Source organism: Muntiacus reevesi, chromosome 3, assembly GCF_963930625.1.
Source record: "Muntiacus reevesi chromosome 3, mMunRee1.1, whole genome shotgun sequence".
NCBI classification, from domain to species: Eukaryota; Metazoa; Chordata; class Mammalia; order Artiodactyla; family Cervidae; genus Muntiacus; species Muntiacus reevesi.
Window position 1 is genome coordinate 223,062,283 of NC_089251.1, and position 72,089 is coordinate 223,134,371.

Here is a 72,089-nt window from a genome sequence, read left to right on the forward strand (position 1 = left end):
CAACGAGTCAGCTGTTCGCATTAGATGACCAAAATACTGGAGTTTCAACTTTAGCCTCAGTCCTTCCAATGAGTACTCAGCGTTGATGTCCCTTCAGATTGACTAGTTTGATCTCCTTGCTGTCCAAGGGACCCTCAGAAGTCTTCTTCAGCATGATAGTTTGAAGGTATCAGTTCTTCAGAACTTTGCCTTCTTTACAGTGCAGCTCTCACAACTGTATGTGACCCCTGGGAAGACCATAGCCTTGACTATACAGACCTTTGTTGGCAGAGTAATGTCTCTGCTTTTCATCACACTGTCTAGGTTTGTCATAGTTTTCCTGCCAAGAAGCAAACATCTTCTGATTTCATGGCTACAGTCACCATCCGCTGAAATTTTAGAGCCCAAGAAGAGGAAATCTGGCACTACTTCCACCTTTTCCCCCTCTTCTTGCCATGAAGTAATGGGGCCGGATAACATAATCTTAGTTTTTTTACATATTAGTTTTAAGTCAGCTCTTTCACTCTCCTCCTTCACCCTCATCAAGAGGCTCTTTAGTTCCTTCTCGCTTTCTGCCATTAAAAAGGTATCATCTGCAATTCTGAGGTTGTTGATGTTTCTCCCGTCAATCTTGATTCCAGCCTGTAACTCATCCAGCCCAGCATTTCTCATGATGAGCTCAGTGTACATATTAAACAAACATGGTGACAGCGGACAGCCCTGTCATACTCCTTTCTCAATCTTGAACCAAACAGTGGTTCCATAGAGGGTTCTAACTGTTGCTTCTTGACCCACATACAGGTTTCTCAGAAGACAGGTAAGATGGTCTTGTATTCCCATCTCTTTAAGAGCTTTCCACAGTTTATTATTATCAACATAATCAAAGGCTTTATCATAGTTAATGAAACAGAGGTAGATATTTTTTTTGGAATTCTCTAGCTTTCTCTATGATCCAGTGAATCCTGGCAATTTGATCTCTGATTTCTCTTCCTTTTCTAAATCCAACTTAGACATATGGAAGTTCTTGGTTCACATAATTCTGAAGCCTAGCATGCAAGATTTTTAAGCATGCCCTTCCTAGCATGGGAGATGAGTGCAACTGTCTGATAGTTAGCACATTCTTTAGTACTACCCTTCCTGGGAATTGGGATGAGGATTGACCTTTTCCAGTCCTGTGGCCACTGCTGGGTCTTCCAGATTTGCTGACATATTGAAAGCAACACCTTTATGGCATCATCCTTTAGGATTTTGAATAGTTCCACTGAAATTCTATTGCACCACTAGCTTTATTAACAGCAGTGTTTCCTAAGGCCCACTTGACTTCACTCTAGAATGTCTGGCTCTGGGTGGCTGACCATACCATCATAGTCATCCGGTGCATCTGGATCTTTTTTATACAGTTCTTCCATGTATTCTTTCCATCTCTTCTTGATCTCTTCAGTGTCCACTAGGTCTCTACTGTTTATGTTATTTATTGTGCTCACCTTTGGGCAAAATGTTCGCTTGATATCTCCAATTTTCCTGATGAGATCTCTAGTCTTTCCCCTTCTGTTGTTTTCTTCTAGTTTTATACACTGTTCATTGAAGAAGGCCTTCTTGTCTCTCTGTGCTGTTCTCTGGAAATCTGCGCTTAGTTGGATATGCCTTTCCCTTTCTCCTTTGCTTTTCACTTTTCTTTCTTTAGCTACTTGTAAGACCTCCTCAAATAACCACTTTGCCTTCTTGCTTTTCTTTTTCTTTGGAAGGGTTTTGTTAGCTGCTTCCTATACAATATCATGGACCTCTATCCATAGTTCTTCAGGCACACTGTTTACAAGTTCTAATCCCTTGAATCTATTCGTTACCTCCACTGCATATTCATAGAGGATTTGACTAAGTTGTACCTGGTTGAGCTAGTAGTTTTCCCTGCTTTCTTTAGTTTAAACTTAAATTTTGCTATGAGAAGCTGATGGTCTGAACCACAGTCAGCTCCAGGTCTTGTTTCTGCTGACTGTACACAGCTTCTCTATCTTCAGTTACAAATAATGTAATCAATTTGATTTCAGTATTGGCCATTTGGTGATGTTCATGTGTAAAGTCATCTCTTGTGTTGTTGAAAAAGGGCATTTACTATGACCAATGCATTCTCTTGGCAGAATAGAGTTAACCTTTGCCCTGCTTCATTTTGTTCTCCAAGGCCAAACTTGCCTGTTACTCCAAGTAGGGTCCTAGCTGCACATAAAGTCATCCTGTCCCTCACAATGCTATTCATCTCACCCTTCTTAATATGGTGCTTATTAAGGAACACCATATTAAGAAAAATCAATCAATAGATGCTTACTGAACCCATAATTTTTATTTGGAATTACATTATATTTGGAATTACAAAGTCTCTTTGAACAAAGAGGTGATATTTTAATTTTGGAAGACCCATCCCACTACAATATGGCAAATGCTCAAATCAACTCCATCTGCCTCTTAAGAAGATATATAAAACCTTGCTACATGTCACACATGTTGAGTCCCCAGAACCCCAGAAAAAGAAAGTGGTTGCCTAGACAAAATCCAACTCCACAATAAACAAGCAAATCATGTTAAGTCCAAGTACTAGAGAGGAGTTCTGAAGCAAGGAATGCAACAGACCACAGGGCACAGATTTCAAGATTAAGCTCATACAACTAATCAGTCTTTGATGACATCGATCATTTGCATGATTCTCATTATTAACCAAAAGTATAAAATTCCATCACAGAGTGCATTTCTTGTTCATTTTTGAAAGCTCTTATTTAAAGGGCTCTTCCATAAAATGATACCCTAATTGCCATGAGAATAATCAAGGTACCACTTAACATTTTTGTCATAATATCTTTATTTTTAACCTCTTACCCTTAACTATGCTATAGAAACCTCTACTTCTCTAGTCCCTTTTATTGCTCAGAGATTATACACATTAAAGAGAAACAAGAAATTTCAATAAGCTAAAAAAGTAAAATTCATTCTCCATCCTCACAATTATTCTTATAATAACTAGAAACACAAACACAGGGATCATTATATTTCAGCAATTGTCATAGTTACAAAGTAATGCCAGACAGCTGCATATTATTTTTTTTAATGTTTTCATTTGTTAAAATATTTTAAACATTGTTTGGATCCTTATACCAGCTGGCCAGAAATGAATTTCAGCTCATTTAATGTTACAACGTCTCTAAACCCAAAGAGCCTCAGACTTTTTGAAGTCCCCACACTAACAGGGTCCACATGTGTAAATAAGGAAAACTTGCTTGGGGGTTTGTAGGTCTGGATCTCACTCCCACTATGATTGAAAAATTCCCAACTTGATTAACTTTCAGTGCCTATAAAGTGTTTTCAGCTCCTCCAAGAAAGAGGCTATATAAATACAAAGTATTATTATTAGGTGGCACTGGAATTTATTAACAGTTTAGTTACTCCATCAGTTTCTTGGCCTGTAGTTTTTGTTCTGCCTTGAACAAATCCACCTGTAGGGCTAAAACAAAATTCAGTCCAGTGATTCAAAAAGCCACCGTGTCTCAGGCAATAAAGAAAGCAAAGGTAGTCCCACTGGCCAGAAACAGAAAAGTAACCTTGCATGCTGTTGCAGTCTCTTGTCCCAATTTCTCATGAGTAAAGTCAAGCTAAGCCACTGCCATATAACCCAAACCCAATTATTTCATGTCTTCTGGGTGTCACCTTTGGTGTACCATCACACCTACTCTCCATGATATACCCTGCAAAACTGAATGTACCCCAAATACTCTTTTCACTCAATAATTTAACTAAATTTTCATGACCCATCCTTTTTTTTTAACATACATTTCTAAATGTAATGATTTTCATAAGTTTAGTATCAACTATCAAAATTAATATTTTATTTGCCAATTAAGTAGGAAATATTTTATTGATTTTCTATAATAATTTAAAATCCACACATGCACAGTCCTATGTGTAAGGCGCTGTACTGGAGAGGACAGAATATGAAATATAAAACACATCCTTGGGATTTAGGAGAAATGAGATGTGTGGACCCTGAAAGATGCTTAACAATACAAAAACAGGTAGTTCTTTCTTCTTAAATGAACTAAGTCAGACATTATATTAATTACAAGTGAGTGTTCTAGTAGGCAGTCAAAGGAACAAGTCAAATGGAGTAATGCATCATCAAAGTTTAGTTGGAACTAAACTGCCGGTCCTTGACACCAGGTTTCCATTAAAATCACCTGGTGAGTTTAAAATAATACTGATGCCTGGGCCCCACCCCAGACCAATTAAATTAGAAGCTCTGAAAGGAGCCCAGGCATAGACTTTTTAAAGGCTCTCTAGGTAATTCTAATATGCAGCCAAGGTTGAAAACCACTAGGCAAGACTTGGAAGAATTCAACTGGACAGAAAAGTAGTAGGGATAATATAAAGGTGAGGGGACGCCCTCCGGGTAACTAGAAAAGTGTGTTTGGAAAAAAGTGAGGCAACCCAGAGTGGATAGGTAAAGGATTCTGGTAAGAGAGCAGGGGAGAACAGCATGAGGGAGGAAGTCTGGATCAATATACAGAGAACTTTAAATTCTAGAACCATAGTTTGACTGGTTATTTCTTCTTTAGCCACAGCCATTTAGGTCTAATCTCTCCTCCAGATGTTAGAAGTTTTCATTTTGAAAAAAAAAATTTTTTTTTTCTTTTCCATTTGAAATGATCATCCTATTTCTAGAATCTTCACTTTTCTAGGCTAAATCCCTCCAAGTTAAATCATTCCTCATAAGATACTCAAGAATTCTCAAAATTCAAAGCCCAGGATGTGGCCTTAACAGGACAGAGCAGCCCTCCAACCTTGGTGCTAGAAACTTGCCACATGAAACTGAGGCCTTAGTCTTTAGCATTTGGGCCACATCACTGCATACATATGGAGCTTTTAGTCAATTCAAGCCTTTACAGTTGGGTGGATGCTGTCTTGCCTTGCTTTGTTTTAATAAACCACATAGCTATTCTATGTACATGCAGTTGATTTTATTTTTTTAACTGCAAGATTTTGCATTCATCTCCGCTCTGTTTCAGCATATTTGTTTTGGCCCACTCTTCCAGCCTCCTTCCTTGAAAGTTAATTATGTTTGATTAACATGATCTGAATGTGTCTGTTTCCAAGTGTCAAAGTGAAGTGTTCATTAGCCCTTTGGTGAGATGCACAAATTACTCTACCAAACAGCAAGAAACCAATTTGGACTCTTGGGAATAATTTAACTCAATTCCAAGACACTTCCATGCCATTTCCCTGGTATTTACCCCCAACTAAACACTTCATATAAAGGAAAGGTAACAAGGAATAAGGGACTAAACAAAGAAGTGAGGAATCAAGCTGAATTTCCTATATGACTTTCTATGCCTTTTGATCACTCAAGTATCATCCATACTTTCTATGTAGAGGTCCAGTGTGAGATGGCAATATAGACCCCGAACCGTCTTTCTGCTCCTTGGTCTCTCTGCCACCATACATTGATTTATTTCATTCCAAGACCCCAAACTTTAACCTATTCTTCACTATAAGCCTCTTCAAAATTAAATTCTACAACAAATGTAATTTCAGTTTGGAAGACAGGTTGAGGAAGGCACTGCCTCCAACTAGCACTCCTCTCCAAAGAGCAACTTCCAAACTCATCTGGACTTAGCTCTGGCCAGGGCCCACTTTCTTCTGTACTTTGGAAGTTATATTGACCTACTTTCCTCAGCATAGCTAATAAAAGGTTGTTTAAAGCTCCATCCAGAGATAACATGGTCTATGAATGCCTTCTGTTCTGCAAATTGCATGGGACAGCTATGCGTTTTTCTAAGGCTTAGAAGCCATGTGCCTCACAAGTTTGCATTTTAGTTAAACTAAGAGAATTCCTTATGTTTGCAACAAAGAGACAGTTTTCCACTTGGCAGGTTTATTTCCTTAAATAAATTAGATAATCCAAAGAACAGTGATTCTTTTTGTCCTTGTTAGCTTTCTACTGTTTTCTTCTGCAATATAGAACAAGAAGGATTAAAGAAAATAGAAAGAGTGGGAGCCTATAGAACATCTATGAGCTCAGAAATAAACATGAGCATGACCTTACATTGAAGGCTGGACTATGTATGTGTGAATATACATACATGTGAGTATATGTGCTTGAAGACATATATTTGGAGAAGTGTTTAGCCTAAGATTGACTGCTCACCTCTTTGAACAATGTCAGCACATGACAGGGAAGGAGGAAGGGAGCTCTGGACACCCAAACAATGGAGACAAAAGGCTGTTTCACATTTCAGCAGGAAGAGATGCGATGGTGGAACCGAGAGTCACATGCCATCAAGCACTTCACTTTCAGATTCTGCAGTTTCTAAAAGTGTTCGTCATGCTTAATTTTCCCCCTTTGCTGATATTAATAATGATAGCACTTAGCATTTCTAAAACACTTTTCATCTTCAAAGCACTATATGAACATTACCTAATTAACTAACATTAACTAATTATAATTAAACTTGCCCTGGGCTCACAAATCAGAAGAACTTGAAGAAGGGGGTGGGGAGTGGAGGAGAAAAAAGAAGAAATGCTTTCTAGTCAGACAGGTTTCCCAAGTTTTCTCAGACTGAATTTTGATTCAAATTATTACAGATTTTCAAACAATTCTTGAGATAACCTAGTAGACCTCTCTTGCTTCCCAGTGGTTAAATATTGATGAGAATATTGAGCCACTAATGAATGGTCTCCAGAAAAGAAAACTGTCGTTCGTATACAACATATATCGATAGAGTTTAAATGCCAATTAAAAGGTGTTTCTCTGAAGTAACATGCTCTAAAATATTGAGCCAAAGAAATTTCTTTTCCTAGGGCAACCTCTCACTTCACACACACACACACACACTAACATGCACAATCACACACACACAGGGACGCTGCTGAGTGGCATCAGAATTCTGACTTCCAGCCTTAAAGTGCAATGAGCTCAGTGTTCTAACTCATGAGCTTGTTTCAGGCATTTTAATGTATCTATTGAATTCCCTTTTTATTAACCTTAGCAAAAACTTTCAGTAATATTATATTCCGAGATCAAATAAAGAATCCTGTTTCCATAATTCCTAGACAGAAAAGCTATATAATCAAATGAGTCTATATGGATGCTTGTTTTCTGTACATTACACTTATCTAAATTTATACTTGAAGGAGTGGGTGGGGAAATAGGGTTTAAAGACTCTTAAAAGTTCCCTCTTGTTTTCATTCTAGAAATGTCTAAATGAAGTATATAGCTATGCTTGACTGGAAGCCATTGCTAAGACTTTGTTCTAGTCAGAACATGCTCAGACTGTTCTAAGTATTCGCTTTAACAACCTGCAAGTTCAGTATTGTATCAAAAATAATGTTCTCCTTTATATAAACTCCTTTTAAACATCAGGGTTTAGTAGGGTGGCTGTGAAAAATGTGACAATAATGGCCTAATTTATCTGGCTTTTTCTTTAACTCACACCACTTGCATTGGTGAAAATATTTTTCCATCAATAAAGCAGATCTTCAAAATGTTACAGAGAAATCATTGCAACAAGCCTTAATCCTTGAAGGTTTGCTTACTTTAAAGGCCGCCAAGCTTGAAAGGGATGTGATCTTCATTCCTTGGTAAGTCTCCAGGAGCGACTGATACAGCTCAGCTGACAGTTGTTACTCTCAGAAGCTGGTTATCGATCAGCTAAGATGATGTGTGCTGTTTCTCTCTGCTGAATTTGATCTTTTTACTGCACTCCTCCAACCTCTATGTAATGAGAGCCTGCAGGCCAGTATTTGGTGGATCTTTATCTACCGAAGTCACTTCCACCTTCATATTACCCATGTGCCTCCCAATGAAGACACTATTCATCTTTCTCCTCTGAAGACTGAATATCAGGGATAATGAAGGATACGGGCATGAATGAAAGTTGGAACGACAATCAAAACATCATCCATGAAGAGGCCAGAGGATCTCATCCAGGGCTAAATATTTTTAGTTTTTCAATTATGATCTTGAGGCTTCTGCTTTGTAAAGACACACAGCTATATTTAAGGCTTTTTTGCTCTCTTAAGAAAACTTTTGTTTGGGTTTGGCTTTTTTAAAAACAGCAGAAATAATTCAGTGCTTGGAAAGTGTCCAATATCAAAGAAAAAAAAATGTGTGTATCATACAGAATTCAACATGTCAGATTACAAGAGGGATGATCCCTTGGGCACCCCTCATCACAGGCCTCTTTCAGAAATATGAGACAAATAAAAAGGACCATAGAATAAATCAAAAGAGGACATAATTTTGAAGAAAGATATTTAAAACCCTCTCTCCATAAGCCTAATGACATGTGCCATTTTTATTTGATAGCCTGAAGCAAACTCACCTAACAACCCATAACGCTCATAGAATCCCATCTTTATTTTTTAGCTTCTGCCAGGGAAGTTCTAAAACTCCTTATGGCATCTTATGAAAGCTCAATACACAGTGAATACAAATCTGCAAAAGCTTGCTCTCCTACCTTAATCCTTTAGAGAGATTTACTCACTACTGATGAAAACCTAATTTCTGAGCCCCGCCTATTTGCTGAATCCAAAATCTCTGTTACACTCTTGATAATTGCTCTACATAATTCCAGTTTCAAATGGCATAAAATCTGTCCAAGCAATAAACAGCTTTACACAATGAAACCTTCCTCAAACATTCTTCTAAGTACAGAATAAAGGAACTATTTTGTACACCACATGTGCTGAGCTTGACAATACATAATAAACCATGGAGATTTCATGTGCAAAGGTAACACAAACCCAATATAAATACCCAGAGGCCAAAACTTGCTGGGCATAAGGCCCATAGAGAGCATACCACACAATGTTTTCACATTATTTATATCTATATCCTTATCACTGGGTAATTTCTGGTGGAAATTCATGGAGCTGTATATACTTTGTTTGTTTGATCTATTCTGCTTGATGAGAGAATGAGGACTCTAATTAGAAGCTGAATTTTGAATAACTATTCCTGAATAAAGTTACAATAACTTCAAAAGATGAAACCATCATCTTCCAAAGAGGAAATGTTTCAAGATCAAGGTTTTCTGTTTGGGGGTTTTGAAGCAAAGAGTTACACACATAAAAGGGTTAAGAATGCTTGATGGTTTGATTTAGAAATTTGATTTTTCAGAATGAATTATCTAAAATATAACAGAGTATCTGAATAACACACACACACACACACACACACACACACACACACACACACATCACTTGCCAGAATTGTTCCATGAAAAGGACCTTGTGTTGGGAGCCTCCTTCTTCAACCTGCAATTTGCATCAAAGCAGAGAACAGAAGCCCAGCTGAAAGTCATGCAAAAAATAAGGGAAACAGAGGACATGGATTCATGTTTAGTAAATGAACTAAGACAATCTCTGTAATGACTGTTACATTTCATTTGTGTACTCCAAGCAAAATCTGTTAAAAATAAATTATATATGTTTAAACTGGAAGTGTTCCTAGCATAATAGTGTAAGGTACCCAGGGCTAAATTGAAATGATCATTCTAAAACTACAAAAAAATCTCAGGAACATAAATTATAATTTCACGGTATGCCTTGAAATGGTAGTTCTGCAATAAAATTAAAATATATATTCTCAGTGTTTGTCTGGCAAATGCAAATACATGAAACAAACATGGTTAGTAAATGAACCAACAATTTGCTACATTTGGAGAAATCTGTTTTTACACTGAATACTTCAATTGGCAAAACCCTCAAAATTTTATCTTTCTAAAGAAATTACCATTGGTATAATTCACATGATGGTTCCAAAATGATCAGTGATTATAACAATAGAGATTCAGTGTTCTTAAAAAAAAAATAAATAACAAAAACCTTAAGCAATAGGAAATGCTCTTGCTACATTAATTTTCTTTGTTATATGTACATAGTCTTCAAACAAGGACAAACACAAACCAATTCAAGTACTCTGGCTGAAGGATCAAGCAGAGGTAAATTCAGAGATTCAAATTCCAAAACAAATAGAAATCAACCTTAAATTAAAAAGACATATTGCCCAGATGGTTTTTCCTTGCTTCTTACCTATCTTGTTTGCAAGTGTAAGTGGCCAGCTCAAGGGCTTAAAAAAAATGAGATTGCTTATGTTTCAGCACTTCATCAGCCATCAAAAGAGTTTATGGAATGCTAGTATCAATAATTCTATTTTTAAAATGTAAACAAACATTCTTGATTTACTTATGTTTAGAGTAACAACACAAATTTTGCATTCTCCTTGCAATGGAAAACTTGCAGGCAAGTTCATTCTTCTTTTCTTTTTCAATAATGCATCATGGAGCACAAGCTGCTTTTCTCTGAAATTACACTTATTTTTAACCTTACTGTCCATATCACATCACCATCAATTCTTTTTTTAAAAAAAATATTAATTTATTTGAAAAATGTACCTTTATTGTTGTTGCTATTTCCTGAGTTCTGCACTAACCAAGTGCAGATGCTATGATGCAGACATGATAGGAATCTATCCTATTTGGGAGTCGATAATGGGGGAAGCTATACATGTATGGGGCAGTATATGGGAAATCTCTATAACTTCTCTGCTTTTCTGTGAACCTAAAATTGCTCTAAAATATATATATATATTTTTTAAAAATCTCTTTATTTGCTTTTCTCACTTTACTGCATGGTCAGAGGCTTTGACACTGTCCCCGGGATTCATAAGAAGGCAAATCACCTCATTTTGTAGAGGTAAAAAAGGTGGAAACAATGGCCAAAGCTCCACTTGTGGGACTCTGAACACTGATCTCTTAATTTAGCAGCTTCCTTGTCTCTTCACCCTGCACTGTAGCAAATGGCAGAGAGTGCTTCAGTAGATAAAACTGAATTGAGTTTTAAACATAATGTTCTTAAGAACTTTCAGGGAAAAGATCAAACAAGTATGCTAATTCAGACCCTTTTTTTCTCCATGAATATACAGAGTTATATACAGATCAGTTATATACAGAATATACAGATCAAATAGTCCGACCAAGAAGCTGCTAAATTACAGATCAACATTCAGGCCTGTGTTTGAGTCTCCTGTGTAGGGATGGGTCAGCAGTGGCTGCCGCAGGGGCAGGGGCTCTGAGTGCAGCTACCTGGTCACACAGCCTGTGGCATAAGCCCTCTTGAATGAGGTCGCCATTAACCTGACCACAGAGCTGGCAGGCAGACGACCCACAGACTGAAGAACAATTATACCAAAGAAATTCTCACACTGTTAAGAAAGTTCTAGGATCCACAACAGATTTCCAACCTAGAGACCTGGTAAAGGGACTGAGAACTCCCAAAGAATTTGACTTTGGAGGTCAGTGAGATTTGATTACAGAACTTACACAGGACTGGGGAAACAGACTCTTGGAGAGCACAAACAAAACTATGCCATAATGTACATCAATATAAACTTTACCTCAAGAAAAGGAGAAAAAAATTGAAAGGAGACAAGAAAGATTTGAAAGTGCAGACCCTTCTAGACACTTGCTATTCAAGTAGTGTGGTCGAGGGACCAACCACATTGGTGTTATGTGGGAGGGTGTTAGAAATGTAGAATCTTAGGCCCCACCCAAAAATCTTAGGTTCAAAAGGGAGGGGATTAAATGTATACCTATGGCTGATTCATGTTGAGGTTTGACAGAAAATTTTGTAAAGCAATTATCCTTCAATTAAAAAATTAATTAATTTAAAAAATTGTCTAACAAGATGCCAGGTGATTCATATGCATATCAAAGGTTGCACAGTACTACCCTTGGGACCTATAAAGGAAATTTATATTGAGGGAAAACACCAAAACACCATCATTCTTCATCTGGTATAGGATACCAGTATCCATAGCTGAGTGTAAGGTGATTCCTAATGATTCTCTTTCAGAGCCTTCCAGTGTGATTAAATCAGGTTTGCCTTTAGCACTTGTCTTACAACAAGGTCTAGTATGAAATTGGAAGACTGTTTACCCCTTCCAAAAAGGTTCCTGTGCTGCTTAATGATGCTTGAAATTCCTTACAGAGGAGAAGGATCTTTCATTGGCCAAATAAATAAATAAATCTTTCCCCCCCCCAAAAAAAATAAATAAACCTTCCATTTCCCAAAGAAATAAAAAGCCTAAAGGGAAAATGCCCAGAAAAGGTAAAATAGAGACAAAAAGTTAAACATACTAAAGTGAAATCCAAAAGCAAAAATGAAAGACTGATTTTAGTATCTGCAAGCCTTGCTAAAAAAGGAGTTGAGAGAGGAGGAAGGTATTTAGTGTTTGTATCTTGTTCACTATAGAGAAAACAAGACAGAAACAAGGGAAGGGAATGTAGGAAAGAGAAAACAGAATTTAAGGCAGGAGAATTTTTGTAGAGCAAACATTAGCCACTTTGAAATGAAAAAAAATTGCTCACATAAATTTATGAATATTTTTAAAATCCTAACTTTATACTGAAGTACTTTACTTCCATGGTTTTGATAGCTCAAGTTTCATCCAACAACCCAAAATAAGTTTATAGCACAGTGAACTACAATCTTAGCATCACTGGTGCAATCTGTAGGCAGCATATCCAACAAATGGAAGAGATAGCCCCAGGAGGCTATGTTGAAAAGAAGTTCCCTGGTAGGTGTGCCATTTGGAAAAATCAGGACAATGAAAGAGCCCCTTTTTTCTGGGAACTCAACCTGTTACCAGCTGATAGTCATCTGAAAAGGCACTTTTCTATAAATCACTATAATTTAAAAACCAAATGCTTTGAAACTCCTTTTGCCAGATCAAATCAAACCGACTCTCAGTTGGTAGAAGGCCCAGATGTGAGTTTCGTAACACACATCAATTACTATCTAATCCATCACTTGCAATGGCTGAATGTGCTCAGCACCATTCCCAAAACCAGTGTCATGGAAACAACAGCATCTAGGTAGAAGTGGAATTAAAAAAATCTCTAGTCACTTTCTGCAAAGCATTAGTGGAGCATGTGTAAGCACATGTTCAGTTTGGCCTTTTAATCTCAAACAATATCATCTCTTATGCTATTTAAATCCCAAGTTGTAAGCAGTAAGAAATGTTGTTATATAAAGAAAATATTGATTTCTATAACAGTAATTTCATAATGCTCTGTGGATATTTTCTCTGGTAATAGCCAAAATTTTCTAGACAGTGATATGGTCACTAACATGACTGTCAAAGTCAGTGATGAACACAAGGGTTCCCTTCCACTTAAGAAATGCTGATTTATTTGTATCTTTCACATTACCATGGGGTGCTTTCAACAAAAAACAATATTTCAAGTCTTTACAAAGTGAAAAAGCTAACATAAACATGAAATAGTAAATAGGCTATTTGAATAACCAAACTATCCTCACAGCTGATCTCTAGTCCCACACAGCCTGGTGGGGTTGTGTCAGCTACCACTTCCTTTTCTGCTTGAACTGTCTAGTTTAACCAAGGACAATTGCCCTGAGAGCTTGTCATCATCACTAAAATTTATCTAGCACTTAGGATGTGCCAGTTATTGCTGTACATTTTACATGTCCTACTCCATTTCTTACTCATAAAAATCATATGTGGTAAGCAATGTTACTGTCCCCATTTTATAAATGAGGAAATGGAGGCCAGAGTGCTTAAAGAACTTGTGCAAGGTCACTCAACTAACTGTACTGGATGCTTAACACAATACAAGTCCCATTCTTCCTTGTTGCATTTCCTACAGCTCCATATATTTTGACTGACTCCCCCCACTAGTCTCCCTGACTAGCTACAATGTTATCAAGAAGAGAATCAGACCACCTCCACTGCAAAAAAATAATCATAGACACAGGAAGTATCACTAGAATGATAGTTCCCAGAGACTAGGAGAAAGGAATGGGGAGTTATTATTTAAAAGGTATAGAGTTTCAGTTTTAGAAGATGAAAAGAGCCTTGGAGATGGATAGTGGTGACGGTTGTGCAACATTATGAATGCAATGAACTGAACACTTAAAAATGGTCAACATGGTAAATTTTATGTTTTGTGCATTTTATCACAATTAAAAAAAAAAAGAGGGAAACAAATCAAGAAGACAGCCATATGAATAGAGAAGATACACAGGTACCATTAGGGAAGCTTTCTCCTACCAATCCTTAGAAAGAAAGTATGACCAAGCAGAGACATTACTTTGCCAACAAAGGTCCAGATAGTCAATCAAGGCTGTGGTTTTTCCAGTGGTTATGTACAGATGTGAGAGTTAGACTATAAAGAAAGCTGAGCGCCAAAGAATTAATGCTTTTGAACTGTGGTATTGGAGAAGACTCTTGAGAGTCCCTTGGACTGCAAGGAGATCTAACCAGTCCATCCTAAAGAAGATCAGTCCTGAGTGTTCATTGGAAGGAACTGATGTTGAAGCTGAAACTCCAATACTTTGGCCACCTGATGCGAAGAACTGACTCATTTGAAAAGCCCCTGATGCTGCAAAAGATTGAAGGTGGGAGGAGAAGGGGATGATAGAGGATGAGATGATTGGATGGCATCACCAACTCAATGGACATGAGTTTGAGTAAACTCCAGGAGTTAGTGATGGACAGGGAGGCCTGGTAAGCTGCAGTCCATGGGGTCACAAAGAGTCAGACACCACTGAGCAATTGAACTGAACTGAACTCCTACCAATCAGTTTAGCTATTTAAAAGAGAATCCACAGAGCTGGCTTTGTACATGCCCAGATGTGTTAGTTTTGGAAATACAAAGCCTACTACCTCCTGGAATACACTGCTTGGGAAGATTGCTCAAGAGGCACAACCACATAGAAGTCACTTCAACAAGACCATCCACATCCCATCAAGAGTGAGCTTCTCTTGTCGACCCACTCTGAGCATCAGGATCTTAACTGTACCCCTGAGGAATCAGTCTAAAGATTTCATGGAAACGACAAAGGACTAACTACAATAGATTCCTTCCTATGGAATAATGACCATAGGCAATGTTCTATACATTTAACCTAAGCAAAAATCATACAGAAGAAAACATAATGTTCATCTGACTTAGAACAACCTAACATAGTACTCTACCAATCCTGCTCACTCTAGAAATATTTTTCCTTCACATCAACTCCACTCATTAAAGAACTGGTGAAGAGGCATGTACCTACATACCAAGAAGCTCCACCTGGGCTCAATCATCAACTGCATCATCCATGTTGTGGAGAAGGACAAATTACGTCCTCCTGCACTGGGCTCCTGTAGGGGAGGCTGGAGATTCCACTCAAATCCTCTCCTCCAAGTAGGGATGACTCCTACATTCTGAAGAGGAACTGACCTTTGACCCCAGCTATGAGCCCCACCGGGCAGTCGTCAGCCATGGCTGTCACTCAAAGTCATGAGAAGTGCAGAGCCCAGCTCCTGCAGGGGCTCTCTAGTCTTCTCGGTGAGTGAGTCTGACGAAGGTAAACCCATCCGCCATTCAAAGTCAGGCCTCAACTGGGCTTGCCTGGTCTTGGTCACACAGGCCAGAGGCTCCCCGCCTGCCCTGCACGGCTACTGTGGGGCCCTTGCGCCTTCTTCCATGTCCTCGGCCGTCACCTGCTGTTGGCCAGCTCCTCACAGGGCCAACAGCTCCCCACAGGGCCGCCACCTCTACCTCATCTCCCCTCATAAGTCCTCTATCCTCTCCAACTCTTTCCACCATCTCTAGTACTTTGACCAGGACACCTCCAACGTGACGTCTAGCTTCCTCCAGGATTCCTACTTCAGCAGCTTCTCCCTCAGGACTGACTTCTTCCAGGAATCCCTGCAGCCACCTGGAAGGGCCTCCAGCGACCCTCTTCCGGCATCTGAAGATGTGCCCCACCTGGGTTGGAGGTCACTTCCGGTGTGGAGCTGGAGCGGCTGCAGGCCTCACAGAGGAGGCCTAGCACATGGGCTCTGAGGGCCGCCAGCAGCAGGTCCCTGAGCTGAGAGCCTGGCTCTTCTCAGGGGTGAGGAGCTGAGCACCCGCTCGGGGAGGGCTGGGCAGGACCGGCAGGGGAGCAGGGAGAGGCCCCCCAGGGTCTGAGGGCCAGCCTGAGGTGCCAGGCGTGGTGGCTCCTCCTGCAGTGCCTCAGGTGAGAGGGCCCCGCCGAGGAGCACAAGGCCCACTTGCGCCAGAAAACCAACGGGGATTTCCTCCTGAAGCTACGGTGGAAATCCGTGAGACCAGAGCAGGAGTGGAGGAAATCGTCCCACATGATACCGTACCCTTGTCACCAGGGTCAAGAGCGAGAGGCACTCCCAAAGGACCAACAAATTCTTATGGAGTCTCGAGAACCTGGGGCAGGACCTGCGGCACAACATCCTCCCCACCAGCGGCCTGTGTCACGGAGAGTTCGGCTACGTCCAGGGCAGGACTGACCGTCTCTCTTTCCGATCAGCCCGGGTCACTCCTCACGAGGCTAGTGCCTCTCGCTGTTTTTGTGGCTTCAAGAGCGGGAATTCGGAAGATAATGAAGCGGCAACTCCTACTGCTCCCGAAGGTGCTGGATCCACAGCTCCGATTCTTCCAGAATCCCACCACTCCGGCTCTCTCCGCTTCAGCATCTGGAGGGAATATGCCCCCTCCCCGATGGCCTTCGGCTGTAGAAAGCGCTGTGGGTGTGGACAGCACCCCAGCCCCACCCCCACCCCGGACGTGGGGCTGGGACACCTCATGCCTTCTGGCTGCGGATCCGGGGAGATGCTCAAGCACTTGGCCGAGCTGACCTTGAAGCTGAGTGTGGAGGACGTGCCCACAAGCTGCCCGGTGAGTCTCTGACCCGCAGTTCCCAGCAAACCTCTGGCTTTTCCTCCCCGTCCCTCAACCCTCCGTGAGCTGCCTCACCACGCGCAGGAGGTCCTAGGTCTGGCGCTGGCCTCAGAGCCCCACAGCCTTTCGCTCCCGACTCCCCTCCGCCCCACGCGTCCCCGCGGGCTCCGGCTCTCCCCACGGACACAGACCAGGCCGGCAGCCTGGAGATCCTGCCAGAGAAGGGGGAGGAAGCTGCAGACTCCTAACCCTATTGGGGCTACTGAGCCAGTGTGTGGGCTTGAGCCTGGATGGCGAGGCCTGGGGGTCCCTAGTACCCTCTGACCTCCCGGCCGTGTTGATCTCGTGACCTCAATCCAACCAGTAACGTGTAAGCGATGCCCAGGTGAGTGGCGGGGGTCGTGGAGGCGGGGCTCTCTTACCTGCCTGACTTTGGGGCTTTTGGAGGAGTGAGGGTGGGGGTGCCCCGGTGCGACCTCCCACTTAGTAGCTCCGTGGGATGCATCCTGGCCAGAACCGAGATGGAAGGGCCTACAGAGCTGCTTACTCTTGGGATCCTGTCTACCAGCTTGTTCTGTGAGAAACCTAACTCGTGTTTAACAGCCCCCACCAAAAAGAGAGAGAGAGAGAAGGAAAGAGTTGGAAAGACTTCCCCAAGCTGAGGGAAATGTCTCTGCTTTAAATTTGAGTTCAGGTCTCTCCTTACACTGTCCATCATACTCTGTGTGCTCCACACTATCCTTGTCATCCCTGTGTCATTTCCTCATATCAGTTCCCTTATTTCTAATTCCAGGCAATTTTTAGCCTTTGCTTTTGCCTTGTGTAGGACATGGTTTGAGTATATAGAGTTTATAGCAATAGTATTTCTAAGAACTCTGGCTTCCTCCAGTGCCTTTTGCAGTGTTTCAACTCAGGAAAGACTTCATTTTCAACATTCATGGTCCTGTAGTGTTGTTCTTGCCTATATGTCTGTGCTTCAGGTGACTCTTAGTCTTGCCCCCTACATTTGGTCTCCATGAGACAATTGGAGAAATGTTTGTTCTGTGAAAAGTATTTTTCAGATTGAGGTTTAAACAGAGGCTGACTTGCCCTCCCTTAGCTCTGTTTGGGTGAAAATATTCTGTCTTCCTCACCCACCCTTATGCCTTATTTCTTATTAACTGTTCTAAGACAGTTAACATATAATCTATCTCAGTTCAGAAGAAAGACTATTAATTTCCAAACTGTGCTTTAGGTGTCTGGAACAAGACAATAAAGAACAAGCTAAGAAATAATTTGTGATTCGATTGTATGATTCCCCGAAAAGGGAACTGGCTTCAGTCAGTGCTATCAGTAGCTTTTGCTCTATTCTCAGTCCCCCTCCCCCCAGGGCAATTTTTAATGTGCTACAGTAATAAGCTTCTGCGTGCTATTATCTGGGAGACTAAAAACCTAAAAAAATTCTGTAAAGTTGTTAGTTTTGACCAAGAAGGAAGGAAACTTCTTCTCAATGTCCCAGAATTGAGTATCATTGTCCCAAACTATGTTACATGCCCACAACTGAACCAACCACATGTCAGAAGAACATAATGTGTTAGATCTGGGGTGAAGGAAGGTGTTGCATTTAAGCTGCATCCTTATAGACTGAAGGAGCTGAGGAGAGAAGGTCCCCAGAGTAAAATCAAGGTGCTATTACTTGAAAAAGATAAAAGAATACCAGACAAGCTACAAGTTGCCCCATCCGGCACTCAAATTAACTCCCCAAACTCAGCTTGTGAGATATTTGACAGGAATTTTTTAAAAGGGAAATTAAGTAACATGATGCAATGTCTCAATTTCAACTCGACTAATCAGCAAACAAAGACATACGTAAATATATTAGGACAATGACTTTTCCATTTTAATAATAAGAAAATATGTGGGTCACTCAGATGGAAATTAAAAGGTGAATCTATTCAGAAGCAATTGTTAACTCAGTTCTAAAGCCACAAGCATACAAGCACATGATAATGCACTCTCAAGTCAAAGAGGTCCTATTCCTCTTCACTTCAATTTGCATCTTATTCTGACATTAAACCATATGGCATGGGCCAAGTGCTCTTGTATGCAAAGTGAGTTCAGCGTAAATGAGCTAAAAATGTTTTACATACATAATGACTCTTGTTTCAACTTAGCTGTGACTACTAGATTGCTGCAAACAGCAAAATAATAGTGCTGCTAATGAGGAGATTTGCTCATAACTTACTACACTGTCAAATGTTTGACCATAATGGTTATTATTTATTGATATGTTATGTGTATACAAAGCAGTTGCTGAGGCCAAAAGCAGCCCCTGACAGAACCCAAGCCTATTAGATTGTGAATAATCTCCTAAAGATAACTGTCTAAAAAATCTGCCCAAAGTCTCTGTTATTTGAGACATCTTAATTGAAAAGACAGAGGCCTAGATTTAAAGTTAGAATACTAGAGTTGATCTTTTAAGAGACTGGAGTGACAACTCCCAAGTCTGGTGAAGGTGCAGACAAGCAGGCACTTCCAGACATCATCAGTGGGAAAGTGCTTGACCCAGTCTTTTGGAGAGGAATCTGATATATATATATATATATATATATATATATATATATATATATACACACACACATACACACACAGTGCCAGTGTGTATACACACACACACACACACACACACACATATATATATTTAACAATATATTAAAATTTTAAAAGCCTGTTTCCTTTGACTCAGCAATTTTACTTCTGGGAATCAACCCTGTAAAAATTAAGGTACCAGTACATGAGGCCACACATACAAGGATGTTTACTGCAGTTGTATTTGTGATAGCAAAATAATTGGAAAAGCATACACATCCACAAGAATGGAATGGTTGAGCAGACAGATGTAATCCATTTGGTCTACTAAAAGAACAAGTCAGATTTACATCTTAGTTTGGAGACATGGATATTACATATTATTAGGTGAGAAAAGCAAGTTTCAGGAGAACCGGACAGATAAACAGTGATAGATGAGATAGATGTATTCATCCATTTATATAAATACATAGGTATACATACATATAGTATGATCACATTTTTGTATAAAAGAATAATAGGGTTTGGATATTTCTTTTGGATATTTCAGGCTCTGAAATATGAGTAATTTTTGAACCTCACTTCTTCATCTGCAAGATAAAGACAATTTTTTTGTGAAAATCAAATGAGATGATGTAGAAAATGATTTTTGAACTGTTAATAGTAATCAAATGTCATATAATAATATTATCATAATATAGTCTTATGTGAATCTGAAGTTCAGGTCCACAAAGTCCACCAAAAGTAGTACCAGCTTATAGAATTGTATTTGGCTATATCCGTACCAATATCAGCCACTTCTTCTGGTCTCCAATTGTGTGTAACTAGATTCACAAGAGAGAAAACAAATGGTGAGCTATATTAAAACTCCTGCAGATTACCCCATGCAGTGCCAGGACAACTGCACAAGTTCTCAGAGGGAGCCACTCAATCCATTCAGTACTTTCAGCCCTAATAAGATCATGTTTATTTAGATGGTTAGTTGAATAGAGGACCACAGAAGATAATAGCCTTGCAGAAATATGGTTTTGTATAAGAAGTGTTTTCAGTTTTTAGAATTAGTGTATTCTCTCTTCAAATATGCTTTATCAGTAGTTTTAAGTATATAATAGATACAATTTTATATCCTGTCTCTGGGGCCATGTGACTCAACACCTCCCTATTTGTGTAATCTTGGGGAATTACCTAGCCTTTCTCTAACTTGGTTCCTTCATTTGCAAAATGGGGATGATAATCCTACTACCACTTGAGATTGTTATAGTAACTAAATGAGTTAAAACTTCTAAAGGACTTAAAGTGAGATATTACCTAAATAAGTGCAAAATAAATGTTAGTTATTATTACCCTTGTATGTATGTTGTGCTCAGTCATGTCAGACTCTGTGAGCCCATGGACTGTAGCCTGCCAGGCTCCTCTATCCATGGTATTTTCCAGGCAAAAATACTGGAGTGGGTTGCCATTTCCTACTCCAGGGTATCTTCCCAACCCATGGATTGAACTCAGACATCTTTTGCATCTCCTGAACTGGCAGGCTAATTCTTTACCATTTCCATTAGTCATAAATTTAAATACTTTTCATATATTCATTATCTAGTCTTCATAACTATCGTTTTAGTGAAGTTTAATAGTACATAAATAGTGTGCTTTACAGAATGGGTGTATTGTAATTTAGTTGAACATTATTCTGTTTGCTTCTTGTTTTTCAAAATGTTTTCTGTTTTATAATTGTAAATGACAGGTTAATATCTTTGTACATTAACTTTTGCCATATTCTTGATTATTTCCATTAGATAGACCCACCCTGAAAGAGATGAAAGGAAGAAATAATATAGAAATCTTTGGGCATTTTGACATATCTTGAAAGAGAGATTATGAATACAGCTTTACTTAGCCCTTTCTGAACTACTTTCAGAAATTGACATGATGTTCTTCATCCAGCTATTCAATACCTGATGTTTTTTTTTATCAAGGTTCATTTAAGAAAGGTCATTATAAGAAATGACCCTATTCAAATTCATCTATACAAGTATTTGAGTTTCAGATCTTTAAAACATAGTTCTCTAAGTGTAATCACAGCATGTTAGAATTTTGCTTCTAATGAGGCAAATTTGAACTCAAAAAAAAAAAGAAAGCCCACTTACTCAATGACATTTTTAGTACATAAAATTCCCCTTCTGAATCATGCACTCACAAACCGTGCACCCCTAAACATTTAGCTCCTTCTGACTCATTCCAAAACATTCTGACAACTTCTCCATTGAAATTCATAATGTCCCAATACTGTAACATCCTCTTTTCCTCTAATTAATTAGTTCCCTTTCCCACTGGCAAAATGCAGGAGTGATAATCTCTGTATTTAGAGATTTGGAATGGAGCACATGTCTGGAATCTTCCACTGCCCTCTAGTCTAAACATTCCCATCTTCCAAGCATGCCTGTCTCTATCCTAATACTGGCTTCTCATTGTCCTCCTTTCCTGCCACTCCCCCACACTGTCAAAAGGTGACATCTTATCTTTCAAAATCGTGATGTTCCCAACCCCCATTTCCATCTGTAAACACTATAGTTTCTGTGCCCTCTCTGCACAGTTTGCTTAAGGAGACACACTGTCCTCACTAATTTATGTGGATTGATCCAGACTTGCAAGGCACAGTTAGCTCTCCCAAGACAATCTGTTTACTTTCCTCTTCTACCAGTACACTCTGAGTCTGTCTCTATAGGGGGCCTCTCCAAATGGAAAACTCCCATCATGCAGGAGAAAAAATTGAATCCATAGTGTTTGTTCTCTATAGCACCTTTCCCTTATTGCTAACTGTTAAGAGTACCCCTAAAATAAACATGAAACTCATTCCTCAGGTATTTGTCTTTTCCGGTTGCTACAAATCACACTGAGCTACTAGTCTGGCAAGCTTTGGGGTTCATTTACCACCAATTGTTGAATTAATTAATTTTCCAGCCAGCTTGCTCTTTGTTCTGTGTAGCACATAAGTGGCACTCAGGGATGGCAAGTTTATGCTAAGAAAGTAAGACAAGTACTAATTTAAATTACTATGAGAATCACTTAAAACCCCACACCTTCCTAGTAGACCTTTACTGACCATTATGAGCCTCCCAAGTGGGACCAGTGAATGACTTCAGAGACCCTGAAAATTTCACCTAAGTGGCCTTGCATGAACCCAGACTAAATTTGAAATTAAAGTCATCCTTTGAAACTCCACTGGAAATTCTAACAGTGTGACTGGGGAGATGTTACTGGTTGGTAAAATGGCAAGTCATTTATTCTCTCTGCTCTCGTTTCCTCACATATGAAATAAGGAACACTGATTCACTTTGCAGGAAGTCTGGATGCACTTAATAACACATCAAAAACTGAAGAACACCTTTGCTCAGCCCCTAAACTTGACAAATCTTGGTAAATCTAATTTTGGTAAATGCCAGTAGCATTCATTGTTTAGTTGATCTTACCTAGATCTTTCCTTAAGTTGTGGGTCTTCCTGGCCCATAAATATTTTTTGTCTGCATTTGTAGAAACTTATAGGCACACATGTGGGTTTTGGTCTCCTATTTTAATGTTTTCATTGCTGCAGTTGTTAAGGTCTTATGTTTTCTTCATCAGATGCTCACTGAGCTCCCCATTTACTACAGAAAACACTAGGCAAACATGCCAAAAAATTGCATGTCCGACTAGCACATATCCAGCCAAATGAGCTCACATCAAACTCAGTTTTCCTTTCCTTTCTCCAAAGTACCTTCTGTGACTAGACAAAAGATGATAGAAACTTCATCCTAGAACATCAAACCCTGCCAGGCACATTTCCATCTGTCCTGTTGAAGACTGCCAAAAGCATTTTTTTAGGGTCCCCCCCTTAAAGTTAGTCAATCAAAAATTCTCTCAGGCAGAAGTTATTTGAGGACTACAAAATGTGTTAGTTCCTACCCTGACTGACCTCTTGGACTATGGAGGACATACCTGACCAAAATAGGAGGCAGAAAAACAGCTGATTCACAGAAGTGGTACTTCCAGAATCTGTTTACTTCCTTCTCTTAGCCACACACACACACACACACACACACACACACACAACACCCAAAAACATTCAGTCTAAGTGATGAAGAATCATGTCTGTAAGGAGCGATAGGCAGCTTCAGAGCTAGAGACTGGAGTCAAGAAGGTTAGAAGAGAAATTACATTAATGCCAAGGAAAGAAGGTGGAGGTCGAGGACTTGGGGTTGAATGGGTCAATGGCTTACTGTCCAGGACAAAAAGTAGACTGCCCATTTGACTTTGGGGCAAGGGAAAGTCTTACTGATAAACAGGGGCAGAGATATAAAACATCATGTTAAATGTGTTTATTCTCTTCTGTAGAGAAGGCCAAATCATTAAAGAGTAAAGTTTTCTTAATACTTCTCCTCGAACTGACACTGTGTCAGTACACTAATTCGTGCCAAATTAATAATCATCTCTCATCAGTCAACTCTCACTGATTCTCAAGACCACCAAATATCCCCACAACCAATTCTCACCCTGGTTTAGGCTTTATTGATTCAGGCTGTTCTGTAAGTCTTTGTTCATGTTTTTTTTTAAATAGCCATAGCAGGATTATGCCTGAACATTGTAGTTTCTAGATGCACAAAGATGTTAGTGACTCTTTATTAAGAAACCATAGAATTTTGATCACCACGTTATATGCTATAAGAAATTTTTTTAGTAAAGTTCTTCCTTCCACTGAAAAGTGTGTACTCCCACAAATATAATGGCACTGAACAAATGCATTAATAAAGTGATTTATAGTCAAATGGAAGTCAAGATAATACTGAAAAAGCAGAATTCAGAGTTCTTAAATGAGCACTCTCAAACCACAACCACAGGAAATGAGGTCAGACCTAACTGGGGAAAGTGACCACCCTAGCTGCCTTCCTTTTTTACTTCCCACTCCTTAACCCTCTGGCATCTGTCTTCCCTACACCACGTGCTGGCTATATGGAAGTTGGTGGTTCCCAAATTTAGTGTGCATCAGGATTACCTGGAGAGCTTGTTAAAACACAGATTGCTGGGCTTCACCCCCAGTGTGTCTGATTCAGTAGATCTGGAGTGGGGCCCAATAATTTGCATTTCCAACCAGTTCCCAGGTGCTGCTACTCTGGGAACCTCATTTTGAGAACCACTGATCTGTGTAAACTGCCAGGTGACCTTGACAAATCTATTTTCTGAAAATGAGAATACTTACCTCTTCCTACCTCAGAGAATTACTGAATAGACCTAAAACTTGTAAATGAAATGGATCACTGTGGAGGAACTTTATAAACTAAGCAGATATAGTACTATTAGTGATCTCAGTATGGGCCTAATTGCTCTCTGTTGCATTTGATCTGTCAATCAGACCATTTCTTTGCTTGCTTTTACAACTTTTCTACACACAACTTCTTTTTACTACACATTCATTCCTTCTTCAGTCCTTTGTAATCTAGTTTCCAGCTCCACTGAGTTTGCTCTTTTCAGTTCACTGAGAACCACCTCTGTGCCACATTCAATGAAAATGTCTGTCTTCTCCTCTTATCCACCTCTCAGTAGCAATTAACATGTCTAACCATTCCTCCCATCTTAACACTCTTCTCTTGACTTCCAGCTCTTCTTCTCTTCTTTTACCTCATTGATCTTTGTATTCTCAGTCTTCTTTCATGACTCTTCTTCTGTTCAGCCTCTAAATTTTAGAGTGCCCATGGGGCTCAGACCTGGGCTCTCCTCTTAATATCTACACACATTTCCTAGATGACCTCATCTACTCACTGGCTTTAAATACTATCTATTTGCTGGTGACTCCTTATTTTTCTCCAGGCATAACATCAATTTTAAAGCCCAGACTCTGCCTTGGTATCTTAATATGGTGTCTAATATGCACATTAAACTTTTCTGAATAGAACTGTTTAGTCTCCTTAAATCTCTCCAGTCTCCTTCCTGTTTCTACTCCAGTCCTTCCTCTCTCAACAAATCTATTCATTTAACTCAAACCAAAAATTTAGACGTCATCTTTAATACCCACTCACATTCAATCAATCAGCAGATCTTGTGTGTTGTACCAGTAAAATATATTTCAAATGTGCCCAGTTCTCTCCATCACCAGTGCTGCCACCCTAGATCAAGCTATCAAACTCTCTTTCCTGGAATATTATAATAGTCCCCCAGGTGGCCTTCCTGCATCTATGCTTGGCCTTCTCATAGCAGAGTGATCTTTTTTGAAACACAAATAATTCCACATAACTCCTTTACTTAAAATATTTCACTGACCTCCCATTTTACTTAAAATTCAGACTTCTTATTGCAGCCTATAATATTGGACTCTCAACTCTCCGATCTCATTAGCACCACATTCATCTCCCTACAAGCATCTTATTCAGACCACACTGGTCTTTTGCTCATTATGTAAGCCAAGCTCTTTCTTGATCTCAGGATTTTTGCTGTTCCCTCCATCAAGAATGCTCTCTGCTGAGTTTTCACATGGTAAATACTACCTTATCCTTCAGATTTTAGTTCCTAATATCATCTTCTCAAAGACTACCCTGTCAAAAATATTCCGTATTAAAAAGTTACTTTCTATCTCATTAAGAGTAAGAGTAATTATAATTCAGAATCTTATTAGTTATGTTTTTGTTTACTTTTTTGTCATCTATCTCTAGCTTTATCTCCTAACATCCATGCAACTAGAAATAAGCTCTAAAAGAAGAAACTTGTGTATATTTTTCAATGGTTTATTTCTAGCCCCAAAGAATAGTGCTTAGATTCCTCAGTATCAAAATTTTTGCTGAATAGAAGGACCATGCATGAGTCAAGACGGGCTAATAAAAACTTAATTCCAAAATCTCAGTGGGCTTAAACTGTAATAATGTATACCTTGTAAGGGCTGCAGGGCTCTGCTCATTGTAATCCTTTAGGGACCATGACTGACAGAGGCTTCCTGTCAACATATGTATCCATGAGGAGCAGCACCCCAGTGGGACAAAGTGTGTTTAATTGCATGTAACTCTTAACACTCAGGAAGATCCCCTCAAGTAGGAAATGGCAATCCACTTCAATATTCTTCCATGGAAAATTCCATGGACAGAGGATCCTGGCAAGCTACTCTCCATGGTGCCAAAAAGAGTCGGACATGACTGAGCGACTGAGCACACACACACTTAACACTTCCAGAAAGAAGTGGCAAGTAGTAATTTTGCTTGCTTTGACCAAAACAAGTTATATAGCCAAGCCTAAACACCTTTATTTTTTTAATTAAAGTATAGTTGATTTACAATGTTTATTAATTCCTACCATATAGCAAAGTGATTCAGTTATATACATATACATTCTTTTCTTTATGTCCACTACGGTTTATCATAGGATATTGAATAGTTCCCAGTAGGACCTTGTTGTTTATCCATTCTGTATATAATAGCTTATATCTGCTAACCCCAACCTCCTACTTTATCCCTCCCTGAACCCCCTTTCCCCCTTGGCAACCACAAATCTCTTCTCTATGTCTGTGAGTCTTTTCTGTTTTTGTAGATAAGTTCATTTGTGTCATATTTTAGATTCCACATCGAAATTATATCATATGATATTTGTCTTTCTCTTTCTGACTTATTTCCCTTGAGTAAGTATGATAATATCTAGTTGCATCCTTGTTGCTGCAAATGGCATTATTTCCTTCTTTTTTCTGGCTGAGTAATATTCCATTGTATATATGTACCATGTCTTCTTTATCCATTCATCTGCAATGGACAGTTAGGTTAACATAACCTCTATGAATCTCTGTAGCACATATTCCTGTAATACTCATTTGATGTAACTGTTCAGTCGTCTGTCTCCCCATCTACACTGTAAATAAGGAGGGCAAGGATCTGTGTCTCTTTTCCTCTGAACCTGATATTCTGAGAACCTGGCTCAGTACCTTTCACATAGTAGATTCTATGAACAAATATTTGTTGAAAGAAGTCTTGTAGCTTTTTATGTGTATGTGTTTTTATCTGCACAATTAGACTAAATATTCCTCTGCATATAAATTGAATAATTTATATTTCATATGTCTTACAGCTGATTCATCATGGAAATATTCCTATATTGGCAGACATAGTAAATATTTGTTGAACTAAGCTACTTGATAGTATTGAGGCCTCATCAAGGTGAAGTGTGCAAAATATCCCTATTAAAAAGGAACTTTCATGTGTTTATTAGCCATCTGTATGTCTTACTTAGAGGAATATCTGTTTAGGTCTTATGCCCACTTTTGTATTTGGTTATTTGTTTTTCTGATATTGAGCTGCATGAGCTGCTTGTATATTTTGGAAATTAATCCTTTGTCAGTTGTTTCACTTGCTATTATTTTCTCCCGTTTTGAGCATTGTCTTTTCACCTTGCTTATGGTTTCCTTCATTGTACAAAATCTTTTAAGTTTAAACACATGAAAAGATGTTCAACATCACTCATTATTAGAGAAATGCAAATCAAAAGTGCAATGAGAAATCTTACACAGATCAGGACGGCCATCATCAAAAGTCAACACACAATAAATGCTGAAGAAGGTGTGGAGAAAAGGGAACCCTCTTCCACTTTGGTGGGAATGTAAATTGATAGAGCCACTATGAAGAACAGTATGGAGATCCCTTACAAAACTAGGAAAAAAATTACCATATGACCCAGCAATCTCACTACTAGGCATATACCCTGAGAAAACCATAATTGAAAAAGACACACGTACCCCAGTGTTCATTGCAGCACTGTTTACCGTAACTAGGACATGGAAGCAACCTAGATGTCCATTGACAGATGAATGGATAAAGAAGTTGTGGTACATGTGCATAATGGAATATTAGTCAGCTATAAAAAGGAATGCATTTGAGTCAGTTCTAATGAGGTGGATGAACCTAGAGCCTATTATACAGAGTGAAGTAAGTCAGAAAGAGAAAGACAAATATTGTATTTTAACACACAAATAATGGAATCTAGAAAGAAGGAACTGATGATCCTATTTATAGGACAACAAAGGAGACACAGACATAAAGAACAGACTTTGGGACTCAGTGGGGGAAGGAGAGGGTGAGATGATTTGAGAGAGTAGCACTGAAACATATACATGACCATATGTAAAACAGACAGCCAGTGGGAATTTGCTCTATGATGCAGGGAGTCCAAAGCCAGTGCTCTGTGACAACCTAGAGGAGTGGGATGGGGAGGGAAGTGGGGAGCAGGTTCAAGAGGGAGGGGTTGTGTGTAAATCTTTCACATACCTGTGGTTTATTCATGTTGATGTATGGCAGAAACCATCACATTATTGTAGATAAAATAATTATCTTCCAATTAAAAATAAAATACAATTTTTTCTTAAAGAGGTACTTTCAAGTTTCCAGCATCACTATCTTTTGAACACAAACTCAACAGAAGACACACATTGCCATCCCTGGCTTCCAGCAAAAGTTCCTCAGCACTTTTCTTTGGTAGAAAAAAACCAACAGATGATTGCCTGGATCTTCTTGGTTCTGTTGGTGGTCAATCTGTCTGGAAGTGAAACTCCGCTTTCCACAGGATTTCATCAGAGCGGTAACCACGGGACTCAAATTTTGGTCATTGATAGTGTCTCAGCTCAGCTGTGTATCCTAATGTGAAAATGAAACTTGTGTTCCACCACTTTATGTTCCCTTTCTTGCAATTGACAATTCCTAAAATGATGCTGCGATTAAAATCTGTTCCTTCTTGAGCAGGGTCATAACGTGTGATGACAGATCTGTCTCTTAGACCCTTACTATCTGACAGAGAACGGCAAAATTGTTGAGATTTTTATATCAGAAAACATCCTTTGGTTACCAGGTGGTTTCTGTTTCTGCCAACAAGTTCAGAGGACATATATTTGGACATCCTTCCTGCTGCAATGCTATTGGACTCATAGTCTTCTTCCTTAGAAAAATGTCATTTCAATTGACTGAGCATTCTCAATCTTCTAGGTCTCACAAGCCAGTGTGACACAGCCAAAAGAGTTAGAGATGCCTTCTTTAATTCCATGGCATATCTTGGGCCAAACCTGAATTTCCGTTTTCTCATCATAAAATTAGGATAGTGATACCTATCTCATGGGATTAAATAACATAGAATTGGAAGTGTTTCTCTCTGTTCCTGGCACACAGGAGATATTCAATAAATGTTTGTGTTTTCATAACAGCTAACTGTTAAAGTTAACTGTTATGCAAGGTACCAATTTAAAGTTCCTTCAAATAAAAGCATCTAATAATTAATTATAGAATTGTTTTGAGCTAATTAAGAGCCCACAACAGAGCCTGAGACATAATAAACTCTAGATAGGAATAACAACCAATAGCATCTACAATGGGACATAATGCTATGCTATAATCTGATTTTTGCCCCTTTCCCACATTTTCATCTAATTTATATAGCTTTTCTAAAATGTATCATGCTCCCTTCCATTGTATTTGGGAATCTATGTTGGTACAGCTTTTTTCTATAGAGAGTAATTATCAATATCCATCAAAATTTTAAATGTACAAATTCTTTGACTCAGCAATGCTACTTCTAGGCATTTATCCTTTAGATATGCTTATGAAGGTAAAAGTGAAAGTCTCTCAGTCTCAGTCATGTCCAACTTTTTATAACCCCATGGACTATAATAGTCCACGGAATTCTCCAGGCGAGAATACTGGAGTGGGTAGCCTTTCCCTCCTCCAGGGGATCTTCCCAACCCAGGGATCAAACCCAAGTCTCCCTCATTACAGGCAGATTCTTTACCAGTTGAGCCATAAGAGAAGCCCATAGATAAGCTAACACATGTGCTATATGATATAGGTAGAAAAACATTCATAGTAACATTGTCTGTAATATGAAAAGATGGAAATATAGCCTAATGTTCATTAGCAGGAGAGTAGACAAATGATATATATGCATCAAAAGAAGTCCTTTGAGTGAAGCAGCTATAAATACTGACATGAAACAACTTCCAAGATACATCATTAAGCAAAAAAAAAACAAGTGGCAGAGCAGTGTTTATGATATGTTATAATATTATTTGCCTTAAAAATTATAAGCATTGCATGCTTGTATAAACATAGGCCATCCCTGGAAGGATAGAAGAGACTGGTAATAGCAATTGCCTCTGGGAAGAGGAAATAGGTGGCTATGGAAAAGAATAGAGAGACGATTAACCTCTCACAATACCTTTTGAATTTTGTTCTGTGTACATGTTTCTTTTCCAAACATATGTTTCTTAAAACTGTCCTTATTTTATCATAAATAACTGATTAAATCTGGGAAGAGAACAGTAGACAAAAAGAATGTCTAAAATTTTTTCTTTATTTCTTTTCTTTTTTTTTTTTGACAAAAAACACAAGGTGTTTGTATTCTGTAATTATTTAAAATTTAATATGACAAAGGAAAATGACTGGAAAGGGAAAATATAGCTAGTTAAACCACTGTCACTTCCATAATACAACGACTATCAATCATCAGTCATTTGCTTGAGTACATATTAAGTCCCTGATGCTCTGGAGGATGCAGTAAGAGGGAGAAATGCAAAGGAGATAGCTTTTAATTATGCAAAAACTCCCCGCAAGGAGCTCACAGTCTGGTTGAATGAATGAGACATATAGGTGAAATAATGAACAGCATCCAGCAGTGAAGCTGACCTGGGTGAGGAGGCTTAGCACAGGGGAGGGGTCGGCAGAACCTCTACAACAGAGATAATGATGATGTTGGGGGCAAGTCATGTCTCCTGCTTTATCCATTTCTTTGTATTTAAAATGGAATAACCTGCCTTGGCTCTCCTCTCACAGGGATGCTGTTAGGATTAATGAGGTAATGTTTGTGCTTTAATAGTGCCTTTCTTCTGAGAACTCAGAATGCTTTGTGTAAAGTATTTTTATTAATATTCATAGAGTGGCTTGTATAGTTTTCCACTTTTTGCTTTGGAATTTGCACATCTATACCTAAAAGACTTGAATTCTTCTCTCACTCTTTAACGTTACTCTAGTTTTTGCACCAAAATAGTGCAGGCTCAAGCTTTCAAGTCTTGGTGCTTATATATAGTTCAGAGCTAATAGCATCACACAGCTTGCCTGCAGGAGGACCCACCTGTACATTCTAAAATTTCTACAGATTCCATTGTATACATATGCATGATAAACCTGAGCTCTTGGAAAGATTTTAAACAAGTATATGACAGGGATGGAAAATTCTGCCTGTAACTAAGACTGCTCCCTAGGAAGTGTGAGTCACAACAGCAGGAAGTCTTGTGAGGTTGTGCTTGCAAGTTGAGGGATCAAGGCTGAACCCCACCTCCCTCCACTGCTCCCAGAGACCAGACTACTCTGTGTAACAGAGGTGATTTCCAATTGGGGACAGAGGGTGTCAAAAGAGAGAGAAGGCAGAAGCAGAGATAGAAAGAAGGAACATGGAGCCAGGAAGGTAGCAGGAGGCCGTGCACAGCAGGAAAGGACCTCTCCATATTCCCCCTCCCCGGTTATGAATAAACTTCACCAAAGCTTATGAAATGCTAGAAGTGAATGGATTTCTTACGTAAACCTGACTGAATCTGCCCCTACAGAGATGGGGATAATGAAGCAGAGACAAGTCGATGAGCCTGAGAAATGACAGAAATCATGAGAGAATCTGGACCTGCAATGACTTGGGACTGACTAGGCTCCAAGTAAACGACTAAATCTCTGAGGAAAAAAGGGACTTGGCTGACATGAGGATAAAGATATGTGATGCCCATTGCTGCTTGTTATTTTTGCACACCCCTGGTGGCTCAGGCAGTAAAGACTGCCTGCAATGCAGATGAATTTTCTTCTTCAAGGTTCATCTTAGTCATCTTTAACTTCTTTTTTTGTTTGTTTGTTCGCAGTACTTTATTTAAATACACTACTTTATTTGTGGACCTTCCCAGGTGGCTCAAAGGTAAAGAAACTACCTGTCAAGCAGGAGACCCGAGTACAATCCCTGGGTTGGGAAGATTCCTTGGAGAAGGTAATGGCAACCCACTTCAGCATTCTTGCCTGGGAAATCCCGTGGACAGAGGAGCCTGGCGTGCTACAGTCCATGGGATCACAGAGTCGTACACAACTGATCAACTAATGCACCAATATTAAAATCAAGGTTTTAGGATAAAATTTAGGTTTAGAAAAGATGGCCCAGTCCAGCTCCTCTCTTGGATCAAGTGGAGAGTGGCAGGCAGAGAGTAAGAGGGTTTCCTGCCTGTGCAGCAGCCCAGCCTGGCTACATGTAACCAAACTATGCCGTGGCCCCACACATCTTTCCTCAGACTTGTTTCTACCCTGTTTGCATGTTTGAGAATAGCACTTGGCTGAAGCCTTCCACTTGAGAGGTAGTAGGAGGGCTGCCTACTCATATCACGCTACCTGTTGGCCCTAGGCCAATATCACAAAACAAAGCTTCTTGCAGCAACTGAGAAGAAACAATTTGCATAACTTAAAGCTATGTTAGAGTGTTGTGCTTCATGTCTGAGCAGCATAAGTCTTGAGCTTTAAATAGCCCAACCCTAACATATATTTAAGAGCAATGTTCTAAAGGTTGTGTTACATAAAGTGGAACACTTAGTGACACCACAGCAAAATGCCAGGTCCCCTTTCTTGCAAATTGACAGAAGCCAGCCTCAGTTAGGCAACTGGGAGGAAAACTTCTCTGTGATATGAAACCCAAAAGAGGTCAGTCCTGTTTATAATTGGAGATTCCTACAGTCTTTCACTGACCCCAAATATCTCCTTGCCTTGTCTGCCGCAGTCTTGCCAGTGCTCTGAAAGAGCCATCATAGAGTCACTTTTCTAGATTAGACAGTAAGAATCATAATTCCTGGAAGGACACTTAGGAATACTAAGTGCGCCACAGGTACAACTAAGGGCACAGGTCTTAGCTGATGGACAAAAGTTCTAGACAATATCTTTTTCTTTTGGCCTTCTTTCACTAATGTAGAGACCCAGATGTGTTTTTTCATTGCTCTCTTTGATAACCTGGTAGTCATTTCACACAGTTATAAAGCATGAAAGATGAAACTGTATACCAGAATCATCTATGGAACTTATATAAAATATAAGTGCCTGGGGTCCACCCCAGACTTACCAAGTCAGAATTTGGAAAGTGGTAGATATTTTAACAAGTATGTTTTGAAAATGGTCCCACAGAAATTCTAATGCAAGCTTCTATCTCACAACCATTGGGGACAGGATGGGATGTAGGTAAAGGTCAGGGATGGGAAAAAGATATCCTGAAGACCTGGTGACTGAAGAAATATGCCAGCTAGAAAAGATGGGTCACAAAGACTGCACCCCACAGCAGATCCCTGACAGGAAAGGAGTGCAATCACTCAAAGGTAATCACCCTGGAAAGTGACTGAGAATTCCAGACCAGGCTGGGGAAACTCCCCCAAACAAACTATTTGAAACAAATAAGAACTTTACCCAGTGTATACTGCCATATACATTTACTTTTGTTTATGCCTTCAATATAATATTTACTAACCAATAAATGCCAGGTGCAAAGTTAGGTGCTAGAATAAAATATGGAGCAAAATTAGACAAAATTCCTTACCCCATGGAGCTTCCCTTCCAGTAGGGAAGGCAAAGGATTAAAGAAATGATCATGGCTAAATGTAATGAGTGGTATGACAGGGGAGGTACAGGATGCTAGAGGAATACATAGAGACGGAACTAACCTAGTCTAAGGGTTATCAAGGAAAGCTTCTGGAGCAAATGATTATTAAATGGAGACCTGAAGGATAAGTGAATATTAGCCTGATAAACAGAATAGAGGAGAAGGAAATGGCAACCCACTCCAATATTTTTGCCTGGAGAATCCCAGGGACTGCAGAGCCTAGTGGGCTGCCGTCTATGGGGTCGCAGAGAGTTGGACACGACTGAAACGACTTAGCAAACAGAATAGAGGATGAAAATCCAGATTTATGTGCAAAGCCTCATGGTTTTTTAGCCCGTCAGACATTAGAGTTACCTGGGAACATTGTTTTAAACTCCCACTGCATCCCCACAAGTTTAATAATAATCTCTAAGGGTAGGACCTAGGTTGGGAAGATCCCCTGGAGGAGGGCATGGCACCCCACTCCAGTATTCTTGCCTGGAGAATCCGTATGGACAGAGGATCCTGGTGGGCTACAGTCCACGGGGTCACAGAGAGTCAGACACGACTGAGTGACTAAGCACAGCACAGGCGTAGGACCCAGACGTCAATAGCTTTTAAAGCTCCCCAGGTTATCCCAATGTGCAAACAAGGAGAACCAGTGGTATAGAGACAGGATTCAGGATACTGAAGGAAATTCAGAGCATTTAATTCAGGTGAGAAAATTGCAAGACAGATCCAGTAAGAACTGTGTTGGAATTCTCCAGAGAAAATCAGAACAATAGGACATGCCAGATAGATAGAGGGTTTTATTGTAAGGAATTGGCTCACATGATAAATGGAGGCTGAGAATTTATTATAGATCTTACTATTTGTTGGTGGTTTAGCTACAGCCCAAGTGCAGAAGAAAACTGGTGTCCTAGCTCAAAAACAGGCAGAGAGAAAGTGAATTCTCCCTCACCTTTATTCTTTTCAGACCTCAGATTGGATGAGGCACACCCACACTGGAGAGGGCAACTGCTTTATTCAGTCTACAATTCAAATATTCATCTCACTCAGAAATACCTTTGCAGACACACCCAGGATGTTTAACCAAATATCTGGGTACACTATGGCCCACTCAAGCTGACACATACAATTGGCCATCACATCATTCTTAAAGAATTCATGTTTTATCTTGAAGTCATGGGAATCTTTTAAGCAAGGGAATATGATCTGACTAGTACATTTAATATGGTCACTCTGCTGTGGTTTGAGAAAAGGAAAGAGACTAATGGTGATGAAATCGTTAGGAGACTGTTGCAATAACCTAGGCAAAAGTGATGGCAACTTGAACCTGGGTGCCGGCAAATAGGCTGGAGAGGGTGGAGAGGTGTGAGTCCATCTAGAGAAAGGTAGAATCAGTTGGATATGGTGATTTATTGGGTATGAGAGAGGATGGAGAACAGAGTCAAGAGTGACTTCTGGGTTTTAATTTGAACAACTGGGCAGATTGAAATTCTGTTTACCAAAATGAGGAACATAAGAACATTCCTCCACATAGTTGCAAATTTCTGTATAAGAGATGCTCATCATCCTTCAAAGACCACCCTCTTCCAAAGAGACTGCACCTCAGCTACCCCAAGCAGATGAGCATTCTAGCTGAATTTCTCTAGACCGTAAGGAAGTTCCTTCACCTACTTCCAAGGCAACCCTAAAGTGAGAAAATCTGGGGGTAAGGATATCATTAAAATGGGCTGGGAAGTCAGATAAATACAGAATACAAGTACTTACCCTGAAGGGAAAATGTACTAAAACTTTATCTTTAGAAACACAAAATTTGCCTTTTTGTTTCCAATCTACAGTTCTACTTAGGGGCAAATGCAACGAATCTTGACCCATAAACAGGCATTAATGTCAATAGGATGCTTTCACCTGGGAGTGTTCTGGGAAATGCATTCAGCTAGTTTACCAACACACCATGTCTTCTCACCCAGAGGCCTAGTCAGATGACTACTGAGGCCTCTCATCTCTATTATAATGATGACTTAGATTGTCTCCACACCCTCCCTAAACAAGGAGCATGGTCCTCCAAGTATAGAGAGCTGGACCACAGCTCTCATTCTTCCACACTGAAGCTGGTGTAGGAATTTGTATTAAGAAGAGGCACAGGGCACTGCACACTGGGAAGCACTGTGGACCCTGTGCCCTCACCTTGCCACAGAAAACTAAGAAGCACTGGGGTCCCCTTTGCAAACTTCTTTCGTAAGAGGTCCCCATAAATCCAGTTTTGACAGTGCTTGAAAGATTCAGCGCAGGAAAATAATTGTGTTTGGTTTGGTGAAGCACTTGAAGCTATGGCTATTAACTGTTAGAGTAAAACTGAACAACTGCATCGGTTTCCTAGGGCTTCCAAAACAAATTATGGCAAACTTGGTGCCTCAAAATAGCAGATGTTTAGTTGCTCACGGTCCTGAAGTCCAAAATCAAGGTATCAGCAAGATTGGCTTCTTCTAGAAGCTCTGAGGGAGAATCTGATCCATGCTTCTCTTCTAATTTCAGCAGTCCTTAGGGTTGCTTCTTGTATTCTGTATTTATCTGACTTCCCAGCCCATTTTAATGATATGATGGTTTAATGATGGTTGCCAGCAGTCCTTAGGGTTCCTTGGCATGTGGATGGCTGATTCCAATCTTTGCCTTCCTCTTCACATTTCTTTCTTTTCTATATCTCTGTGTCCTCCCTTCTTCTCCTAAGGACAGTAATCATTGGGTTTAGGGCCAACCCTAATCAAATATGACCTCATCTTGACCTCTAACTAGTTACATCCAAAAATAACCAATTTCCAAGTAAGATGACATTTTGAGGTGGAGATGGCTTTTTAAGGGACTGCTGCCTTTGACTGCAGCAACATAATTTTTGGTGTTACCAAATGATAGCTACAGCCATTTATATATGCAGGGCCTGAAGTTTTTCCAAAAACATGTCAATCCTATTAGTAGGTATCAAACAGGGAATTTCAAAGGGCTTATAGTCTTTATTTCTGGTACTGGAATTAAATCAACAGCTCCCTTTACTTGCAAGCCACAATCTTAGCCCCCCTTTCCTCCTTTTTCCTAGTCTTTTTTTATGAATTAGAAACTTAACTTACTCTGCTCACAACATCCATCATCACCTTTCTTTCACTGCCCTAAATCTCAACCTCAAAGAAACAAACCTTATCTGAGATCAAGGTCTGACCAGTTCTGAAATAATAAAATGAAATAGATTGCCATAGTTTTCCAGTTATTGTAGCATTGAAAGAATTTGAAGGTCTTACTCTTTTTTGAAGTGAGAAGGTTTGAAGATGTGTGGTGGTCATAGAACCTCTTGGGTGAAATGGATATTTAGGATAAAAAAGTGTGATAATCTGTTTTAGAAGCTGTGACTTTCCGGTGGTGATACTGTCAGATACAAGATAGCAGTGTTATATGAAGCTACTCTGGTTTAAGATGTTTAAATACTCTAATGTATCACAGTCTGTTTTAAACGTAATACATTAAAACACACCTCCACACAAGCCCATAAATGAAACAAAGATGTCTTAGAGGAATAGTTTAGCTGTGCTTCTTTGCAGCCTAAATGTAAACTGTCCTTTAATCTAAAAGCATTAAAATCATAATAATGAAATCTTGCCATTAAGAATCAGAAAGCACTTTTCTCTTTAAAAAGACAGATGCAGTAAAATATAATTATTTTCTCCCTATCTGATTATCAGGCACAAATAAAACGCATTTGGGGGAAAACTACACATATGTTCACCCAATTTAAGAATGTTTTTAAGACTCTTCAAGGAGTTGTTCCCCAGCACCCACCCCAAGTGGAAAAAAACGTAATTGGTTACATATATATGCCTTGAAACAAAAGAGCCAATGTACCAACTGAATAAACAGATACAAATCAGGTGCTTAGGAAATGATTTTGATTTCCTAAGCCTGTGCACATTCTCCCCATCTCTAAACAATGTGTGCACATCTGACTTAGTGTGGCATCCCCTGTGACGGCTTCTTGATCCACATTTTCTTCTTCTTAGGATAGGTGAGTAGAGATTCTTTTCTGGAGTGTGAAAGCTCGCAGCAGCGGGAACACAGCATATCTCATCTCTAATTTATGACTGACTAACTGAAACTCCGCACTGTCGGCAAACTCTGCCGTGTTTACTGGTGTGACAGCATACACACATATGGCAGAAGCCAGATGGACCTTCTCCCCCAGCTTCAAGCTAAGGGTGCTTCATTAGGAAAGAGATGCAGCCAGGCTTTGAGATCTTTGAACAAGGCTTTCCAGCACTACAGGAAGGAAATCAGTCAGCAATCCGGAAAGAAAATAACCCATCTCTAGGTGAGAGATTAGGTCAGAAGATAATTTATAGTTGCCCTGTTGATGCCCATCATGTTTTAAAGTACAAATGGCCCGTCCTTCAACCACAGAAATTGGGAAACTGCTTCCAAAGAAATCAGTTGAAATGAAGTTTGCATTTCATCTACCCAGACAAAGGTAAATAGGACAATAAATCCACTTCCTAAACTCTGATTTACAGTTAAGTGCTAACAGTGTCAAAAAGTTCTGTTAAACCCCTAGAAAACAGCAGTGTCTTTTGCAACTACAGAGACTGCAGTGAAGAACCTTCCTGCTTCAGTGAAATGTTGCTCCTAAGTTATAAAATAAAATATAATTCTCTAAACCGAAACTTTCATTCTAAAATTTCAAAAAAAGCAATGATGTCTTCAGCTTACCCAACGCTACTGTGTTTGGGTTTGGATTTCTCTTTTCTTTGTGTGTGCTATATATACCTTTTCTGACTTCTTAGCCTGAACTTTTTTTTCTTCTCTTTATACTCTAGCCTCCAAGTTTTGGGGTGTGTCTCAAGAGCAATGGATTTAGATTCCCATCAGGAGACCTTCTTATCCATACTTGAACCATCTGGAGCAGTGGTCTCTGAAAAGTAATCTGAGATCCTCTCTCTTCCTAAAAACCCAGAAACAAGGGTTCTGGGAGTAATAAAGGGGTGACAGAAAGAATTGAGGGAGAATGGATTCTTGAATAAACTGCCCCACTATCTAAACTCTCTGAACCTCTGATTCAGATAAATTCATCAACTCCTCATGTCTCAAGGCCTAGTTCCAAACAGAGAAAGGCCTAATCCCAGGGCAGTATGAGTGTGGGGGAAGAAAGAGGTTCATGGTTTGAGGAGATAATCCTTTCTCTAGGACCTTACAGATTTTAGAGGAAATCTAGACACCCCTCTCCTCCTTCCAGGGCCTTCTGTTGATAAAACTCTTGACAAAAGAAAAGCAGTGAGGAGGGATCACTGGACATTGCTAAAAACTACCTCTGTATACCATACAATTAGTTCACACTGACTAGAAATTCTCTCTCTTTGAGAGGCAAAATAATTGCATATTACTGCAGAGTGGGCTCTAGAAGCAACTAATAATTCTCTCAATATTCTACACAACAGTTAAAAAAAAAAAAAAAAAAAAAAAAAAAAAACACCTACTTATCAAGAACAGCCCTTTAATTGAATGTTAGAATATATAGGGCCACTTCTAGTCTGCCTTTCTACAAAGAGTAATTAGAACTAATGCTTTTTGTAGGCACATTAGGACTACAGGTTTAGTGTAAGGCGTTAACCTTCTGTTTAAATGTTATTTCACAGCAATAGAGAAGCCCCTAGCCTGAGATTGTAGGTAGATTTTAAACTGTTCCTTTTCCCCTCACTGGGAAACTGTGATATGATTTGAAACGTAGTGGCCGTTGTTGGTGAAACTCCATGGAACCAAAGCTCTATCATCAACCAAGCAGAAACTAAACAGAGCTCTCAGGGGCGGTACTGCTTGCAGTCCTCAGGGCGCAGTATTTCATGTTGGTCTAGAATATGATGCTCCTTACAGGGCTCCATACCCACCCCACCCATTGCACCTCAGAGGAACTCTGTGAAATACCCAGAAACATTGCTGGTAGTCCCCTTTTACAGACAGACTGAGTTTCAGAAATGTATAGGATATGTACCCAATGGTTAACGGTAGGGACAGAATTAAATCTCAAGTATTCTATATTCCAGAATCTAATAGTATCCTCTTAAACAGGATTTCTTCTCCTGATAAGTGAGTACAACTGCTATTTAAAGGTCTAATATTCCGTTAATGGGATTAAGCAGCCTGTGGAATGGAAAACATAGGCTATATTTGATCACATTTTAGAACATCTAAATATAATAAGATAACTCAGGTAAGAGGAAGGTGAGATAAGATGAAACCAGAAGAGCCAAGTTTACCATTCAGCAAACAGGCTCCTGAATCTCTGTGTAGTTTACACCTCAGACAGCCCCAGTCCATGAGAATGGAAGTGAAAAGAAAATGCAAATTCAGCTGCATGTTACATCCACAGCAAATGCAAAGACAAATTAAGAATTAAAGACAAATGCAAATTACTCTGCTCATAAAAGAAACCTATACAAAAGCCAGGGAATGAAAAGGCTCTGACAGTTATGGATGAATCTCTGAAGAGGCACACAGCAACCATATTTCCAAATTCAAGCCTTTTAAAAACCGGTTAGAAGAATGAGAACAGCTGCTGCAAAGAAAGGGGGGAAACTTCAGTTAACAGTAAACCAAGCTACAGAGTAAAACTGAGAATCATGTCCTTATTGTCAAGGTGAGAATGAAAAGCAACAAAGGGACAAAGCCAAAGGAATTCTGTCTCCAGAAACTATGGCAGACTTTAAAAGCTAAGCCCCTGGCAGGCTTTCCGCTGGGGGAGATGGAGACGGGGAAGAGAACAAAGAAGGAGGCAAGGTGGAAGAAGACGTGGGTGTTGGAAAAGAAAGCAGCACAGGACATTTCAGCAGGAAAGGTACCTAGAGGTCAGGAGCCATTCTTTAACTCAGTGACTGCCAGAACGGGTAGGTAATGTAGAGCCTGCCTGGCTGTGAGCAGTGGGGACTGTGGGAAACTGGCCACAGGTGTTCAAACTTACCCCTCTTTTAAGCAAATGTTAGACACAGACAAAGAGCATGTCTGCACAACATCGGTTTGTGGGTTTTTTTTTAATAATTGAGTCCTTTGGTGCATCTTCAAATCTGTGGAACAGAATAGATGTGTTTTAAAAGTTAGGCAATAAATCAATGAACCCATTTTACACATAAAGAAACTAAGACTCTAAATGATTAAGAGGCTGTCATGAATTCACTCAATGAGATAAAAGAAGTTATCACTAGAGCCAAATCCCCGGCCTCTAATCCAGCACGCCCTTATCTATGGCATAAGCCTCTGCAAGAAGAAAAAGAAAATAAATATATTCACCATGGTGTGGAAAGAGAAAGGCACACAGTTGTCTGCAGTGGCACCAGTTGTCATTCCCGCCACAGACTGCCACCTCTGAGCGAGCAGAAGCATTCAAGCTCTGGTTTTTGGTCAGAACCAAAGATTTGCAGGGGGCAAGGAGGCAACATAGAGAGCAAAGTGGGCCTCAGGCAACCTGTGCCAAACTGGAAAGTGTGTGCCCCAGAGAAGGGGCACCCTTTACCCAATTCCACCCAATCAAGAAATTGTGATTGTGGCTAATCCTTTTAGCACCTATGATTTTTTCAAGAGAGTCATAAATCTGCATTTTTATTTGAAATATGCTCATTTTAAGATTTTACACCTAGTTTTTTCGAAACACAGTGAGAGTCAAACAGAGTACAACTTTCAAGTCACAGGCAACCTGAGCATGGCCAGCTTCAACCTGTGACTATAGTGATAGCAGTCGTTTTAAGATGAGGTGCAGTGTCTCAGTTCTAAAACAACCCAACACTTCAGGTCTGTAGAAGCTCTCAGTATAAAAATGTCTACTTTTTATTAAAAGATCATATATATGAAACCTGCATTTTTGGTTGAAGCAAATGCCTTCAGTGAAGCCTTAGCATCTATATACTTGTCTATCACATTTCCTGGAGGTTCATATTTTCTGTATCCCTGGGTGGCATTAACTTGTGTTTGCTTTTCTTATTTACTTGAAGTTAGTCAGGTTGTCAAAATGAGACTGTGGCTTCCTCCTTTCAAGAATTTATAAAATACCTGCCCTCACAAGGCAACTGGTTCAGCCAAGTTCAAGCCCCTAGTGGTTACACAAGCAAGAAAACAGAAAGTTGAGTCCAGTCTTTGTAAAAGTGCAACTTTTATTTAATAAGATTGAAAATGAAAACTTGTTGCAGTTATTATGACACAGTGAAAGAATTTCAAAATTTCCATCCAACAGATAGCAACTTTTCTTTTAGGGCTGGTAGTTTATTTGACTTAGGGGAAATTTTTTCTCTTTTGAAACTATTAGAAGACCAATTTCAGGATTTATCCAAGAAATAGAATTCAAATTATTTATGAGACAATCAGCCCCTGAAGAATGACGTCCATACAATAAACTTAGCCTTCTGAGAGGAAAGGCTGCAATTTAAAACCTGTTGGAATGCAGCTTAGTGTCAAGAGCCTGTTCTTTTCTCCTCACAAAATCCTGGACTGTAGAAAATAAAAGTGGTAAATGTTATATAAATAGTGCATGACATTTGCAAAGGTTAAGAAGAGTCTCTTTACTCCTTTTCTTCTTTTCCCAAGTATTATATTTGAGCAGTGAACCCCAAGGTTTCAGTATTCAGGTACAAGCCTGCAGGTCAGATTACTGGCGATACTGAGGTAGATCAGGAATTTCCACCCTGTTTGTTCCTTGGAAGAAAGTAAAGCCTCACCAAGTAAGATTTTGCACAAATGTCGCCCTAGCAAGGGGTGATGTGGCATTCCTCCAAGGGGTCTCAGTGCTGCTGAATTTGCACAAGGCAAACTTGGCTTTGTCTTTAGTTTCCATAACAAATACAGGCACAGTTTAGAGGCTCTGCTTTACAAAACAAGCCTCATTCCGTCTATTCGTAGTAAGTCTCTGATTTTTTTTCCCCTTTAATCCTCCTTTTCAAGTGCCTAAACAAAGACATAGGGTGTTTCTGCTACCAAATCTGTGAAAAACATTCAGTGTCCAGGATATCTGACCAGTTAAGGTGTTGGGTTTTCTAAGCCATAAACAAGAACTAAACTTGGAACTAGAGAACCATCCAAGAGACCATCTGAGTCCTACCCTGCCTCTAGGCCAAGCGGAATTTAAGCCTGAAAGAAAACTTTGAAATCTGCAGGGAATAAGAATCTAACAGTTCCTTCCTTAGTGACCCATCAGTGGCTCCTCAAACTTTGGCGGAGGAAATTCTCCCTCATATCTAGTTTACTTCAATTTGCTTTCTACGTCTTCCCTAGAAAGGGTCAGTCTCCCTCTCAGTGGACATATGAACACCAGACTTTCTGAACTGCATCCACATTCATGCAGAAGTATGGATTTGGGGTTCCAAGAGATTGCTTGACCAAGATGTAACAATTGTCCATAATAAATCACTCATGAGTCCTCACTATGAAGTGGTTTTTGTGAATTAACTGGGAACTCAGAGTCCAGTTCTCCAATGGAAGCAGGCCTTTGTAAGCAAGGTTTCTTCTCTGACTCACAAATATTTACACAGCTCATTTATCCCATATATACCCTCCTATAGGAAACATGCACATCTCAGGGTTGGTAGGTAATTGTGAATACCTGAATATTGATTGATAAATGACTGTTGACAGGTTGGTTTCATAGGATGCCATCTTGGCTCTTTCTAAGTCTTTGGTTAACCTTTAACAGTTCCCTCACCCCTTGCCCTCACTCTCCTTTGCCCACTTAGTGCATCCCTTACTGTACTAGCCTCTAGACTTTAGCCAGCCTTGCCATACCTTCCATTGTGGCTCACTTTGGATCCTCTGGTGCTTTGGTTGGTCCTATCTGCTACCCTGATTGCTGGTCCAAGGTCCTATTTCAGCTGTGCCCCAAACTGTCTTCTCCTATTCTGCTTCCTAGTCTTTGAAAACCTATTCAGAGATGAACCAGAGCCAATTATCATACCTAGCAGTAAAGATGGTCCGAGCCACTCAGGGTCCAAGACTATGGATCTATAGATAGTGAATTGTATGGACACGGGAAGCTGTATTTGGAAGCTACTATATAGCATATAGTAACAAGAGTCTGTTTGGGCCATTTAGATTTGGTCATGAAGGATGCAGGCTCCCTACCCTAAGTCCCTAGCCTCAGCTTTATCACCTGGATGTCACTGAGTGGTGGGTTCTACAACATGGGATACTGTGACTGACTGACTCTTAGATAAATATAGTTGCACAAGTAGAGCAAGAAGGAAAAAGAGAGAAAATCCAGAGAGCTGAGCATGGCATCATTATTTGCAAATTCTTTTGGCACGATGGTACTGAAAACTGAGGGTTTTTTCTTGAAAACAAATACATATGGAAATAAAGAGCCAGCCCCTCTGTGTGCGTGAATTATTTTCTGTTGTCTTCCCCAGTGTACCTGGCCACGGCCTTCCATAAGCCCTTATCCCTTACTCTAGATCTGACATGTGCCTGCTCCATTGTCTGGTTTAGTTCTAGACTAATTGGATTCACTACGTGGATTTCACTTTCATTTTTTCAATAATTTTTTTTTTTACAATTACAAAAATAGATATGGTACTGATTGATGGAAAAGTACAGACATGCTCAAAGAAAAAATTAAATCACCCATAATTCTGTCACTTGGAGATAACCATTAAAAAACACTTTAGTTCATTTCTGTTCCATTTTTTTTTTTTTCCTGAGCATACTTACATGTACTACAACTGTTTATAGAACAGGATTGCACTGTGTATATTTATTTATAACTTACTTTTTACATGTATTTGTTCATTGAATAAGACTAATTCCTAGTGAGTCTTTTTTTTAAGAATGAACAAGGAAGTAATATTAAGACAGAAGCCAAAACAGTCATGTTCTCAAAGAAACCTAGAAAGTCACTCTTCAGAAAGAGAGAGAAAGACAAATAAGCAGATGAGCAGGAAGAGGTCATGAGATTCTAGAGAACTGGAGAAAGTAACTTCCATTGTTTATGATTGCCTACTTGGAATTCCAGTATCTTATGAATCCCAACTGACTTCCTCCCTTTGGGCTCGATGCTTTTGCCTTGTAACTCTCTAATAAATTTCTCCAGTTTTTCTTAAGACTGTTTGAATGGGTTCTGTTTCTTACAGACAAAAAAAAAAATTCCTAACCATGGCAAATACCTGAAATACACTAGAGAAGATGCAGGTATAAGAAGGCAGATGGATAATGGCTTAAGTAAACAAGTGATTTTCGTCTTGAAGGTAGAACTTCCCCCCAAAGAGCCAATTCTGTTCTTGCTGAAGCTTCTATGCCGTGTTACTACTTCTGTTCCTCAGATGTGTAGATGAGAGATTTTATTTAACGTACTATGACAGCCTGTCAAAAAGAATGACTATAGTGTACCGTGTGGACTGAGCATCATCATTTGTTTTTCCCTGGAGGTGGATAATTTCCTTGTTTGTTCCTGTCTTCACTGGGACTAGGTACAATGTTAAACGAAATCAGCATCCAAGCTGGGATTGTTCAGTGGTCCTTATTAGGACATGTTCATGTTATTAGCAAGCCTACAGAACTCTGCAGCATAGTTTCACCAGGATAGGGTAGCTTTCTGTCAATGAGACCCTATGAGCGCTCAAAGGTCTTTTCTAAATATACATTTAATGCAGCTTCTTGGAACTTCTGTCTGCTAGATTGGATGCTGTCCGATGCATGAATCACTGAATAAAGCCAATGTGGCTTTTTTAATTAAAAAAAAAAATAGTACAGCCAAGGGCACTGCTGGAGTTCATATGGAATTCTGATGAACAGTCTCTCTTAGGTATCCTGTGACCTAGGTTCACAAGTACATTGTACTTGTTACTTTTTACTCCATTGAGTTTTGTACAAACCCATCCTTTATTCAGATAGCACCATCTCAGAGTCCTTCCCTAATCTCTCTGTATAAAAAAGCACTTCTCTCCCTCACCCGGCTCCTCTTTCTCTTCCTTTCTCTCTTTTTAATATCACTTAGTACCAGCTGACATAATAATACTCTATGTATTGGTTGTCAGTCTATCCCAAATGGATTTCAGTTTCTTGAAGACAGGGACTCTACCTGATTTACTATTGATTGTACCATAGAGCCAGGCGCATAATAGACCCTTATCAAATATTTGTTGAATGAGTGAACTCCTAGACATAGCAGCCTAAATCTTGGCAGGGATTAAATTCCTGACAGAATGGGATGCCATAGTGTTTTCCTTTCCTCAAATTACACAAATTCCTACATAGATTTGGGCAAATCCAAAGGTTTTCCCACCTCTTTTCAGACTCTTTAAAGATCCAAAGAACTCTTTGGATCACTGAGCTTCCTCTCTTTTTAGCCTTAGCTCTTAAACACTATATCCAGCTGTTCCTTCTAAATTAAAAATGGAAGGAGGCAGCACGTGGGTTTCATTTCCATAATGCCATAATTCCCAGCCCTGGGACACCTCCTACCACAAAGTGCCTCTAATTACCACAAGGGAACATCATTGAAACTTCAGAGAAAGAATCAGTTTAATTCATTTGAAGTTTTAAATAAACATCGGCCACATGTGACAAAATCAAACAAACAACCATGCAAGTATTAAAATGGTAAAAATCCTAGGAGCCCTGCTCTAATGGATTTCAGGAGTGAGATCCACAATTCTAAGCTGCAGTTAGTGTGATATATGTCTACTATACATTTCCAAAATGACTCACCTTTGAATTTTCTCTAATTTACACACTTCACCTACTCTCCTTCCAAATTACCAGGTCAAAAAATGCCTCTCATTTTCCTCTGTTAATATGCTGCTTTGCCCATTAAGCTTCACATATTAAGTTTTAGCTTATCGGCTTCAGTGACACTCAATGATCCCAAAGCAGGGTGGAATAAAATATGTGTTTTTCCTAGGTACCTTCATGCCTGGATTGCAGTTTCTAATCTCTGAACTATTGCTTGCTCTACATCTTTGTCTTGTGGAAGAGCTATTGATCTGTAATCACACCATTGCATTTTCCTCCTGCTCATAAAATCCCAGGGATGTTCTAATTAAGGATAGGCTCTGGCTACAAATGATAGAAAAGGCAGCACCCAGGTATCCAAATAGAATTCAGACCTTTGGTCATTCACACCCTGGGCAGTTGGGAAGCAGCCATGTTTTTAAACTCTCCTTAATCAGTCAGCCAGGTTCTACTGTGTACCAAAGGCAATAAGACTGAATAAATAGGAAAACAAATAAATAAATGCAAATTAGATTCTTGTGTTATTGCAGATAACACTGTTGATCCCTTGGTATACAATTTGTGAGTTATGAGTAGCAGCATGAGGTAGCAGGAACACATTGGCTCTGATGTCAAAACAACCTTCGTATCTTTGAATCCAGACTCCTCCTCTACCAGCTGTATGCTAATTTTCTCTCTAAGCCTCAGTTTCTTTATCTATAAAATAAAAGTAGTTCCACTTAGCTCACAGACTTGTTGTGATGAAAATTGATTACATTGTGTATAAAGAGGTCCTGCAATGTGGGCTCAACTATTGATAGTCAATGCCCTTACTTCAGATTCCCATACTCAAGACTACAAGTCTCAATCTGTATGTTCTTATCATTCAAAGAAATAGGGAAAAAATTTTTGAAACATCGAGATGCCTGAAATTGGTCATAAGAATAAGAATGAGTTGCTGTAAATTCCTGATAAAAAGTTGCACGGCAGAGTTGGACTTGGCCAGGAGAATGAGTGGGTTACCTGAGGCCAGGCTTGATAAAAGATGGGAGTCTCCTTCTCTAGGTCAAGATTATCCAGGCAGAAGGAAAGCTTTTCAGTAAACAGATAACCAGAGCTCTTCAACACCAAGCAATGAGGATGGAATAGGGTCCACTGGATGTGGCCATCTCAGGTCATAAGATGACCACTGTAGAGATTGGGAGTCAGGCTACAGCAGGGGACTAAAGTAGTAGGAGAGGAGGAAGCAAAATTAACAAGTGGGAACTATTCTTTCGAGTACCTGAGTTGTGAAAGAGAAGTAATTCTCACCTTCCTCATTTTGAGGACTAGAAATTTTCATGCCAGAAATAGTGCAAATGGGAGTGCTGAGCTATGTAAAAGGTCTCAATTATTAAGACAGTCTTCCCCCTTGCCCCTGCCCTCAGCAGTTCCTCAGCTGTTGTTTTTTGGGTACCACTGGCTTGCTTGAATTTTCCTTGCGTCTCTGAAAACTTCTGGACCTCATTTGCCTGATATTGGCTCCTGCCTGGGATCACCCCCCAGGATATTGTGAGGGTGGCAGGAGCTTGGAGTCAGGAATGAGGCAGACCTGGTTGGTATCCTACCCCTGGGTTGTGCAGGGCTAAAATCTAAAAATACTCTTTGTGCCTCAATTTCCCCCAAAGATAAAATGGGGAAAACAGTTTGATAGAGGTATTTTTGAAAATTAAATGAGTAAATAACTATAAAACACTCAGAATTGTGCTTGGCATATTAAGTGCTAAGTAAGCATCAGCTGGTATTGTGCTGACCTGTGTGCCTAAGCTTCTGATGAGACCCTAGTCTGTCTGACTCTGCATTCTGTCCTGCACTATTCTACTACATAATGCTATAATAATTCTCGTTTCTCTCTGCCAACCTGAGCCAACCTCTCTCTTGCCTGACTCTCCATCTCCAGTTCTGTTTAGTCCTGTTTCCAACCCAGGCCTTATGCCACTGAAGTATCCTATAACAACTATTTCAGGTGCCATTTATTATTCCTTAGCACATGCCAGGCATCATGCTAAGAGTTTTACATACGTGTAATCCTCACAAACCCATGAGATAGCTGTTATTAATGAGGAACACGCCAGTGAACAACACAGTCAGGATTTGAATTCAGTTCTGTGTAATTCCTCAACCACACTCCTAACTCCCAGGTTGCATTTCCTCCAGAGGTTGTTCAGGTATCTTGTTCCTACTAGAGCCTGTATTCCCTTGTTATTTCTCCTTTAAATTAGATTTAGGTGTTTGTGTGGTAGATTATATTAACAGCTACAAATTCTCCCACAATTTCTTTAAATCCATCAGGAAATAAAATTTATTGTTTTACTCCTAAACCTAGACTGGCCTGTGACTTGCTTTGGTTGTTGGGTACAGATACAACCCTGTGGTTGTTCCAAGCATAGGCCTTGAGAAGCTCTGCACACTTTCACTCACTCTTTTGGGACCCCTGCCACCATCATCATGTGAACAAGTCCTGGAAAATAAGATACTGTGTAGAGGAAAACCAGAGCACCCCAGCCAAAAGTCTATCAACCTCAGCTGACCTGGCAGCCAGTCACAGAACTGGAATGAACTCCAGCCAAGAGCAGCCAAGTATGACCCAGATCATTCGAACAGCCCAGGTGAGCGCAGCCCAAATTATCAATGTGCAAAAGCATAAACCGTAAGTCTGTTCTCTATGGACAAGGGGAGAGGGGAGAAGAGGGTGAGATGCGTGGAAAGAGTGACACGGAAACTTATATTACCGTATGTAAAATAGACAGCCAACGGGAATTTGCTGTGTGGCTCAGGAAATTCAAACAGGGGCTCCATATCAACCTAGAGGGGTGGGATGGGGAGGGAGATGGGAGGGAGTTCCAAAAGGGAGGGGATGTATGTATACCTGTGGCTGATTCATGTTGAGGTTTGACAGAAAACAGCAAAATTCTGTAAAGCAATTATCTATCAATAAAAAATAAATTAATTAAAAAAAGAAAAGCATAAACCAGACAAATACTTATTGTTTTAAGTCACTACATTTTGGGGAGATCTGTTATGCAGCAAAACTCACTGATACTATCTGCAAGTATTTTTTAAAAATCACTAGTTCATTTCCTTGTCTTCTGTTGGAGTTCCTGTTTGCCACTCAGTCTCAGATACTGATCTTCCTAGTCCCTGCCTTTATACTGCTCTTGATTGGGCCTTGGGCAACAGATAAACAGTATAAAAAATTCCACTAGCACTCCAGAAATACACTTCTTTGATGAGATCCAAACCTACTCTCTTTATACGAGATTTCATGCTATGACAGATTGCATTATGATAAAATGCCCGTGTAATAACCAAACATGGAGTAAAATAATTGAATTCAATTGCTAATAACAGAGATCCAAATACAATTTAAATGCACATAGATTTCCACCCCCTTTTTAAGTTACTTTGGTCAACCTAAGGTTAATATCAAGGCTCCATGAAGTCATCAGGGACCCATGCTCCTTCTTTCAGTTCTGCCACACATCACTTTCATAATCCAGATTGGCAGCTGGTTTTCCAGCCATTGCATCTGGATTCCAAGCAGAAGACAGGAGGACGTGAGCCTTTCCCCACCCAATCCTCCCACCATTAAGGTCTCTGCCTACCTAATATTACTCTTCACTTCTAACTGGCCAGCACTTCAGTCACAGGGCCACATATCACTTCATATGGGGCTAGGAAATGTAGCCCAGGTTCTGTTACTAAGGAGGAAGAGTGAATGAACATAGGGAGACAACTAGAAAAATCTGCAACAAGTGCATTTCATTATCGTCTTGACTAGGTACCAGGTTGTTGGCAGTCTGTTAATAAAAGTCTGAGGTTTAATATGGAGGCATTGTGAAAGCCTCATAATCTGTCAAAAGGCATTGAAAATAATGTGAATAGTAATATTCATTTCATGGAGAGGGCTGATAAGGATACTGTTGCCATCAGTCAAGATCTCAAGTATTAATTCCAACATCTGAAGTGTTTATCCAGCAATGATTGAGTTAGCAGCAGCAATTTGTAGCCCAGACTACCTCTAACCTCTAGACCTTTATATCCAACTCAATATCTTCTGGCTGTTTTAACAAAGCACAAATCCAGCTTGTTCAAAACTAAAGTCAAATTGTTCCCCAAACATCAGTCCTTCTCTAGGATGTCTCATCTCAGTAAAGGATACCACTGTTCACCCAAATGCTCAAGCCAGAATCCCTGATCTTACCTTTTCTTTAGCACCACTCAGTCACCATCCTGCCAGTGTTTACTCCTAATACTTGTTGAATCCATCTACTTCTCTCCATCACCTAGGCTACTATCTTAATCAAAGCAAACTCCATCTCTTGTATGGACAACTATAAAACTTATCAGTTGGTCTCCCCACATTAATTCCTGCCATACCTCCAACTCATTTTCTACTTTGCAGCCAAAATATTTACTTTGAAACACAAATGAAATCGTACCACACCCCAGCATAAAACTCTTTGATGATTTTCTATTACCTTTAGCATTAACACGCAAATCCTTTAGATGATTTACAAAATTACATGTATCTTCAGCTCATCCTGTTCCCAAGTTGCACTCAAGTTTTTTGATCTAGTAATACCAGCCTTTCCCAGTTCATCAAGTATGCCAGTTTCTCTCCAACATTGGGGCCTTTACAGATGGTGTTCCCTTGCATAGAGTGTTCTTACTTTCCTCCTTCACTAACTAATGCCACTTTCCACCTGCATACAACTGTCCAGATCTCAGTTCAAATGTGTTCCTCAAGAAAGTGAATTAATCAAACTAGTGCAAGTACCTCTGTTAGAGACTCTACTATTATGGCACACCTTTATTCTGTGGTCTTTTTCACAACAATGATTGAGTAATTGTGTCCTCTGGCTCCCTCACTAGAAAGGATGTTCCATGAAGACAGCATCATTTTCTGTCTTATTCATAGTTGTTCCCTCAGTTCCTAGTATAGTGATTAACATGATGCTTTCAACACTTTAAATATAAGTCAATTAAAGAATGAGTGAACAAATGAGTGAGTGGAGGAATACCTTACAAGCAGAAGGTATCCTCATCCCAGGGAAGCCAGCAACAGACATAGTCATGAGAGAAGACTCAATCGCTGGGGAGGTTAACATAAAGAGGATACACAGAAATGGGATCAATATTTAATACTTTTATATTCTCTGAAGTCAGAGGTGGACAAACAGCATTTTTTAACTTTTTATTTTGTATTGGAGTATAGCCAATTAACAATGGTATGATGGTTTCAGGTGAACAGTTAAGGGACTCAGCCTTTATATATATACATGTATTCATTCTCCTCCAAACTCCCCTCCATCCAGGCAGCCACATAACATTGAGTGGACTTCCCTGTGCTAAACAGAAAGTATTTGTTGGTTATTCATTTTAAATATAGCAGTGTGTACATGTTGATCTCAAACCCCCTAAAGATATCCCTTCCCCCCATCCTCCTTGACAACCACAACCATAAGTTCATTCTCTAAGTCTGTGAGTCTATTTCTGCATAATCTTTGTAATGGTAGTATAAACTCCTTTCATAATACCTTGTCCTTGGGAAGGAACATCTGAATTTTGGGTACCATTTCTTTTCCTTCATCTTGCAGCCTTTTATTAGATTACATAGTATGACTAGGCAACTCACAAGTGCTTCTTACAGCCATGTAGAGGTGATCTAACTGGCATCAGTTAAGTTCAGTCGCTCAGTCACGTCCAACTCTTTGCAACCCCATGGACACCAGGCCTCCCTGTCCATCACCAACTCCTGGAGTTTACGCAAACTCATGTCCATCGAGTTGGTGATGCCATCCAACCATCTCATCCTCTGTTGTCCCCTTATCCTCCTGCCTTCAATCTTTCCCAGCATCAAGGTCTTTTCAAATGAGTTTCAGCTCTTCACATGAGTTGGCCAAAGTATTGGAGTTTCAGCTTCAGCATCAGCTCTCCCAATGAACACTCAGGACTGACCTCCTTAAGGATGGGCTGGTTGGATCTCCTTGCAGTCCAAGGGACTCTCAAGAGTCTTCTCCAACACCACAGTTCAAAAGCATCAATGCTTTGGTGGTCAGCTTTCTTTATAGTCCAACTCTCACATCCATACACGACTACTGGAAAAACCATAGCTTTGACTAGATGGACCTTTCTTGGCAAAGTAATGTCTCTGATTTTTAATATCCTGTGTAGGTTGGTCATAGCTTTCCTTCCAAGGAGTATGCATCTTTTAATTTCATGGCTGCAGTCACCATCTGCAGTGATTTTGGAGCCCCCAAAAATAAAGTCAGCCACTGCTTCTACTGTTTCTCCATCTATTTGCCATAAAGTGAAGGGACTGGATGCCATGATCTTAATTTTCTGAATGTTGAGCTTTAAGCCAACTTTTTCACTCTCCTCTTTCACTTTCATCAAGAGGCTCTTTCCTTCTTCACTTTCTGCCATAAGAATGGTGTCATCTGCATATCTGAGGTTATTGATATTTCTCTGGCAATTTTGATTCCAGCTTGGGCTTCATCCAGCCCAGCATTTCTCATGATGTACTCTGCATATAAGTTAAATAAGCAGGGTGACAATATACAGCCTTGACATCCTCCTTTCCCTATTTGGAACAAGTCTGTTGTTCCATGTCAAGTCTAACTGTTGCTTCCTGACCTGCATACAATTTTCTCAAGAGGCAGGTCAAGTGGTTTGGTATTCCCATCTCTTTCAGAATTTTCCACAGTTTATTGTGATCCACACTGTCAAAGGCTTTGACATAGTCAATAGAGCAGAAATAGATGTTTTCTGGAACTCTCTTTCTTTTTTGATGATGCAGTAGATGTTGGCAATTCGATCTCTGGTTCCTCTGCCTTTTCTAAAACCTATTTAAACATCTGGAAGTTCACGTACTGCTGAAGACTGGCTTGGAGAATTTTGAGCATTACTTTACTAACGTGTGAGATGAGTGCAATTGTGCAGCACTTTGAGCATTGTTTGGCATTGCCTTTCTTTGGGATTGTAATGAAAACTGAACTTTTTCAGTCCTGTGGCCACTGCTGAGTTTTCCAAATTTGCTGGCATGTTGAGTGCCGCATTTTCACAGCATCATCTTTTAGGATTTGAAATAGCTCAACTGGAATTCCATCACCTCCACCTGCTTTGTTCGTAGTGATGCTTCCTGAGGCCCACTTGACTTCACATTCCAGATGTCTGGCTCTAGGTGAGTGATTACACCATTGTGATTATCTGGGTCATGAAGATCTTTTTTGTATAGTTCTGTGTATTGTTGCCAACTCTTCTTAATATCTTCTGCTTCTGTTAGGTCCATACCATTTCTGTCCTTTATTGAACCCATCTTTGCATGAAATGTTCCCTTGATATCTCTAATTTTCTTGAAGAGATCTCTAGTCTTTCCCATTCTATTGTTTTCCTCTATTTCTTTGCACTATTTACTGAAGAAGTCTTTCTTATCTCTCCTTGCTATTCTTTGGAACTCTGCATTCAAATGGGTATATCTTTCCTTCTCTCCTTTGCTTTTTGGTTCTCTTCTTTTCACAGCTATTTGTAAGGATTCCTCAGACAGCCACTTTGCTTTTTTGCGTTTCTTTTTCTTGTGGATGGTCTTGCTCCCTGTCTCCTGTACAAGGTCACAAACCTCCGTCCTTAGTTCATCAGGCACTCTATCAGATCTAGTCCCTTAAATCTATTTCCCACTTCTACTGTATAATAGTTAGGGGTTTGATTTAGGTCCTACCTGAATGGTCTAGTGATTTTCCCCACTTTATTCAATTTAAGTCTGAATTTGGCAATAAGGAGTTCATGATGTGAGCCACAGTTAGCTCCCAGTCTTGTTTTTGCTGACTGTATGGAGCTTCTCCATCTTTGGCTGCAAAGGATATAATCAATCTGATTTTGGTGTTGGCCATCTGGTGATGTCCATGCATAGAGTCTTCTCTTGTGTTGTTGGAAGAGGGCATTCACTATGACCAGTGAGTTCTCTTGGCAAAACTCTCTTAGCCTTTGCCCTACTTCATCCCGTACTCCAAAGCCAAATTTGCCTGTTACTCCAGGTGTTTCTTCCTACTTTTGCATTCCAGTCCCCTATAATGAAAAGGACATCTTTTTTGGGTGTTAGTTCTAAAAGGTCTTGTAGATCTTCATAGAACCATTCAACTTCAGCTTCTTCAGCATTACTGGTCGGGGCATAGACTTAGATAACCGTGATATTGAATGGTTTGCCTTGGAAATTAACAGAGGTCATTCTGTCATTTTTGAGATTGCATCCAAGTACTGACTGCATTTCAGACTCTTTTGTTGACTATCATGGCTACTCTGTTTCTTCTAAGGGATTCCTGCCCACAGTAGTAGATATAATGGTCATGAGTTAAATTCACCCATTCCAGTCCATTTTAGTTTGCTGATTCCTAGAATGTCGACATCCATTCTTGCCATCTCCTGTTTGATCACTTTCAATTTGCCTTGATTCATGGACCTAACATTCCAGGTTCCTATGCAATATTGCTCTTTACAGCCTTGGACCTTGCTTCTATCACCAGTCACATCCACACCTGGGTGTTGTTTTTGCTTTGGCTCTGTCCCTTCATTCTTTCTGGGGTTATTTCTCTACTGATCTCCAGTAGCATATTGAGCACCTACCTACCTGGGGAGTTCATCTTTCAGTGTCCTATCCTTTTGCCTTTACATACTGTTCATGGGGTTCTCAAGGCAAGAATACTGAAGTAGCTTGCCATTCCCTTCTCCAGTGGACCACATTTTTCAGAATTCTCCACCATGTCCTGATCATGTTGGGTAGCCCTGTACGGCATGGCTTAGTTTCATGGCATTAGACAAGGCTGTGGCCCATGTGATTAGATTGTCTATTCTTCTGTGATTGTGGTTTCAGTCTCTCGACCCTCTGATGCCCTCTCTCAGCACCTACCGTCTTAGTGGGGGTTTCTCTTACCTTGGCCTTGGGGTATCTCTTCACGGCTGCTCCAGCAAAGCACAGCCGCTGCTCCTTACCTTGGACATGGGGTATCTCCTCACTGCCGCCACTCCCGACCTTGGACGTGGTGTATCTCCTCACAGCCACCACTCTTGACCTTGGACATGGGTTACCTCCTCTTGGCCACTTGCCGCTCCAGTGCACACTCTAACTGGCATACACAATGGTTATCTCTGAGGTGTTGGCCATTGACAAACAGCAGTTTATAATGAGCAAGTAACTCAAACAGGGGCCTCATACTCATCCCACCTAGGACCACCTAGGACCAGTTCTATGTCCTTATGCAGAGCTGACAGAAATTAGAAAGACTTAAGTGTAACCAGAAGCATCCTGCTACACCAACTTATCCTTACTAAAATTTAACTCTGTGAGAACAGGAGTTTAGGGTTTATTCATTAAGTATTCCAAACACTTGTAATGGTGCCTGGCATAGCATCAGTGCTCAGAAAACATTTGTTGACTGAATCTCAACATGTATGCCCACAAGTAGGAAAGAAAGGAGTTAGCAGCCACAAATTCAAAGCAGGCTCAAGAGGCAATGGTTGGTTGAATGATCTTCAGGCTAGCACTAAAACACACATATACACACACAGGTATTTTAAAGGGGACACTGGTCACTGTGCAGTCTTTAGTCTTTTTGACCCAAGCACAGAAGTTAGAGAACATCACACTTTAATCACCCTTTTGACACCTTTTACTACTTCCCTCACTTTTGTCAGTTTGCTTTAAGTATAATTTTTCAACACTAGTTGGTACCCTTGCCTTTTAGACCACATTCTTATATTATCTGAACCACACCACAAACCAATGAGTAAGGAGTTTTCAGTTTCATTTGGCGCATAAAAGAACTGAGCATCAGAAACATTGAGACAGTGGCCCAGAGTAGCTCACAAAATGACAGAGGTAAGTCTTAACGTTTTCTTCTGCTTCCAAATTCTGTTATTCTTATACTATTTTCATTTCTGGGTAATGGTCACAGCAAAATCAGTGATTAGGTCTGGGGAAGGGGAAAACTATATAACAATTAAAGAGATCATCATTAGAAACCTGCCTATAACATTTGGACAATTTCTGTCTCTCTGTTTCTTTCACTGTGGTTTAAAAATAATGCATGTGAATCTCACCTGAAGTTTACTGGTATTGTTATGGTAAACAAATGTCCTACATTGGCTAATATAAGATGTCACTTTGGGAAAGATATTTACTTTCCCACAGCATGCTTCAGTACATTTCAAAGACCTAATTCTCTAGGGCTCTGCTTCCAACTACTCGAACATAGCTCGCAGAGAAGCAATTTCCTGTCTCTTCTACATGATTTTCTCTAATCTCCACTCTCTGTCTTACATTTGCCCTAGAGTCTTGCCTGCAGTATTTGTGCAGTCAGGATCAAGAAGTGGGCATTACAAAATCTCCTTATTCAAATAGAGATGAGATTTAGAGCCACCACTGATTCTGTACAATCCCAATAGATTAGAGCTAGGAGGTCTGAACCACAGTAACCAGACTGAAAGTAGATGCTATCCCCAGATCACTCTTCTGAGCTGGGAAGCTTGTTAAAATGCTGATTCTGAACCAGTTGTGATTGGGATAGGGTCTGAGACTCTTCATTTCTAACAAGCCTCCCAGCAGATGGCAATGCTGCCGATGTATGGACCTCACTAGGAGTAGGAAGTTCTTGAACTAGATGAACACAGCTCCCCACCCAGTTACATGCCTTCACTGTAACAGTACTTCTTAGCATGTCACAGAATATCATTGTGTATTTGTAGGACTATTTGAATATTAACTATTCCCCCCAGAAATGTTAATTGTTGAGATTATACCACTCAGAGTCTAGTTAGGGAATGAGAGACCACATCAGATGGTTCAATAGGATTTTAATTTTAGGAAACTAGTTACAAAGGTGTTGAAGAATTTGAAACAACCCAGAATTAAGAAAGAGAAGGAAACCACTACCATCCTAGGGCTGGTAGAGCCAAAAAAGCAGAGACTGTTACATGATTCCAAATTGTCGGCTGCCTAGTAAGAGGAGAACTCATGATAGAAGCTGTCTAGCAGAAAGCAGGACACAGAGGAGATGTAGCCACTTCTCAAAACAGGAGATAGGGACATCATGAGAATTACCATTGCTTCTCCTCTTCTTCCTGCTCTATTACATTCTTCTAATGTCTCCCATTGTCTGAATCTAGCAAGAAGACACTTGGCAATGAAACTTGGAAAATATAGTTTGCAGCAGAAAATCAGGAAATGAACCTGTTTGCAAAAACTGGACAGTGGGGCCATATCTACTTTACTTATAGTGCCTAGCATACAGTAGAATTTAGTAAATATTTATTGAAAGATTGAACAACTATAAAGGAGAAGAAAAAGCCAGATACCCTTCTTACACACATAAATGCACCACAGAGACATATACTTGCATTTATTAAAACTATGATACTAGTCATCTGTTGACACTCACCTATTAAAGTGCTTGGTTTCTATGTCATCCAAAGTTACCATCATGCTAAACTCTAGCCAATGGGGATGAATAGTTATCCTAGAGCAGTGAATGTGATTAAACAGCTTCCACAGTTGATGAAATTCCTTTTCTAGTAGACTGTGGTCTGGCCTTAAGAGAATAGGGTAGTGAACATAAAATACTCCCAGAATAATTTTGTTGCCACCCATATTAGGGAAAATAGCAATAATGGTGGTACAGGACCATCATCCACAACCAATGAAACCTTATAATAGAACAAACAATTCACCATTAACCTGAAACTTAGCTTCCCCTAAAGACTAATCTCCTGTAAATACAGCATTCTGCTAATCATTCCCTTATAGGACAAGCTGAACCAGTTTTTCTGACTAACTGGCTCTCAGCACAGGCTGCAGAAATCCCTCAAAATAACTGCCACCATTTATTGAGAACGTATTATGTGCCAGATACTATGGGTGGCTGAAATTTTTCATCCTGTATCTCATTTTGTCCTCACTGCAAGTCAGTGAAGTTGGTACTATTCTCATTTCCATCTTACAAGAAAAGAAACTGAGTTTTTCTGCTCAAGACCACGCAGCACATAAGTAGCAGAGCTGGTTTCAAACCCAGGCAATGTGACTGCAAAACCACGTCTCATCTCTGATCCACCTAGGAAGAGCCGTAAGAGCAGGGATTCCCTCACATAGGTTTGGGTACATTACTTAATTCTTCATACTGCAGCAAAGTTTGGACACTACAAATTAGACTGATGTTTCTCACATCTGCATGTGTGCGCCTTTCTCAGCTTGTATATGTCACCTGGACTTACTGACTTAAGGAACTTTAGATGTTCAGTAACTCTTGATGATCTAGAATACTCTTCCAGGAGATCTGAAGCAGAGACTGACATCAGTTCTTAGATTTGTAGTGACATTCTGAAGTATAGCTGCACAAAATAAAGTGAAGCTGTATCTTTTGAGCAGCCTCTCTCATTCCTTTGGTGATAGAAAGTGACTATGACACTGTGCCATCAACTCTGACCCACCTGACCAAAGTCCATGAAGCTCAGCTATTTTCCCTGGCAGCCTACTTATCATCTGTCAGAGCCAAGCTTTACTGGGAAGGACAGACAATCTAGAAGAGCTGCCAAATGAGATTTAGACTTCAGATTTTTTACTGGACATTTCTCCTATGTCAGCTATCTTTAAGAGTACAGGTGCCACCCTGTAAGGTATCCTAAATCTCACCAGAGCCCAGGGGTGGAGGGTGGGCCAGAAACCCTTCCAGTGGTCACACTAAGCCTCCTTACCTTCCCTCTTTCAGGGGCTGCCGATAGGTCCTTTCAGTAGAGCAAAGGGGAAAAAATATAAGTGCTCTCTTTGTCCTTGCTGGAAAGTTTTAGAAAGGTTATCAACATTGACTTGAGAAAGTTCCCATTTTCATGACTATAACTGTGACATTAAAATCTTTGATAATCCAAGAAAGTCTAAATCTATTAATTACTAGTTGTTTATTGAGCACTGGGGAAAGGGTAGAAGAGACATAATCCTGCCCTCAAAGAGCATACAGCCTAGTTGGGTCATGTATCAGTTATACATTCCCAAAGCAGTGCTGAATAACAAAGGTGTGCATGCATGAGTGCTTAGTTGCGTCTGACTCTTTGCAACCCCATGGACTGTAGCCCACCAGGCTCCTCTGTTCATGGAATTCTCCAGGCGAGAATACTGGAGTGGGTGGCCATGCCCCTCTCCAGGGGATCTTCCCAACCCAGGAATGGAGAATAACAATTACTTACATGCAAAGTAAGCATTCATTGCACATATATCTGGGGTTGTCAGGTGGATTTCCCGATCTTGGCTAGGTTCTCTCACATGTCTACAGATTGGCTGGCTATAGGCTTCAGTCAAACATGGCCTTAGCTAGGTTGATCAGGGTGACTCAACTCGCCTCCCATGCCCTTCCCATGATAATAGCAGAGTACAAAAGCACAGGCAAAATGCACAAGTAGAATTAACCATGACAAATCATATGACCAAATCCAGATTCAGAGTGGAGAACAGACTATGTATTTATTGAAAGGTAAACAGCATCACGTGGCAAGGGGCACAGACAGAAAAGTTTGAATCAGGCCTTAAATGGAACCAGTGTATAGTATATAGCTAGGAGAGAAGAGTGTATATATGACCAAGCAGTTCTTAGCATTGCCTTCACAGTCTGGCCAGCTCTGACTTATAGCTCAAACTTCCTGTCTCCTTTCCCACTCATACCACTTTCTTCATCTCACTAAGGAAACTAGGTATTCTCATACTGCCTAAGCCCATTTCTCTCTGCCTAGAAGACCCTATCTTTCCCCATCTCACTTGACATTTAACCAATAAATTGCTACTCATTCCTCAGGCCTCAATTCAGGCTAAAATAACTCTAGTAAATATTTTCTAATCTCTTGAATTTGAGTTAGGGGCCCATCTGTGTAACCTTCAGCATCCTGTTCTCACCTCATCATGGTACCTATGATCTGTATTGTCATTTATTGTATTTTTTAATAGATTTTTTGGCTGCACTGGGTCTTCATTGCTGTACATAGGCGTTCTCTAGTTGTGGTGTGGACTTCTCATTGCAGTGACTTCTCCTTTGGAGTATGGGCTACAGGGCACACAGGCTTCAGTAGTTGCTGCATGTGGACTCTAGAGTGAGCAGGCTCAGTAACTGCAGCTCGCAGACTCTAGAGTGTGGGCACAGTCATGGCACACAGGTTTAGCTGCCCTGCAGCACGTAGGATCTTTCTGGACCAGGGATTGAACCTGTGTCCCTGAATTGGCAGGTGGGTTCTTAATCTCTGGACCACCAATGAAGTCCCCCTTTATTGTCTACATGACTGCTTCTTCCATTATACTGTATCTTCTAAAGGGGGCGGGGAGGGACTGCAGGTGAATCTGGCACAGCCTTTTGTTCAGAGCAATAAAATCAGTAAGCGTGAGATGAATGAAACTACTCAGAGCCTTGGCACCAATGGGGTGGGGAGAAAAAGGGCAGGAAACAAAGCATTCAAGGAGTGAAGAGGCAGCTTCTTCTTAAAACAGTTAAATGGGAACGGTGTAGGTTAGAGAGCTAAAAGAAACATGTAGATTACGTGGATGGATTAAAGTACCACTGAAAGTTTTTGAGAAAGAGCAGGTGGGGAAGATATGTGTTCAACAGATACTCAAGAACAGCTCTGTCCAACAGAAATAAAATGTAGTCACAAATGTGGACCCATTTAGGTTATTTTACCTTTTCTGAAAGCTACATTTTAAAAAGTGAAAATAAAACAGGTGACATTCATTTTAATAACATTTATCCTAACTCATCAAAAATACTAACATTTCAATGTGTAGTCAATGAGGTGTAATGAGGTGATTTTGTTTTATTTTTTCATGCTACATCTTTGAAATCTAATGTGTATTTTACACCTAATGTATCTCTCAATTTAAACTAGCTACATTTTGAGGGCTCAATAGACATAGTGGTGAGCCACTATGTAATGAGGTGATTTTGTTTTATTTTTTCATGCTACATCTTTGAAATCTAATGTGTATTTTACACCTAATGTATCTCTCAATTTAAACTAGCTACATTTTGAGGGCTCAATAGACATAGTGGCTAGTGACTACCATGTTGAACAGTTAAGCTCCTGGGGTAAAGAAATCATCTGGGAGTAACCCAGGATGATGATAGTCATGAAGTGATGACAGAATTGAGAATGGAGAGAAAGGCAAGGGCATGACATTACACTGGCAGAATTAGCATGTCTGTTTATCTAAGACAGCGCCTTTGAAATGGCATGTATATTTATACATTTGGCCTTCAGTCTGCATTGGAAAGAATTGGTTCACATACAAGCTGTGATTTTGTTTATATTTCTATTGTCAAAAATAGCTATTTGTTAGTGAAATCTACTACCTTCATCTAAGCCATGAAGCTAATTTCCCTAGTGTGGAAGGCAAGATTTGTGAAATTCAAACATACTTGGTGAAATTTAAACACATTTTTATGTACTTTGGGTCACAATCAATTCAATTCAACAATCAGTGAATGAGTTCCTGCTAATTGGGAGCTTGAACTACTCAGCAATTATCCTTGGGAAAAGAGTAAACAAGAGCATAATTTATTAATTTGTTATTTATTCTCCCAGTTATGTAATTAGATAACTGTTGCAGACTTATATTGTTGTGTATCTATATGATATAGATGTGTATAAATATATTTTATTAGATTTTATTTTAAGCCATACATAGAGGTTATCTATTCTAAGTGTCATTCCACCTCTCATTTCTCCATTTTACAAATTAAAATATTGTAAAAGAATAAAGGACTTGCCAAATATATCCAATGGATGATTTGATGACAGAACTCTTTATCCTCCTAGGAAAGTGCTTCTTCTGGGGTCCCTTAGATTTTTACATAATGCACTGAGTTTTATAGGGTCTGTTAATTCCATCTATTTTACTTGAAAAAAATTAAATATTTACATATATCAGGTTATATGTAAAGATATTTCTGTGACTCTTTGGTTGTATATGTATAATAAATGAGCACCCCAATGTTCATCACAGTACTATTTATAATAGCCAGGACATGGAAGCAACCTAGATGCCCATAAGCAGACGAATGGATAAGGAAGCTGTGGTACATATACACAATGGAATATTACTCAGCCATTAAAAAGAATACATTTGAATCAGTTCTAATGAGATGGATGAAACTGGAGCCCATTATACAGAGTGAAGTAAGCCAGAAAGATAAAGACCAATACAGTATACTAACGCATATATATGGAATTTAGAAAGATGGTAATGATAACCCTATATGCAAAACAGAGAAAGAGACACAGATGTACAGAACAGAATTTTGGACTCTGTAGGAGAAGGCGAGGGTGGGATGTTTCAAGAGAACAGCATCGAAACATGTATATTACCTAGGGTGAAACAGATCACCAGCCCAGGCTGGATGCATGAGACAAGTGCTCGGGGCTGATGCACTGGGAAGACCCAGAGGGATCGGGTGGAGAGGGAGGTGGGAGAGGGGATCGGGATGGGAAATACATGTAAATCCATGGCTGATTCATGTCAATGTATGACAAAAACCACTACAATACTGTAAATTAGCCTCCAACTAATAAAAATAAATTTTAAAAAATGAATAAAATATATTAATTTATTAAATAATGCCCTATCTATGGGAATATTTTAAGTATATGTTTCTATTAAAACAGATTTCAAGACAAGACCTTAAGGCTTTTAAACAACACTAAATTTGATTTGTCCCCAAACTGCATCTTCATATTAGCAGATAACTCTCATACTGTTATGAGCATCTTTAGCATATCTTTTTAACTGATCTGGATTGACTGTCTAGACTGTTTCAAGTTCCCTGGATAATTTCACAACTCCCTCTTTGCTCTGACAGTGTGTATGTGACCTTGAGTTAAATTAGAGAGCTTTTTTTTTCTTCTAAATGCTTCATATGCACTACATACATGATTTAATATTGGAGATTTTTGCTTTTAAAGTATATGAGGAAAATTTCCTGTTGAGCAATATTAAATATCACTTATCTGAGATTATCATGTTACATGACTGCACGTTTTCCAGCCCCTTCTTTCTGAGAATGAATCCTTTATTATTGAAATTTAAAGAAATTAATGCATTTTTAATCAAATCAGTATACATTTGCAATAGCAATCATACAGTCCATTTTGATTTGAGCACTGTGTTTTCCTGAAACTAATAAAGTTACTGTAGGTCAGAAAACAAACATTGGAACTTAACTAAATAGGTATGTCTGTGTTGCTAATAACAATGTGATTTCATCAGAAGCATTTGATATGTCTCAAGGATTTGAATATTCTCTTGTTCTGTTTTTTAACATGATGGTGTGAGTAATGAAAGATTTATAAATTAATTTAAAGCTTGTTTGCTTTCCCCCAACATTATGATAAAGGAAGAACTTCAAATTTGAGACCCTTAGATCTCACAGGGAGTCTCCAATTTTGACATTGAGAAATTTATTTTCTTAGAGTATGTCAGCCTCTGAAAAGTAGGAATGCACCCAGAAGCATCTCATAACTTTAACTAATTATATATAAAGCCACAGAATGTCTGATGCTTAGAAGTATTCTAATCCTATTAGAACTTTGTCTTTCAACTGCAAATTCAATGGAGAACATGAACATATTTAAACTCTTCTCCAGGTTTATTTACATGTGCAGTTAGCATCTCTTGAGTTTAGTTCAGTTCAGTCGCTCAGTTGTCTCCGACTCTTTGCAATCCCATAGACTGCAGCATGCCAGGCTGTCCATCACCAATTCCTGGAGTTTACTCAGACACATGTCCATTGAGTCAGTGATGCCATCTAAGCATCTCATCATCTGTAGTCCCCTTCTCCTCCTGCCCTCAATCTTTCCCAGCATCAAGGTCTTTTCAAATAAGTCAGCGCTTCATATCAGGTGTCCAAAGTATTAGAGTTTCAGCTTCAGCATCAGTCTTTCCAATGAACACTTAGGACTGATCTCCTTAAGGATGGACTGGTTGGATCTCCTAAGGGAGTCTCAAGGGAGTCTCAAGAATCTTCTCCAACACCACAGTTTAAAAGCATCACTTCTTTGGTGCTCAACTTTCTTTATAGACCAACTCTCACATCCATACATGACTACTGGAAAAACCGTAGCTTTGACTAGACAGACCTTTCTTGGGAAAGTAATGTCTGCTTTTTAACATGATGTCTAGGTTGGTCATAACTTTTCTTCCAAGGAGCAAATGTCTTTTAATTTCATGGCTGCAGTTAACATCTGCAGTGATTTTGGGGCCCTCCAAAATAAAGTCTGTCACTATTTCCACTATTTCCCCATCTATTTGCCATGAAGTGATGGGACCAGATGCCATGATCTTAGATTTCTGAATGTTGAGCTTTAAACCAACTTTTTCACTCTCCTCTTTCACTTTCATCAAGAAGCTCTTTAGTTCTTCTTCACTTTCCTCCATGAGGGTGATGTCATCTGCATATCTGAGGTTGTTGATATTTATCCCGGCAATCTTGATTCCAGCTTGTGCTTCATCCAGCCCAACACTTCTCATTATGTACTCTGTATATAAGTTAAATAAACAGGGTGACACTACACAGCCTTGACGTACTCCTTTTCCTATTTGGAACCAGCCTGTCATTCCATGTCCAGGTCTAACTGTTGCTTCTTGACCTGCATACAGATTTCTCAAGAGGCACATCAGGTGGTCTGGTATTCCCATCTCTTTCCAAATTTTCCACAGTTTGTTGTGGTCCACACAGTCAAAGACTTTAGCATAGTCAATGAAGCAGAAATAGATGTTTTTCTGGAACTCTATTGCTTTTTTGACAATCCAGCAGATGTTGGCAATTTGATCTCTGGTTCCTCTCCCTTTTCTAAAACCAGTTTGAACATCTGGAAGTTCATAGTTCACATACTATTGAAACCTGGCATGGAGAATTTTGAGCATTACTTTACTAGCGTGTGAGATGAGTGCAATTGTGTGGCAGTTTGAGCCTTCTTTGGCATTGCCTTTCTTTGGGATTGTAATGAAAACTGACCTCTTCCAGTCCTGTGGCCACTGCTGAGTTTTCCAAATTTGCTGGCATAATGAGTGCAGCACTTTCACAGCATCATATTTTAGGATATGAATTCAACTGGAATTCCATCACCTCCAGTAGCTTTGTTCATAGTGATGCTTTCTAAGGCCCACTTGACTTCACTTTCCAGGATGTCTGGCTCTAGGTTTTTTATCACACCATCATAGTTATCTGGGTCCTGAAGATCTTTTTTGTACAGTTCTTCTGTGTATTGTTGCCACCTCTTCTTAATATCTTCTGCTTCCATTAGGTCCATACCATTTCTGTCCTTTATTGTGCCCATCTTTGCATGAAGTGTTCCCTTGGTATTTCTAATTTTCTTGAAGTGAACTCTAGACTTTCCCATTCTATTGTTTTCCTCTATTTCTTTGCACTGATAGTTGAGGAAGGCTTTCTCATGTCTCCTTGCTATTCTTTGGAACTCTGCATTCAAATGGGTATATCTTTCTTTTTCTCCTTTGCCTTTCCCTTCTCTTCTATTCACAGCTGTTTGTATGACCTCCTCAGACAACCATTTTGCCTTTTTGCATTTCTTTTCCTTGGGGATGGTCTTGATCCCTGCTTCCTGTACAGTGTCACGAACCTCCGTCCATAGTTCTTCAGGCACTCTATCAGATCTAATCCTTTGAATCTATTTGTCACTTCCACTGTATAATCACAAGGGATTTGATTCAGGTCATACCTGAATGGTCTAGTGGTTTTCCCTACTTTCTTCAATTTAAGTCTGAATTTGGCAGTAAGGAATTCATAGTCTGTGCCACAGTCAGCCACATATCCAGGTAGCATCTCTCTAGATAAACTTCTACAAATTTGCCAACCTCATCATCCTCTTAGAATTCTACTGTATTTCCTTTATATAACGAAACAGATGTTTGTTAAGGTGCAATTAAATGCGATGAGTTAGCCCTTGAAGCTTTAAAGCATTGCCCTTGGCTTTAGCTTTCAAAGATCTAGTAAGCATGTCTATACTCACTCTGCTCAGACCCTTCGTGACTTTATAGACTTCAATCACATCCCTGCCAACCTTTATTTTTCATATTATTCCTTCCAAACTAAAGACATCTGAAGATTTGAAACATTTGGAAGCATTCCCTTTCATTTCCAGCCAAGACAAGAATAGAGGGTTCCATTGTGCTCTCAAGGGAAAAAAAGTTTATGTTTTTGGAACTTGGGGCTGCCTCCAAAAATGAGATCTTACAGAGTACATCTCTATAGAAGACTTACAAATGAGAGACACTTAGACCTACAAAATACCCAAAACCAAAAACCTACTACTCTACCTCTTGCTGGAGGCCACCTTTCCAATCTGGGGATGCTGACCCATTTCCTTCTTTTGTATGCATAGAGGGAAACATTGCCAGAGGAGGAAAGTATACTGCCCCCAAAGAATTCTTCCACAGAATATCTTTTTATTTTTATCTTCCACATAGATGTTCCTGACTTCTTTTATTGAAATAATCCTATTGATTTTTCCCTGTAACATTTTTTTCTCCTAGCATAAGTTGTAAAATGCAAATGCCTCTGAGTTAATTTATCAGTTATCTAGATTTCATTGTGAACTGCTTTAATCAGATTACTTTCCTTACTGATACTCAGATAAGATGAAGACTGAAAAAGAATTATAAGTTTTTGACTGGAAACATAGAAGCACAGAGCACTAACAAGAAGCTCAGGTTTAAATTGGGACATCATCATGAAGTCCTAGAACACTAGTGGGTAATATAAGTTCCATGATCTTGGGTAGGAAAAGAGAAGAAAGAGGGAACACAGAAGAGACAGAAGGATGTAGAAAGGAATCTGATGCACCCAGACAACTATGCTATTGTGCTTAGTCGTTCAGTCATGTCCAACTCCTTGCGACCCCATGGAGTGTAGCCCACCAGGCTTCTCTGTCCATGGGGATTCTCCAGGCAAGAATACTGGAGTGGGTTGCCATGCCCTCCTCCAGGGGATCTTCCCAATCCAGGGATCAAACCCAGGTCTCCCCCCTTGCAGGCGGATTCTTTACCATCTTAGCCACCCAGGAAGCCCCCAGACAACTGTAGGTATTTTCAAAAGAACATTTATTGAAATTTTACATTCACTATCTCATTTAATCCTCAAAACTGCCTTGCAGATTACAGATTATTACGCCAATTTACACACACAAAAACTGAGGCTCAGAGAGACTAAGGAAGTTTCAAAGGTCACACAGGTAATCTGCCAATTATTGAACATTATGTATTTTATATAAATTTTCTCATAGAAACCTTATAAAAATTCTATAAAGTAAACAATACTATCTGCATTTTAAAGTTGAGGAAATAGAGCCTTAGAAAACTTAGGGTATTTTTTGGCATCCAGAGCTTGTAAATGACAGGGCTGGGATCAGAACCCAGGTTTTTCTGACTCAACAGCCAAGGCCAAGTCACTACAAAGCACTATCCTTCTACCTCAAAATCAAAGCTTTTCTTCTACCTCACAACAGCCCAGTGCCTTGGTCACAAAGTACCTAGTTTGCTACCTGGGGCCTTCAGTCAGTGATTTTTCTAGGAGGCTTTTTTGTAACCCCTTCTGCCTTTTTTTGCTGATCAAGATTACCCAATAAACTATCACATTATGCTCAGTTATTCTTGTTGGCTCACAAAAGCTTTTGCCAGGAAATCAGATGTCCTGGGTATTGGTTCCAGATCTCCAAACGATTGGTTATCTATCTTTGCATCAACTGGTCTGGTGTGCTGCGGTTCACGGGGTCACAAAGAGTTGAACACGACTGAGCAACGGAACTGAACTGAACAAGACCACTAGGGAAAAAGTCACATCGATGAAATGAGAGAATTGGAGCTCTCCTAGCATCACAATTCCATAATGTTTTGCAGTCTTCTGTCGTTGGTGCAATGCAAATCTTTTCCTAAGTATTAAAACTATGAGTATATTTAGAAGTTACTGGAAGGAGGTAGGGAATAGGAGTAGAGGATTTGTCATTAAAGCTCCATTGCTTCTCCCACCACACACAGTGCAGTGTTGGAGATAAAACATTTGTTGTTTCTAGGTATGGATACTCCACAGTACTAGTTTTGAGGCTTAGTTTGTTTTGGTTTAATTACTTTTGCAAGCTGGATTCCACACTGTCACCAATAGTAAAGCATTTTTTTTTTTTTCATTCAACATCTGTTGAATACAGAATATATGCCAGAAACTCAAGAAATGAACATGAATGCTGACATATGAATTGTGCCCTGTAGGAACTCACAGAGCATGAGAGGGGCCGGATAATTATCATAGCTAGTAAATTTCATGAGCGTCCAATGTATGCCAGGCATTATTCTCAGCACTTTATATGGATTATCTCATTTAATCCTCATTTTAGTTCTGTGAGGTGGGTACAAGTGGTATCCTTATATGACAGATGAAGGAACCAAGACTGGGACAGTTATTTAACTTGTCTAAAGTCACACAGATAGTGAATACTAAAGCTTGAGTTGGACTTCAGGCTTTAGGTTTTAGTTTATACACTTGCCCTCCCAGCTGTGCTACTCTCTTAGAGTGCTTGGAGTAAGAGTTATGGTAAAGGCATCCATGGGAAACTGTGGCAGCAGAGATAAGGAACCTTATCTAAGATAAGGAATCTTAGCTAGGGCTTCAGAAATTTTGGGAAAAATAGTTCTTGAGTTTGAGGCCACTGATTTTTTTTTTCCTTCAGGGAGGATTTTTCCCAGTATTATCAAGTACATTTGAACTAAATATTATTTTTATAACATTAATATTAGGATTGAGAAAATTTCATTTCACTTGAGGAAAAGTGATTTGGGGAAACAAATCCATCCACATTGAAAATTATTTAATCTGGTAGTTTGTTTTAATTCAATACAAACTTTAAAACTGTTAGGATGAGTGACCATGAAGATAAATTCTGAATAAGTTGCAGAGCTGTAGAGCAAAGAATAAACTTAATGACTTCACATGCAGTGTTTAACAAACCAGCAAAGAGGTGTTTCTGTTTAGAGCTCTCTTAACTGTACTTGAATTAAATTTTTTTTTTAAGAATGTGATTTTTGCTTCATTGAAAAAAAAAAAAAGGAAGAGAGAAAACAAGGGACATGGTAGATGTTTTCTGAAAACACTGATTTGAAACTGTCTCGGTTTACTTTTGACCTGAGACTGTCTCAGTTTATTTTAGACTTAGAGTATACTACTGGGCCAGGCTTATCTGACATATTTCTATTATTTTCCTTAAGCACAGAGTCCAATTGCAACTCCATCTTCTTCTGTTGTTATGTTTTTTAATTCAGAAATCAAAGATAAAGTTCAAACTGGAGATCAAAAATGAATTTGTCCATGGGATGCATTTGTGGAGATTGAAAGGGAAAAGTTATGAGAACCAGAACTTCCTTGCCCATTATCATCCCTGCCCTCCACCACCACCCTGGGTTACTACAAAGAACAGCCATTCATGTAACCTCTGGCAGATGGTGAAATTCTTGAGACATTCTCACCATAAGAAATTGCAAGGAAGCCAAAATAAACAACACGACTTTAAGGCTCATGCCCATGAAGGTTTATGACAAAGGGCATTGATAAACTCATATTCTCTCCCACTACCTCCCAAGACTCACAACCCCACTGTACCCTAAAACAGAGTGGTAAGCCTTGCTTGACTTTGACAACAATTCTCAGGTCATTAGACACCATCTATAGACTGAATAAAAGCTGACCTTTTCCAGTCCTGTGGCCACTACTGAGTCTTCCAAATTTGCTGGCATATTGAGTGCAGCACTTTCACAGCATCATATTTCAGGATTTGAAATAGCTCAACTGGAATTCCATCACCTCCACTAACTTCGTAGCGATGCTTTCTAAGGCCCACTTGACTTCACATTCCAGGATGTCTGGCTCTAGGTGAGTGATCACACCATCGTGATTTTCTGGGTCATGAAGATCTTTTTTGTACAGTTCTTCTGTTTATTGTTGCCAACTCTTCTTAATATCTTCTGCTTCTGTTAGGTCCATACCATTTCTGTCCTTTATTGAACCCATCTTTGCGTGATATGTTCCCTTGGTATCTCTAATTTTCTTGAAGAGATCTCTAGTCTTTCCCATTCTGTTGTTTTCCCGTATTTCTTTGCATTGATTGCTGAGGAAGGCTTTTTTATCTCTCCTTGCTATTCTTTGGAACTCTACATTCAAATGGGAATATCTTTCCTTTTCTCCTTTGCTTTTGGCTTCTCTTCCTTTCCCAGCTATTTGTAAGGCCTCCTAAGACAGCCATTTTGCTTTTTTGCATTTCTTTTCCATGTGGATGATCTTGATTCCTGTCTCCTGTACAAGGTCACGAACCTCCGTTCATAGTTCATCAGGCACTGTGTCTATCAGATCTAGTCCCTTAAATCTATTTCTCACTTCCACTGTATAATCACAAGGGATTTGATTCAAGTCATACCTGAGTGGTCTAGTGGTTTTCCCTACTTTCTGCAATTTAAGTCTGATTTTGACAGTAAGTTGTTCATGATCTGAGCTACAGTCAGCTCCCGGTTGTGTTTTTGCTGACTGTATGGAGTTTCTCCATCTTTGGCTGCAAAGAATATAATCAATCTGATTTTGGTGTTGACCATCTGGTGATGTCCATGTGTGGAGTCTTCTCTTGTGTTGTTGGAAGAGGGTGTTTGCTATGACCAGTGCGTTCTTTTGGCAAAACTCTATTAGCCTTTGCCCTGCTTCATTCCGTACTCCAAGGCCAAATTTGCCTGTTACTCCAGGTGTTTCTTGACTTCCTACCTTTGCATTCCAGTCCCCTATAATGAAAAGGACATCCTTTTTGGGTGTTAGTTCTAAAAGGTCTTGTAGGTCTTCATAGAACTGTTCAGTTTTAGCGTCTTCAGCATTACTGGTCAGGGCATAGGCTTGGATTACTGTGATATTGAATGGTTTGCCTTGGAAATGAACAGAGATCATTCTGTTGTTTTTGAGATTGCATCCAAGTACTGCATTTTGGACTCTTTTGTTGACCATGATGGCTACTCCATTTCTTCTAAGGGATTCCTGCCCACAGTAGTAGATATAATGGTCATCTGAGTTAAAGTCACCCATTCCAGTCCATTTTAGTTTGCTGATTCCTAGAATGTTGACATTCACTCTTGCTGTCCCTTCTTTGACCACTTCCAATTTGCCTTGATTCATGGACCTAACATTCCAGGTTGCTATGAAATATTGCTCTTTATAGCGTTGGACCTTGCTTCTATCACCAGTCACATCCATACCTGGGTATTGTTTTTCCTTTGGCTCCATCCCTTCATTCTTTCTGGAGTTATTTCTCCACTGATCTCCAGTAGCATATTGGGCACTTACTGACCTGGGGAGTTCCTCTTTCAGTATC

At 39.7% G+C, this 72,089-nt stretch overlaps 1 pseudogene; it reads left to right on the plus strand.

The window, feature by feature from the left end:
- Nucleotides 1-15,086: 15,086 nt before the first annotated feature.
- Nucleotides 15,087-55,734, plus strand: LOC136164227 (TBC1 domain family member 17-like; annotated as a pseudogene).
- Nucleotides 55,735-72,089: the final 16,355 nt, after the last annotated feature.